This window comes from Mya arenaria, chromosome 3 (genome assembly GCF_026914265.1).
Source record: "Mya arenaria isolate MELC-2E11 chromosome 3, ASM2691426v1".
In the NCBI taxonomy this organism is placed as follows: Eukaryota; Metazoa; Mollusca; class Bivalvia; order Myida; family Myidae; genus Mya; species Mya arenaria.
Genome location: NC_069124.1, coordinates 19,483,742 through 19,555,830, shown reverse-complemented (window position 1 = coordinate 19,555,830; position 72,089 = coordinate 19,483,742). Strand labels below are relative to the sequence as shown.

The 72,089-nt window shown below is 35.3% G+C and overlaps 8 protein-coding genes and 1 long non-coding RNA gene across 10 annotated transcripts; 8 read left to right on the top strand and 1 right to left on the bottom strand.

The window, feature by feature from the left end:
- Nucleotides 1-2,265: 2,265 nt before the first annotated feature.
- LOC128225646 (uncharacterized) lies at nt 2,266-6,631 on the top strand. Its single transcript, XM_052935558.1, has 6 exons — nt 2,266-2,305; nt 2,504-2,728; nt 3,100-3,336; nt 3,584-3,653; nt 3,907-4,002; nt 6,147-6,631. Exons 2-6 carry the CDS (start codon nt 2,611-2,613, stop codon nt 6,253-6,255), a joined length of 630 nt encoding a protein of 209 aa, XP_052791518.1. The 5' UTR covers nt 2,266-2,305; nt 2,504-2,610; the 3' UTR covers nt 6,256-6,631.
- A 6,004-nt stretch (nt 6,632-12,635) lies between these two features.
- LOC128225788 (putative nuclease HARBI1) lies at nt 12,636-13,881 on the bottom strand. The gene is made up of 2 exons (XM_052935687.1): nt 13,353-13,881; nt 12,636-12,805 (listed from the first exon to the last, which is right to left on the bottom strand). The coding sequence occupies exons 1-2, from the start codon at nt 13,879-13,881 to the stop codon at nt 12,636-12,638; spliced, it is 699 nt and encodes a 232-aa protein (XP_052791647.1).
- A 2,351-nt stretch (nt 13,882-16,232) lies between these two features.
- LOC128229242 (histone-lysine N-methyltransferase set-1-like) lies at nt 16,233-24,405 on the top strand. The gene is made up of 7 exons (XM_052941010.1): nt 16,233-16,291; nt 17,814-17,933; nt 19,117-19,252; nt 19,843-20,044; nt 22,707-22,811; nt 23,468-23,554; nt 24,301-24,405. The coding sequence occupies exons 2-6, from the start codon at nt 17,909-17,911 to the stop codon at nt 23,474-23,476; spliced, it is 477 nt and encodes a 158-aa protein (XP_052796970.1). The 5' UTR covers nt 16,233-16,291; nt 17,814-17,908; the 3' UTR covers nt 23,477-23,554; nt 24,301-24,405.
- A 689-nt stretch (nt 24,406-25,094) lies between these two features.
- LOC128227030 (uncharacterized) lies at nt 25,095-31,113 on the top strand. Its single transcript, XR_008259756.1, has 4 exons — nt 25,095-25,144; nt 26,050-26,131; nt 28,499-28,574; nt 31,054-31,113. It is a non-coding gene; the product is annotated as an uncharacterized LOC128227030 (long non-coding RNA).
- A 2,714-nt stretch (nt 31,114-33,827) lies between these two features.
- On the top strand, nt 33,828-36,856 carry LOC128228412 (uncharacterized). Its single transcript, XM_052939716.1, has 2 exons — nt 33,828-33,926; nt 35,606-36,856. Exons 1-2 carry the CDS (start codon nt 33,830-33,832, stop codon nt 36,298-36,300), a joined length of 792 nt encoding a protein of 263 aa, XP_052795676.1. The 5' UTR covers nt 33,828-33,829; the 3' UTR covers nt 36,301-36,856.
- Nucleotides 36,857-41,200, top strand: LOC128228411 (uncharacterized). Its single transcript, XM_052939715.1, has 4 exons — nt 36,857-37,689; nt 38,214-38,513; nt 39,103-39,171; nt 39,537-41,200. Exons 1-4 carry the CDS (start codon nt 37,047-37,049, stop codon nt 39,743-39,745), a joined length of 1,221 nt encoding a protein of 406 aa, XP_052795675.1. The 5' UTR covers nt 36,857-37,046; the 3' UTR covers nt 39,746-41,200.
- Nucleotides 41,201-47,542: 6,342 nt separating this feature from the next.
- On the top strand, nt 47,543-50,124 carry LOC128229365 (uncharacterized). Of its 2 annotated transcripts, none has more exons than XM_052941249.1 (2): nt 47,543-47,595; nt 49,140-50,124. In XM_052941249.1, exon 2 carries the CDS (start codon nt 49,147-49,149, stop codon nt 50,017-50,019), a length of 873 nt encoding a protein of 290 aa, XP_052797209.1. In that variant the 5' UTR covers nt 47,543-47,595; nt 49,140-49,146; the 3' UTR covers nt 50,020-50,124. The 2 variants fall into 2 exon arrangements, with proteins under 2 accessions (XP_052797209.1, XP_052797208.1); XM_052941248.1 differs by lacking the exon at nt 47,543-47,595 and adding an exon at nt 48,815-48,868.
- An 8,434-nt stretch (nt 50,125-58,558) lies between these two features.
- Nucleotides 58,559-60,019, top strand: LOC128225787 (uncharacterized). The gene has a single exon (XM_052935686.1). It carries the CDS (start codon nt 58,559-58,561, stop codon nt 59,447-59,449), a length of 891 nt encoding a protein of 296 aa, XP_052791646.1. The 3' UTR covers nt 59,450-60,019.
- A 9,884-nt stretch (nt 60,020-69,903) lies between these two features.
- LOC128225786 (uncharacterized protein C2orf16-like) lies at nt 69,904-71,998 on the top strand. Its single transcript, XM_052935685.1, has 2 exons — nt 69,904-69,991; nt 70,524-71,998. The coding sequence occupies exons 1-2, from the start codon at nt 69,904-69,906 to the stop codon at nt 71,996-71,998; spliced, it is 1,563 nt and encodes a 520-aa protein (XP_052791645.1).
- Nucleotides 71,999-72,089: the final 91 nt, after the last annotated feature.

Here is a 72,089-nt window from a genome sequence, read left to right as displayed (position 1 = left end):
ATCGATTATCGCTGATAGTATACTGATTTAAAATTCATTTCCATTTTATAGGACTATTCAACTCTCAAAGTATCAATGCGATGTATGTAATAAATGCCCTAAATTTACTAAGAAAACAATTTTAAGGGGGAATTATTTATACTTAATTATACGCTCATCACGTTTTATTTCACGTTCTGAAATGTATAGTATTTTTAACTAATGATTGCTAAAATATGTACTTATATTACTTGATATTTGGATGACCATTTGTAATGAAATATCCAATTTATGATTGACGGCTGGTGTACTCATGTGAGTATTGCCTCATGTATTTGAAATGAACTCTTAACTTGCAATAATATTAAATTAAAAACCTTTCATAGGACATTAACATTTTTTAACAATAACAATGCAAGCTATGGCGATTGACAATGTTTGTCTTTTATAAAAGATTATTAATCATACTTTGGTTTCAACCAACATTAAAACGAAACCTTGTAATGCACTATTTACTTTGATATACATATGTCTGTTTCGAACACGAAATCAATGATTGATCGAAACGACCTATCTTGTTAAAGACGTATCGATAACTATGTCATAAGCAGAAATAGCATGTTTAATGATTTGAATGAATTACCCAGCTCTGTTTTTACCTACCAGTTAAACTTACTAGAGATAAGAACATTGCTCTGTTTCGATATCGAGATTAATGAATGATCGAAATGACTTGAAATGATCTGATTATAGACGTATCGATTATCGCATTTTAAATAGCGTAAGCAGAAATAGGATCATTAATAATTTAAATAATTCACTCAGCAATGTATTAACATACAGTTTAAATATGTTTTTGACGTCATCAATTGTTCTTTTTGTACTATATATGGGTTATTGGACTGCGTTCTGTACTTTTTTCTATTAACTGTCCAATATCTTAAGAATGGACGTACAAATAATGGACAGTCATTGTTTAAATAATGGACGGTCATTGTTCTAATAATGGACAGTCAGTAGAAAAAAAGATGACTGGTAGAAAAGAGACCCTTTTTGTCAAACTTGTTTATCTTTAATTGTATTAACATCTGCTCCCTTTGGAAGAAAACCCCTTTTTATTCAGGTTTAATAAATACATGTAATTATGAAATGGTGATTTTAATGAACATCCAATTTTAAGGTTTTAACAACTCAATGCCAAATCAAGATGTGACTGAGGTCTGTGTAGCCGTTAGGAAAAAAGCAAATGTTTATTAGTTGTATATCCCTTAGAGAGTAGAAAACAAAATTAAAATCTTAAACTTAAAAAAAACTGCCGTTTTAAGTAAAAAAGGCACAATGAAAACACAGTTCACACTTATTAAGTATCCGAAGAAGATGAATTTAAATTAAAAGGTAGTTGACATGAATTAAAATCTTTATGATAAAGAATGGCCACAGAGAGCGTAGCGAACGAGTCATTCTTTATCATGAGAATTTATTTCAGGTCATCTATCTGACTTACAATTGAACCTCATTGGCCTACACATTGACAAATCTGATGCAAACATTGTGTATCGGATGAGTGACAGTGGGCGGATCTTTAAACACTCGTGAAAGTTGAAATTCTTAATGATTAAGCCTCATAAGCCTAATACTAAATGATTGCCTATCTGCAATTTCGTTGGCTGTATATATAGATTGTTTTCTCACAATAATTAAATATTAACCAAAAGAAAATTTACACGTAAATGAGCGCAAAAGTATTTTGCGTTACCTAAGATATTTGCATGATTAGTATCTTTTCAAAGTGTGACAGTGCCCAATCAGCTGACAATAGCGCCATGAAATTCATGATTAGGACCTCGTTGCTTACATGTTTTTAAGTTAGTGAAACGCCCAAACTGTGCATTATGTCAGCGAAAAAAAAAACAACAACAGCGGCAATGGTTCCTCGGACTGTTCTTTCTCTGACACAATGGACAGTTTTCAGCCTGTCACCCATACTTAAACTGACTGCACATGAGTTATATTTTAATTAATATTTCAATTCTTCGAAGAGGGTCACATTTCACAAGTCAATGACATCTATGTTTAAATTATATATTTACACAACTCTATTATTGCAAACGTTTACTGACTAAAACGGTCCAGAAATAAAATACCTTATCCTTCGAATGCTTGTCACGATAAGTTTATTGTTATACTCTACAAAACAAGTAATAAAACTGAGTGGGTTACTTGTCAAAAGCTGCAGATCCAGACCGCGAAGAGCGAGGTGAGCAAGGTGACAGAGATAGAGATGTTGCCGATATTGTCAATCACTTAGTTCAAGAACTGTTCAGAGGTATGCTCAGATGACCAAGGCTATTTTCTCAGAGGATTTACGTTTTGGGTAGTAACGTCGCTGAAAGAAATTTCACAAATATATATACTTTATTACAGTTTTCTATTTAAATAATTAAACACAATTGTACTATAAAACACGCACATGTTCACTTACTTTGCAATTAGTTTTGATGTTTAAAAATCGATATCATTTTAGACAAAAGAAGAGTGACATATGTCAATCAAAGTTGTGTCATTCTTGGAATCCAAGTACCTGATATTGGCTCTGCCATTACTCTGATTGAAGAAGTAATATCTGGAAAGATGTATTCATTATTTGCACCGCTAGAAGAAATGATGAGGACACAGAAAGGACACGAGCTATTTGACATCTATGTGACAATGGAAAGGAAAACTACCTATACTTTTCTGAATGAGATTGGTAAGATTATCGTAATGACGAGAGTCAATATAGAGTAGGAAACACCGATGTGACCATGGAAACCATTTTCAAAACAATACGTGTTCAAAATAAAATTCAGTGTACAAATGTCATGTCAATTTGCTTTAAACAACAGCGACATTACAGGAGGCACAAAAAGTTCACCCATTGATTTAGTTTCAAATCATATTTGGTATTATATTTTATATGTATTTGTACATATACACCTAAAAATGAAGCATTATACTATTCATAGGTCGATTGTTTGGGAAACTAAATTGCATATTGATTCGTGCTTTTAAACAAAGTTATATTCATTTGTCAATCTAAATGAATCTATTTATTATACTATTCTCGAACCCTTTTTTCAGTTTCACAAATTACGAGTTCAAGAAGTTTGAGTCAGAAAATGACTCTGTCCGTGAAACAAGATGGCGAATGTACTGATGCGGTCAGGTGTGTTTATCATCCTTCCAGTTACATTGAAAGGAAACAAGTAATAAATGATTTGATCTCAAAAGGAAAGAGCGAACTATATCAAACAACTGTGGACGAGATTCGTCGAGTACTGGAAATTCCCAAACTGGAGATGAATGTTTTCATAGAGGGTAACATGATTTATTGATAGATATTGTTTTCTTCTTACCGATCGGCTCTGTATTGGGCACAAACATGTTGTGTTTTATATTGACAAATAAAATAAATTACGGACTCTGATTCATGCTATAATATGATAAGTGCATAAAGAGGATTCCCCAATTCCTTTGGGAAAATCAAACATATTAAGCTTGGGTAAAATTCTTTGTTCAGTAATGAAATGTGACGAGTTATTGCATTTCTTGACTTTCCTTACAGATACCAGTTGTCCAAAAAGTGTTGTTTTGTCAGTTGACAAAACCTTTCCTGTAACACAAAGTACGTTAACGTAAGTATGGCTCTCGTTTAATTGTAGTGGCGTTGCTGCATTGCCTGACTTCCAATAGTGTTGACTATATTTACTTGTATAGACAGGGTATAGAAGAGTATAATATGTGAAACAACATACTATCTTCGTATAATACGTTTTTATTCTAATTTGAATTTCTTATTGTAATGAATTTTAAAGAACATGTTACGTATTCGTTATGTTATTTTTATTCATGGCTTTGGTACAATATTGATATTGTTTTATTCATCAGATGGCTAGAATGGGCGCTGAAAGGACTTAAAGCTTTACCAATTTGGAAAGCAATTGGATTAGACTTTACCGGTGAACTCGATGTTGACAGTTTGAGGTAATGTATAAAATCTAAGGTATATGAGGATTATTGTTATCCTACGAAGTACAGGTTGTGTAAATGTGACATTTGTGTCTGTTACAGTAAGAGGCTAAAATATGAACGAATTACTTTAATAAATCGATGTTTTATGCCAATTCATTGTAACAGTTTACACTTAAGAATACATGATAAATACTGTTGAATCATCGAGTACTTTATCATAACGTTCAAAATATGAGCATATGTGAATATAATGTGGATGAGTCTAAGCTATTATTCTATTCAAAAAGCACTGTCCCAAGTTTTCTGGACCATTCTCAAGTTTTAACTCAACTGTGACGAAACAGCATTAAAATAACATCAGCAATACAATGGATGAATACAATGGATGAATTTTGTTTTAATTCCGGAAGAGAGTTGAACTTTGAGAAAACTTGAGAAGTAATCGCATTGAGTAATGGTGGACCCTTAAATGATTATGAAAACTGATAATTTTGCGAACTTCTTGTTAGCCAACAATGGTCTTGGATACCAGCTGTAAGAACATTGTCAGCTCAAGCACGATAAAGCTGGTGTGCATTTGTAAACAATTATCATGGTCGTTGTTGTCATTATATTGTTTTATCCAAAACACTGTTAAATGTTGAAAGGTAACTAGCAGTAGCTGTACCATTTAAAAATTAAGTAACACTTTCAAAATGTTCGAACTATTAAATTGGGAATAGAAAATTGCCGACATCTAAACACACCAAATTATGATCGTATATGCATTTTTTAGTTATAATAGTATACATAAAAAAATATCTTTGTCTTAGATGGGCAATTCATGCACTCTTACGACAAAAAAAATTACGACACGATTAGACGAAAGTATTTGATTAATTTGTACTCAACTGGTAAATATCTAAATGACTTTCATAATCTTTTGACTACAACAAATTATGAGACTCAGAGTAAATAGCCTTTCTATGTATACATCTTCTTAAAAAAACAAAAATGAGAGACAATCATGATTAAAGACAAATCTGTTTGATTTCATTATCTTGACCAAACACGTACATTTTTTTTTTTTTATTACGTTTGAACGTATTTCGAGGCAGTGGCCTTTTATTGAAAAAACACACATTTCTATAATGATCACAGAAATATATATATTGGAGTTTTGTAGAAACTCGTAGAAATATGTGTTTCTCTTACACAAACATTCAACGGAAAAACAGCTTTCAAGTCGAGAGGCATTAATGGAGGACTTAATGTTTATAAGATGAGCTAATACTAAATTGGATCTGCATGTATTGAAAGAAGAAAATGTAAAAGCAAGGTTCTGTATTATTTAATAAATATGTGTTTAAATGTGGCATGTTATTTAAAGTAAAAGTGGCCGAATCCCTACTAAAAATAATGTTAAATCAATAAAAGGAATCAAATCTCAGGATAGCCCTAAACAAATAAATGCAGGTTGAAGATATTCAATATATATTTCACTTAACAAATTATAATAGTTTATTATCGATGGCAAAAGTAATCAGACCGATAAAGGCTCATATAGCCAATAAACGAAACATTGGATACAAAAGCGCGACACTTCTTTTCAGTGCTATTTGAAATACTAGTATGTCGTTCTATAAAATGTTGATATATTTATCTGGTTTATTTGCATAATGATTGTATTTTCGTTTGTATACAATTAATTTAAACAATTAATGCTAAATCAAACATTCCAGTTTTATCCCTGCAATAAGATATAATGTCCCCTCTACGACGACCGATCCTGAATAATCGGTTCGATTGTCTAAAATTTGATGATATTTTGGTAAAAAAAATACTGTATCTTTATTCCCCGAATGCTGAACATTTGTTATTGATCTAAGCCAGTTGAAACGCTGTGGTTAAAAGTGCAATGAATAAGAAATTCTCGCTCGCTCCGTCATTTTAGGATTTTATACAATATCTTACTTCAGTAAAATCGTGCTTATTATGGTTTCCGCTGTATAATAAAACTTGTCATGACTTTAATGATATATGAATTATATTTTTTGTGTCGTCACTCAGTAATATCAATTGAAGGTTACATCAAAATTCAACATTAAATAAAACTTTTAAGGCGAGATTATCAATCCTGGACTGTTATAAATATTGTATTTATATTATATTTGCAGGTCTGAGAAGATAACTGAAAACAGTAAGACTCCTGTAAATATTAAACAGGAAATCGCTGAGAAGGCTTTAAAAGCAAGGTTTGTAGACGCTGTGCTTGAATTTGATTGACATGGTTTTCAAAGAGGCTGAGCCTCTTGCTTAAAATATTTATAAATGTTTATTAATATTTTTTTTAAACTACATGATAGTTATGGACTAACAAATGCATGTGGAATTGGATTCAATACGAATTTTGCTTAACAAAATAGGTAATTATCACGGGTGAGACAATGCATACGATGTAAGCCTTCTTCTCAATTATGTTTGAAATACTTACGTACTATTTTGCCGTTTACAATGTATTTTTTGTTAAATAATTGACGATGAATTTCTTCAATGATTGTTGCTTGTACAATTCATTAAAACAAATGATGTTTAAATAAAAAAAATACGTTACTATGCCTGAAATAAAACATGACATATCCCCTTCTAGTGTCACCCTTTATATTTGGAAAATATGATGATTATATTTTGGAAATGAGTGGTTTAACGTTTACAACTCGCCTTTATCGGGAAATTTTAGCACTGATTTTTGTGTGTGTGTGTGTTTTTTTCCATTTTGCCGTTCGACCTTCTAATAAAAAAGTAAAACTCTTTATTTACAGATAAATATATATGGTTTTGTAACCTTTGTTCGTGAAACAAGAAGTTAAAATGTAAAGATTACAGACAATTATATATTGATTATATTTTGTTTCTTGTGGTCACTCAGTGAAATACATTCATAGCTTACATCAAAATTCACCAATAAATAAAGCTTTTACTTTTCGTTTTTCATTTCTGTGACATGAGTTTCTTTGTACGAGTTGTTGCTAGTTCAAACATTTTTGGTATAAAATATGCAATTTTGAGTTGTTCTCCGCGAGTATTTTATAATCAGTTGTGTTTTCTACAAAATTAAACAATACTGGTCTTCATTGGATGTCAGAACGTTAAACCGAGTAATTAGATTGCATGGATTAATGGACTTAAATTATATACATTAAATAAAAGCAATAAGCTACAGAGAATGCATTCAAGATATCGAGCGAGTTATAAATTTCCAAACATTCGAACCATAATTAAATACTGAATAATAATAATAATAATAATAATAATAATAATAATAATAATAATAATAATAATAATAAAATATACATGTATTATGAAAACATATGTCTCTTTAGTTTGTCGGAATGTGGCACAGACTCCTCCCCGCAATATTCAATGCGTTCCAGCATTACCGAAGATGACATTGGAACGAACTTAACAACAAGGTATGGTTATAGCAATAAGGTTTCTACTTGCCTGGTCTGCATATATTGCAATATTTTTGCAGTTGTAAAAATAAAGTTACTGTTTGATAGCACTATGGATAAATGTTTAGAGATTGTCTTTAAAGTATTCGTTTTTGAGAATTCGCCATTATGATTAAAACAATGACAGTAAGACCAGGAATGCTCAGCCGATACATGTTCGCTGTCTATAAACATGTCTGAGGATATATTTTATTATTCATAAGCAAGCACTGAATGGAAACGCTTTATTGTAACAAGATTCCAATCGTAGTTGCGCTCCCTCCCCTCCGCACGCTCGCTCGAACTGTATTATAGACACCAGAATATCATGGGGTCACAAAGCAATCACAATGCAAATACTTGTTCACCGGATTCCTTTATCAATATGTTATAATTATTTCTTGGTGATTTGGTTGTTCGACAAAACGATTTGATTTGGCAAATATTGATCAAATTATTACCGCTACCGTGATCTTTAAGGCTCATAATCAACTTCCAAACAATAAAACGTGAGCAAATAGCAGAGTTTTCTAATCGAGGCCACAACCGTTTACCCTGCTGAGCATAAAAAAAGTTTTCTATAATAAAAACAATAATAACGGGAATGGCATATTCCTATTACTGAACAAACAATGGCGATGCACATGGTCATTGAATGAAGTGAACATTTCTGTGAAATGTCGAATGCATTTTGGATGATGAATAAAAAAAGAAAACTACTAGACAATTGTTTCCTAGTGGCGTTACAACTACACAATGTAAATACATTGTATTTACAAACATATCCCTTTTAATGCCTCTAATGCCAAAGGATTGATGCCGTTGTCCGAGGCATGTTTGTATTTCTGGTTAGGATCAATCAATACAGTTTGTTTTATGAAATACCTATATTTTAGAAAAAAAAATGATTATATTTCGTAAATGACTATAGTGGTTTAACATTCACCACTTGCTTTTGTCGATAATTTTAGCATTTTTTTTCTAATTGGCCGTCCGACCTTGTTATCGAGAATTAATACCCATTATTAATAGCTTAAAATTCATTTGTACTATTTGATCGTGTAACAAGAAGCTGACAAAAATGTTATATAATTATTTATTTTTCTTTCTAGCTTACATCAAATTTCACCAGTAAATAAAAAATTCAAGGCGAGATTATCAATCGTGGACTTTGACATTAATTTACAATATGTCTGTAGGTCTCGGAGGATGATTGAAAACGTTGAGACTCCTGTAAATATAAAACAGGAAATCACTGAGATGACTAAAAAAGCAATGTATGTAAACTTTGTGCTTGAATTTGATTTACATGTTTTAACAGTAAAAGTGGCTGAGCCCCTTGCTGTAAATATTCATTACTGCCTAAATTACATGATAATCATGGACAAACAAATGCACATGGATTTGTATTCCTTTAAAATATTGTTTATAAATAACTTATTATAAAGGGTGAGACAATGTATAAGCTTAAAGGTTTTTTATCAAAGAAGTTTGAAATGTCTACGTACTATTTTGCCGTTTTCAATGACTTACTCTTTAAACTATTGACGTTTGTTTTCCTTAATGATTGTTGCTTTTTCTAACTTGTAAAATTCATTAAAACAAATGATTTTTAAAACAAAAATGAAAGGGAAATATGTCTATGCCTGAAATAAAATATAACATGTCCTGTCTAGTTTATATCACGACAGATCAGGAAAGATCGGACTGACTGCTTAAATTTTAATTTATTTATGTTTAAAATGCAACAAAGCTTTGCTCATTCAACACTTCTCTTTTATATTGTGTGATATGAATATTAAAGTATAACGTTCATATCAAACTAATATGAGCGTCTATTGGCATTCATTTAGTACCACGCTCAATTGCTAAACTATGAAACTTTACAATTTAACAGACATGAGGTCATGATTTGGTTCCGCGTTCTGTGAACAAGTTATAATGTAAGTCAGTTGAAACTTTTTGTTTTATATCTTAATAATGCCGAAGAAGCGCTCGCTCGCTCTTTCCTTTTTGCCTTTAACACAATATGTTCTGATCATAAAGTTGTGCATATAATGGTATCCGGTGTACATTTAAGCTTGTCTAATAGTATTGAGCCATTGGTAATAAGGTTAAATTTTAATGCTTGCTGACCCAATATATTTTTTGCTTCATTTAAAACGTTTATGTATACTGATAGCATATATGTGAAATAAATGTCCGGAAACACATAATCAGCAGAGTTATTGCAGAATGATTGTTTGTTCCTTTCAACTGAAATTCGTGGCGAAATGGTCTGTTTTGCAATCTCCCAAGGACAAAAAGTCGCGTTTCATACCTTGGTTTCAGATGGTTTACTTCTTCCCAATCTAATCATTTAACGCTTTAAAATTCATATGTTAATGCTATTTTTGGTGATTTTGCTTGTTGGCGAAACGTCTGCAATTTGCAAATATTGAGCACATTATATATATTGTTTTGTCTTTTTTGGGCCTTCATTTAGTACCACGATTATACGTTAGGATATAAATTTTCACAACAAAATACACGAGGACGTCATATTTTGGTTCACCGTCTTCTGAAAACATGTAATGATCTAAGTCAGTTGAAACGTGTTTTTTGTTTAATGTCAACGACTTGGAAGTTCTAGCTACCTCAAAGCTTTTAGGATTTTACACAATATGTTTAGACCATTAAAATTGTGCATATTAAGGTATCAGATGGAAAATATATATTGTCTTTGCCTTGAGCCAATAGTAATAAGGTTAAATTATAATGCTCGCTGACCGAATATAATGTTGGTTTCATTTAAAAAGGAATTGTAAACTGAGTACGTATATATGTGAACTAAAAGGCCGTAAATATGGTATAAATTGTAGTTTGATATTGTGTTCATTTCAACTGTGAAATGGTCTGTTTCGCAAAATCAAAAGGCCCAAAAATCTTTCTTATCTTGGTTTCAGAAATGTTACCTTATCTTAAAATCAAAATCAAAACCATGTCTTATAAAATAAAGACATACAGAATGATACCAGGAATAGCATGTTCTATTACTACACATATAATTGCGGTGCACATGGTCTGACTTAATGATGATGCGTCCAGTCCATTCAATGTAATTAACATTTCCGTGATATGTCCAATGCATTTTGGTTGTCTGATAAAAAAAGACAGCTACCTGAGAAATTTCTGCTTATAGCGTTACAACTACACAATGTTTAAACACACATATACCCTATAATGCCTACAATGAGATTGATAACGATCTCAGAGGCATGTATGTATTACTGTGTAGGTTCGATCGATAAAGCTGGACCTATATTTTATGAAAATAATGATTATATTTCGTAAATGACACGAGTGGTTTAAAGTTCACCACTTGCTTTTGTCGATTATGTTAGCACTATATTTTCACTTTTTTATCAAGAATTAATAGTCTTTCTTAATAGTCTTTCTTGTGTTTAAACACTTATTTTTCACTCATTTTAAATGTGTTTTTTCACTTTTTAGAACCAAGATGCCAGAGAATACGGTTCATCAAGTAAACCTACAGGAGTTTATTGAAAATTATGTATGGGATTGTTTCCAAGAAGATATGGGGTTTATTAGGGGCATCTTCAACAGAAAACCCAATTATAACTTCGACATAAGCTGGGGATACCTAGATTTCACACACAGGACTGAATGCCAAGAGAGACCTGTGACCGTAAACGAGAATCAGGGAAACGTTGAGTTGTATTATTCGGAGTACGAAAATAAGACCAACACAAAACAGAGCCACACGTTTTCAACATCAAGGGAGACTTCTGCGACTACTAGAATTGATCTGCAGGAGAACTACACTATTGGTGCTAAAACTAATCTGGAAGTGGACGGGTCTTTGTCGGTGACTGAAACAAAAGGCCAAGAGTTTAACGAGACTATCACTTGGAAGTTCGATACAAACGTTGAAATATCGCCCTGGAATCGCGCCCGTGTGACCGTGTTTGTTCATGAACAACCCTCAATACTTGACTTCACGGTAACTACGACCCTCTCATTGCCAAGGAAAACTCTAACAGTGTCCATAAGACGAAAACGAGATGACAAAATCGTGAAGACGTACTACATTACGAACCTTAACGCAATATTCTTCGAATACAACCAGAAGTACGAGACAGATGAAAACAGAATTATAAAAATTGAGACAAGGCAGGTAGATGGGAGTTCAATAGATGAAGTTATAGCTGTGATCACCTCCCGTGGCACTTGCAAAAACGTCTCTAGGAAAAAACAGCATGTGGAAGTACAGAGTGCGCCGATAGAGGGTGCACCGGCAGAAGAGTCCTCCGAAAAAGAGAAAGAGCCGAGCGAGCGGTCGGAAGATGACTGAGAATGGATTTGGACACGAGTGTGATAGTGACTGATAATAATAATATGATCGTACATTATTCATGTTCAAATTAAATGAGATAGTTGATGACAATAGTGTTATTAAAACCAAATATACAAATCATACAAATAATATATATATTTTTTGTGATAACAAATGAATATGTAATGAAGAAGCGAATCGGAAGGCACGTATAACAGTTTCATATCGTTATTGATTGGACATGTAATATGTTTCAATGTTGCAATGAAGTTTGCCCAGTAAATTTACATTTTACTGACCGTTCCAAGGCGGTACCTAAGAATCCTTAGTTCTAACATACCTAGTTTTTTTTATAAAGTATATATGCACTGTGCTGTTTGTGGAGTTTTGTGCTGTTGTTCCATGTTTCTTGTTTGTGATTTTTTTGGTGTGTGTTCTATGTCTTTGGCGTTTACCCAGTACCACTAAACGGGGTTTATGTTTAAAAGTTTGGCTACTGAGCTTGTTTCTGTAGTTTTTTACATAAGTATTGCAAATCTCCTTAGATTGAATGTCTTCCATGATAATTTGTGCACAGTTTTAAATGAAATATTCCAGAGCTGCAACTATTTTTGTTGTATTTGAAAACATTATATACTTTTTTTACTATATTGTAATTGCTTAAGCACATGTTTACTAATTATTACTCGCAATTATTATATCATGTTTAAAAATGTATTTTTCTATGAAGAAATAAAATAAAAAAAATGTAAAGTCGGAATAAATAGAAAAACACATAGGAGACAGTTTACTGGTAATAGTCATATTACCCATGTTGATGTTTAGTCGTAAGTAGGTCAAATGTCAACACATAGGCTATCGTTTGTCCAACAACAGCCGAATAAGAAGCAACTCATCTTCCAGACATTGATTGTCTCGTTGTAGCCTGTTGCACAGCCCTGATGTCCTGAACACGTGTGCATCATGGCACGAGCCCGGCCAACTGGCGTTGACACTTGTAAACAACCTGGGAAAATAATGATTTAGTTATTTACCAATTAGCTTAACAGCACGTTCAGTCTTACAATTTTATGACATGATTATAAACAACATTCGCATTTTTTTATCATCAATTCCATTAAAACATTTATTGCATGAAGGCCTCCAGCCCATATCATCAGGGACGGTTCCTTAATGTTCTTTAATGTACAATCACAAATGTAAAGTTTATTTGTGTCGATGTCGGGGGAGAGAGGGAGCACTAAGAGCTGTATGTCCCAACTAAAACCCCTCAATCATCAAATCCTGGAGCCATCCCTGCGTATGGTTAAGTTAGAGTGGTAAACTGTATTAAGTTAAATGAAAAACATTTAGGGGACCATTTGCAAAACTTTCTATGATAATTGTCACATTCTGACCAAACCGAATATGCCCATTATTGGTCGATAATCGGGGTGAATTTCAGATTTTATGACCGTTTCGGTCTAAGACGAGTTGACAAAAATTATTTGATAAAGCGTTTACAAGAAAAGGATCTTTAGAATGTTTATGGTGAAATTTCAATCATTTTTTACCTTCATGATCGCAAACTGCCTGAATGTTGATACTATGATAGCCTTTTCGGTTGACATTAGCTGGCTCATCAACAGAAGGGGCCTGGATACGGATGTGTGTCCCGTCAACGCACCCCACTACGTGAGGGAAGCCTGCCGATGTGAAAAATCCGCTCTTCACTCTATTCTTCTCTTCGTCGGAAGGCCATACAATGAATCGTTTCATGTTTTTGCAAATAATCTCTGTCACGTGGGTTACCACACGAGAAACTGTTGATTTGTGGTAACCCATGCTGTCTCCTACAACATTGAAAAACGCCCCTGTGGCGAGGAACCGAAGGGTTATAAGAACCATCTGTCGCACACTGAGGGCCCTGTTCCGGTGAGTTTCTCTTTTTATGTCATCATTCAAGATATCCTCCAAAAATGCTACGCCATCATTTGTGAAACGATACCGCTCGTGCATTTCCCCATCATCAAGATGCTGAACATGAGGAGTATGTCTATACTGACGCTGTTTCCTTACATTTGGTAAAAATATACCTGCCATGATAAATCTGCCGTTAACTTTAATCGAGGTTCTTATCTCAATTAACTTTAACGGTCAGTTTCACCGTTAACTCCATCGTTAAAATTTAATATTTCTTTGAGCAACAGAAAATTAACGCCATGTTGAAATTTAACGGACCGTTAGCTGTTTAACGGTCCGTTAAGCCTAACGGAGGTTTTGAGCAACCGGCCCCAGAGTATTTAAAGATTATTTCGACCCTCAAGATATCGAGCCATCCGATCGAAATTTATATGAACAAAGAGTAAATAAAAATCGGTCCTTTTAATTTGGTTCGAGCCAACGAGGATATCGAGCCAACGAGATTTGACTGTATTGAAAACAATGTGAATACTCATCGAATCGAGAATGCTTTGTACCCCAAACATTGAACCAGAAAACATGGACACACCTGACATTAATGTCCCTGTTAGTTCTAGAGATCAAGTTGATTTAGGCTTGCTCTTTATCAAAGTTATTTTTATGATCGGATATTTATTCAATATGGAAAAAGACGTAAATGAATACAATAATTTTATGTGAAATCGTGAAAAAGCTTCAATTGTAAAAGCGGTAAATGATAAAAGTGATATGGACTTTAGTTGTGTGACCGGATATTGATGTTGATTAATGGTGATGCGGAATATAAATGAATATAAGTGCCGTGTTTACAAATTAAATGTCCTGGTCATTGTCCATGTATTCATAAAAAAATATCCGCAAGGGCAAGTTGGTTTTTACATGGATAGTGCTAGCAGCTTCGAATAATAACGATTAGATGACAGAAAGGGGCTGACTCAGGTAGATATAATATAGTATTTAATTTCAAGACTTATATTCCCGTAGTTAAACTGGTCTAATAAAATGATGTCAGTATATAAAAATGAGTGTTTGCGCGCGCGCGCGTGTGTGTGTGTGCGTGCTAGCGTGCACGCGCACGTGTGTGTTTGTGTGTGTGCTTGCGTGGGTGCGTGCACGAATATACATGTGTGCGTGTGTGTGTGTGTGTGTGTGTGTGTGTGTGTGCGCGCGTGCGTGTGCGTTTGCGCTTATATCCTTTGGAGGTTAATCATATGGGTACACAGCAACCTTCCGAGGCACAATTTACTTCCGAGGTTAATTGTCCCGTTACCTCGGAAGTTTAAACCTCTGAACAGCGTTATAATGTTCACCAGACTCTCCTGGTTAAATATGAAGATTACCTCTAAATAACGTTGTATAGTGTGTCGTGTGTTTGAGTGTGCTTGCACACATTGACATACGAAAACAGGGCGCGGAAAAAGTTTAAAGTCGGGCATGCGCATTTGCTCTCCGTTTCGCTGCGCATGCCTAGTCCGCCCCCGCGGGCACCTGTTAAATTCGCGCGTTGGGCATGCGCACTACCATCGACACCTCACGTGGTGTGGGAACAACATGGCGGCTTGCCGGGGTAAGTTGTGTATTATCAATTCTAATGATGGCGGACAGTTTTTCTGCTGTAGGATTTTTGCAAATTGGTTGGATTTTGAAGTGTGTACGTATCAATTCTATTGTAATACCTTTTTATGGAAAGTAATGGATGTCGGAGAACACTTCAACATCGTTCTGTACCATTGTTTTAAGACTGTTTCGTACCACAGCACATGGCACATACCTGTACTGTATAATGATATATCATATATATACACTTTATAGTAAGGTTTTTAACGGTGTTTAGTACGTGCTTATGTGGTGGTTAAAGGAGATAATAGTGTGTGAAAACTGGCTCTCTCAATATCGAAAACATGCAACAGATGCGAGGTGCCTGATCATGCAGTTAGAACACAAGAACTGACATTTTGTGGTTTACCAGTAGGCAAGAATTAGCAGTCGTGAAAATTATACTTTTGAATGAATAGTTTTGCTTGGCATCAAATTTTTTAACAAGCACTGCTCTTTAAAATTCAGAATTTGAGCAAGCCCGAAAGACATTTTACCAGTGCAGGGCTTCAGGGCTTGTGCTTATATTGACCACTATAATTGTACGTTGACAGATATATTTAACGATATTTGATATGGCAAATCATTCACGTACAAATTATTTTGTACCAAAAGTGGGTAGTTATTCCGATTGCATCTATAAAATATCTTAAAAACAAGAAATATTACCAGATAATGTTACTTAAATAATAGTTCCGTACACAAAAAAACAAATTATTATGAGTTTGATGCATGTTTCTTCATTTCATACTGTCAAAACATAACAATATACAATACATGAATGACACCTGCAAGGCTGCGGTTCACAGTTTAACAACAATTGGAACACTTCGGCCATGGCCGAGTTGTAACAATTGTATATAAGAGGTCATTCTCGAAGCTTGTCGAAGATGGTCAAGTTTTAAGCTTGGTACAATTGTTGTCTGTGTCGGTCAAGTTTCGTTTTGTTGGAAAGGTAAATCCTTTGTTTTAATGCATTTAATGCTTGTTTTGTGCAAAATATCTTTGCACTTGCACAGTAAAATATGAATATAAACCTTAATTATCTATTTCAAACCTAAAATGCTTCTCTAAATACAATTTCAATATTTTTCAAAACCCCCCTGTTTTTGCACAAACCCGTATATAAGTTATGGATCGGAAGAATCCCATATAACATGTCTATTATTTTAGACTAGGCAAGAATCTGCATGTGCAGCCACAATCGATGCAGTATGATTTGTATATATATACATTGACAACACAAACATCAACAGAATAAATGCCCCAGATTTGAGTAAAACAAAAATTAATATCAATTTATTTCCTAAATCATGGTCTTAAATGTGCGGCAACATGTGCATGTTGTTTAAGTCAGAAGTCATTTTTACAGTCATTGTTGGAGTACGATTTATTAAAGTTCTATTGCATAACTGATCTGATTAAATTTATTGCCTTTCCTTTTAAAAAGGATGAATTCAGGTGTGAAATATAGAATATAACTATATTATTGCATAATACTAATACCATTAAATGGAAACTATAAGCTTTCACCGATCTTTATCGTAATGTGAAAGCAAAAGTAAGATGTTAAAAGGCTGCCAAACCATGTTTTCAAATTTGTCTTTCTGTTAATCTTTGAAATTTAAATGGCTGTAACACAATTGTTTATTTTCAAAAAAACGATCCTATTATTGATTGTAAAAAGACCCATCCATTTCAAAAGATGTCGAAATATCGGAAGAATGAGAGCATGTGTTTCTTTTTCATATTTTCCACAGCAGTGGTCGAAATTGGCACAAGCCCGCAAGCCCTGCACTGGTAAAATGTCTTCCGGGCTTGCTCAAATTCTGAATTTTATATAGCAGGTCTTGTTCAAAAACATGATTCCATGCAATAGTATAAGAATTCGGGCTTGTTCATCCGAAATGCTAATTTCAATGACTGCCACAGTAATAGCAGATCGAGATAGGACTCCGTACACATCCATGTACTCCTCATTTCTTTTGGAACTTTCAGGCCTTATGATATATGGATTTGTCCAAGTGGCCTTTGGTTAAAAATGCTATTTCACAGACTGACTTCAGAAAACCTTCATTAGTAACTTTTGCCCGTTTTTTTTAAATGCATGCTGTTTTGACAACATCTAGTTAATATGTTTATGGGAAAAGTAGATTCACGAAATTATTTAGACTACATTGATTCATTATGACTTACTTATTTGATAATGAGATAAGCTAGGGTCTAATTATGCAAACACATTGTCTGCTCATAAAGCACCAATCACACAGGGCAGTATTGGGAGTTATGCTAAAAAGCCTAGATGAAACACTTCGATACACAGCATTGATTAAGCATGTCATTTGTGTAAACCCAGATGGTTATGTCATTAACTGCATGGCGCGAGAAGTAAGTGGATTGAATAGTGGCTGTTTGTTTACATCAGACTGTTGTTGATATGTTGTCATTGTTCCAGCCTCATTTTATTGCAATTGCAGATGTTTTTGGCCAGAATCAACGCCCTTGCAGAAAAAAAGCCAACCAAAACTACCTTCAGACAAACACGGCTGAAATTCAGCTGAATTTGTGCTATATGCAGTATATCGATCAATACATAGGTATGATTTTGTTGTGATACATTAGCAGCATATTTGTGGACTTACGTCAGAGAATTGAATTTAGAAAAAAATACTGCTCACCCCTTTGTGTTTGTTAGAAAAATGTATGTACTTAAAAACAACAACAATGTTTTCTGTGTCATAATCAAAGCATAAGGTTTGTAAAAACATTGAGTAACAGTTTCTTGGACAGTTTGTTTATTTTGGCTTCTATGTCGGATTAGTTTGATCATCACCATCGGCCTTCGTAGATAGATATTAAATATCAATGCATAAAGAACTTTAAAAATGATATTGCTTGTCATGATGATGGACTGTGCCTCAAAATTGATATAAGTCAAATACTGCCGTCTAGAATCTGAGCACGAAATAACAGTCTACAACGTGTGAGTTGTGTATACGTCATCATTTTGTGTGTTTACAAGAAATGGAAAGTAAACAAATCGAAAGTTGCTCTTTTTCAAGAGTTTTCACTCGCTTTTTTATACCCCCGACAAACGAAGTTTGAAGGGGGTATATTGGAGTCACCCTGTGGTCGGTTTGTCGGTCGGTCCTTTGCAATTTACCTTGTCTGGAGCATAACTTAAAAACTACTGGATATATAAATATTGCCCTTTATTTGTTGTTTTTTTGCTGTCAATTTTTTTTGTCTTTGTTTTTATTTTGGAGGTAAACTATACATTGCAAAAAGGAGACTCTAGACAAGTACACTTTTGATAGGCCAAAAAAGAACACTTTTTTAACATTCCATCTAGAAAAAGCAATCAAAGTAAATGTGAATTTAAAGTTTTGTGGCATGGCACAATATTTATCTCAGGTTTTACGATAAGTATCTCTTCTCCTTAAAGTCCCGCCACTTCTCCCTAATTTGACTGGTGGGAGAAGTGACTTCTCCCCAAAAATTCAGCCTTGTGAGAGCCCTGGTGATAACAACCCGAGATGGTAAAGAAAGTGTCTGAAGTGAAAATGAACAAGAAAGAAGAATTAAGAGCAATCGGTCTGGATATTACTACAATGTGTGCATAAACATGCATGTACTTTGATAACAATACAAAGCTAATATTGTGCGCATTGTTTTCCCATTTAAGAAAGCACCATGCCCCTATTTTGGCCCACCCTGCCCTTTTTTTGGCCCACCCTGCCCTTTTTAATTCCTGGCTAAAACACTATTTACTGGTTCCAGGTAATGGGGTGTTTGCTAGGCAAGAGCTCTTGAAGGGGCAGTTTATTCTCGAGTACAGAGGAGAACTATGTAAACAGCAGTCTGATGGTGATGAAATGTTCAAATACCATTTCAGACATAACAACAAGGAATACTGGTATGTATATATAGTTTTTGTGTAAGCTTTAATTTTTGTAGTAATAAATTGCTATTTATTTTCTTTTATACACTACTTTTTTAGCTTGTCTTTTTTCGATTGATAAAGTCTGGATATTGTGATGGCCTTGTGGTTGAACCAAAACTCTATCCCAGTTTACAAGGTTACAGTTAAGTTTTATTTTGTAAAACTATGCATTGTCATACTATCTCGTCGTGTCTTGGCTGTAATTTTGGGTTAAAATTCAGCGCTATTCCCAGTGCAAAAAAAACATACATTTTCCCCATGACTGGAAAATATGTGTGGTTTATATTAAGAAAAAAATATTAAGCAATGTCGGGTGCATTCTCCAAACAAAAAAAAACATTATCAAAGTCAATAGTTTTCTTGGTTTCAATATTTTAAACTGAAGCATTGTTGTTCACAAAATAAAAAAATAATCTAATGACACCCAAAGTGGTGAAAAAAACACATAGGAACATTAAACACATAGGGACATTAAACACATAGGGACATTAAACACATAGGGACATTTGTCATAATACATTTCCTTTCTTTGTAGTAATGTTATGTTTCAATTGTTTTAATAGCATCGATGCCTCAAAAGACACGTGTCTTGCACGCATGGTCAACGACTTGGACCGATACACAAAGCCTAATTGCAAAATGGTTAAAGTTGTTGATGACAGACATCAACCAAGACTCTGTCTGTATGCAACTGAAATGATCAGCAAAGACACTGAATTGAGGTACGATTATGGTGTTGCTGATGTACCTTGGAGAAAGCGAAAGGTAAGAAATAAAATGTTTTAATTTTCTCTTCTTTTTAATTGAAGTCAAAATACTGAATGCATTGTACTCAAACTCTGTTGGATGTTAAATAAAGTCTGACGGGTATTGCTTCTCACTTGGGTAAAATTTGTATTATTGATTTCCCCTATTGATACCCCAATTTGGTGTGAGCTTTATGACGTCACAAATTTTAATAATAGACCAACATACAACCTCAACCTCTAGTTTCGTCAAGTGTTGAATTATCTTTCATTGCTTGTTTTTATGAATTTTTCCCTTTAAAAGCTATAAAAACTTACGGATACTACTCTAATTTTGTCTTGATTGAAATGTATGTTATAATTTATTACATAGCTTATGGTGTAGATACAGACATGACTTAATCAATAATTGAATTCCTTGTAAATGAGATTGTTTTATTAGCAAGGTGCACACAATCAAAGCTTTTTCATTCAAATGGACTTAACTTGAATCCAGACAACTATCGGCAACTTTATGATAGTAAGTTGAATCATAATGTTGACATCAATGTCTCTGCATTTACAAACTTGTATACCATATTTTGCAGAAAAATGATGTCAAGCCTGTGGTTTTTGAACAATTCAGTAATATCAAGATGTTCCTTGTTAATTGTTTTTGTTATTTGCATGGTTTTTCAGGATATGCAAAAGTGAGAACTACATATTCAGTGTACATGAAAAGTCTTTTAGCGTTCAAAAATATTGATTATTAAAACATTTGGTACTTACTGTTTCTAAGAAGCGTGTACATGGGATTTAATGTTTAATTAAAAAAAAATCATATTGCCTTAAAAAAATTAAAGCAAACAATTCTTTTTGTATTATTAAATACAGAGAGACATTTTTTTTCTGTCGTAGTTCGAATTTACACATGACATATGATATATAAAAGCCTGGCAATGTCATGTTCTCTGACTCATTTCATGTACACTGGTATTTGCCTTACATTATTTTATTTTCCAATTTCATCTAAAAGTTATATGACTTAATTTTCCGCCCCACCATTTGAATATTCATAATTTTGTTCTCCATTTGAACAAGACTACGGACAGCCCTGTCCTACTATTGTCGTAAAAATCCACAAAGTAATAAAAACAATCTCAATAGTTTTTTTACTTTTTCAGTCTGTGTCTTGTTTTTTTTGTTTGTTAGAATTTTGTTTTAACAATTTTTTCCTGTCGTAGTTCGAATTTACACATGACATATGATATATAAAAGCCTGGCAATGTCATGTTCTCTGACTCATTTCATGTACACTGGTATTTGCCTTACATTATTTTATTTTCCAATTTCATCTAAAAGTTATATGACTTAATTTCCTGCCCCACCATTTGAATATTCATAATTTTGTTCTCAATTTGAACAAGATTACGGACAGCCCTGTCCTACTATTGCCGTAAAAATCCACAAAGTAATAAAAAAAATCTCAATAGTTTTTTTACCTTTTCAGTCTGTGTCTTGTTTTTTTGTTTGTTAGAATTTTGTGTTTAAAAGTTGTTCATCAGAACATTTGTGGGAATCTTAAAACTGTTGAAATGAATAGTTTTTTCCATAATTAATTCATTATGTGATTGGCCTTTGTCAAGACCACACAATCATCTATACTGCAGTTCATCATGTAAAATTACCTCCAGCTAATTTGTCCTTAGTGTGTTAGAATTGTACCTCAGAAGGTTTGTCATAATTTAAAATTGTAAAATGATTTTATGGCGCTTGATATACATGGTTGTGTGCTGAAGACAGATACTTTTATGATATCTCATTAATGATCATGAATCCCAATTGGGCTAATTAAAATCATCCGTGTGTCCTTTGTCCCTCCCAGTTGTGTCTGGACTGTTATTAAGTCATCTATGGACTGATTTTAAAATACTTTTGCAAATGTGTTATGCATACAAAGACGTCATGTCGTGTGCAAGGCCAATGTCCTTACCTCCAAGGTCAAAATTACACTATATAACCCGGACTGTATCCTCTTCATGTATAGACAGTTCTCAAAGTAACTTGCTGTTTTGCATACAAAGATGACATTCCACTTGCAGGACCCGTGTCCCTACCTCAAAGGTCACACTTATGGTTTGATTTCTATGGAATGCTGCGTTTAATGACATAGAGTATATCTGTTCATGTCCGAACTGTATCTTTCACATGTATGGAAATTTTGAAATTATTTGGCACACATGTTTAGTATACTTTAGGCATGTGTTACGTGCAAGGTTTGTGTTCTTACCTCCAGGGTCAAAGTCACACTTTGTGTTTGATCATTATAGATTGTTCAATATACATACCGTACATTGAGTATAGGTGGTCATATCCAGGCTGTAACCTTTTGATGTTTGGACAGATTTTAAAATAACTTTGCACATCTGTAAACCACATAAAGACAGCACGTTAAGACCTGTTTCCCTTTGTAAAAGATCCAGGTCACACTTGTCTATGTTTTATTACCTCACAAAGTATGCCAAACGTTTTTAAATAATGGTGTGTTGCTGTGTGATAAATGACTGTATATAACTTAAAATTAAAATTTTAAAATGACCTTACAACTCCTGAAACCCTGTCTTTGAACATAAGACAAATACTTCTCATGGCATTGTGACATGGCAGATGTGCGCGTTGTATAGAATTTTGATACATTTCAGATGCTGTTAAAGATGGTCATACAGCTGCAGATACTACAGAGGTCACAGAAACATCTGAAGATGCCCTCGGTGAATCAGCAGAAGTCTTGGAACATGCTTATCATGGTAAACTTGAGTGCTAATTAGTTCATACTAATTGATTTAAGCCTGATTGTGTAAAAGCTAACAGCATATTTTAAACACACTCCAGTCAGTTTCCTTGGTCAAACTCACCAGTACTGAGTGTAAATATGAGAGGAAACTAGAACATTTTCCTGACTGGGGATCAAACCTAGCACCTCTTGGCTACGAGGCGGACACTATAACTCTGAGCCATCCTTACATTAATTGAGTTTATGATCTGAAACAGGTACGTACATGTTTCTGTTGCATCTAGACTAGCATCGACTTTAAAGTACCTCATGATGTATGCTAAAAGTTTGTAATGAATTGTGTGTGTGTGTGTTGGAGTCAAACCTCAGAAAGTTTGTTAAGCTTAATTCAGTAAAACTTATGCTTGTTCTCAATTAACAGATTTATTCAGTCTGGGTTATTTAATCACTTATTGGGTGTCACCTTGGGGGACATTGTTTCTCGGAATGACAAACACATGTTGATTTATACATCTAGATCTTGTATGTTCGTAATTTGGCGATGTAAGCATCTAGTTAGTTAATAATTGCTTGTGTTATTTTTGTACCTGAATACCAGTATATATGTGTGAAGCTTTTAGCTTTAATGAGTTTGTAATAGTATACATTCAACTCAACTGTGTGTTTCAGATACTGTAGAGAACAGTGGGACAGTTGCCTCATCCACAGTTGCCCCATCCACAGTTGTCTCTGAACATGCCGAAGGGCCGCCTCAAGGTAAATTGAATACAAAAACCAACTTTCTTTACATAGTTATTTCTCGCTGGTGACCACAATCTGTTGATGTTAATTACTTAAGACTATTTTTTTGTGATGAGGTACCTCATAAAGTAGACATAATGCTTGTAAAGATGAACATGGAATGTGTGTGTGTGTGTTGCTTACAAATGTTAGATGTCTTGTCATCTATTAAAATCAGGCTTATTATACTCTTTAATATGTATTTGGACAAAGTATGTGTAAAAATATTGGTGAAATATGTGTGTTGAAATGAACAACCTCTGTGTGAATTGGGTCATCTTGTGTCAGAAAACTTAATTGTTAGGTCACATAAGAAATAGCCTATTTATACCGTCTTAACCATTTTTTTTACCTTTCTTTAAACATGGAGAGATTGCTTCCCTTTACAAATTCTTGGACAACTCTTGTACTTGTTTAACATAATTGAATTGGTCATCAGATTGGCAGATGTTTAAACCATACAGATGTAATTCAATCATACTTCATTTGAAAGTTTTCAAAAGACATGTTTCTATGTTTTATTACCTCACAGAATATGCCAACAGCTTTAAACTAATGGTGTGTTACTGTTTGTCAAAATTGTAGCTCTGAGTGCTTGTATGGTAACTTAAAACTAAACTTACATCTCCTGAAACCTATGTTTGTGAACATAAGACAAATGCTTCTCATGGCATTGTGACATGGCAGATGTGCGCGTTGTATAGAATTTTGATACATTTCAGATGCTGTTAAAGATGGTCATACAGCTGCAGATACTACAGAGGTCACAGAAACATCTGAAGATGCCCTCGGTGAATCAGCAGAAGTCTTGGAACATGCTTATCATGGTAAACTGGAGTGCTAATTAGTTCATACTAATTTTTTAAGCCTGATTGTGTAACAGATTATTTTAAACACACTCCAGTCGGTTTCCTTGGGCAAACTCGCCAGTACTGAGTGTAAATATGAGAGGAAACTAGAACATTTTCCTGACTGGGGATCAAACCTAGCACCTCTTGGCTGCGAGGCGGACACTATAACTCTGAGCCATCCTTACATTAATTGAGTTTATGATCTGAAACAGGTACGTACATGTTTCTGTTGCATCTAGACAAGCATCAACTTTAAAGTACCTCGTGATGTATGCTAAAAGTTTGTAATGAATTGTGTGTGTGTGTGTGTGTTGGAGTCAAACCTCAGAAAGTTTGTTAAGCTTAATTCAGTAAAACTTATGCTTGTTCTCAATTAACAGATTTATTCAGTCTGGGTTATTTAATCACTTATTGGGTGTCACCTTGGGGGACATTGTTTCTCGGAATGACAAACACATGTTGATTTATACATCTAGATCTTGTATGTTCGTAATTTGGCGATGTAAGCATCTAGTTAGTTAATAATTGCTTGTGTTATTTTTGTACCTGAATACCAGTATATATGTGTGAAGCTTTTAGCTTTAATGAGTTTGTAACAGTATACATTCAACTCAACTGTGTGTTTCAGATACTGTGGGGAACAGTGGGACCGATGCCCCATCCACAGTTGCCCCATCCATAGTTGTCTCTGAACATGCTGAAGGGCCGCCTCAAGGTAAATTGAACACAAAAACCAACTTTCTTTGCATTGTTATTTCTTGCTGGTGACCACAGCAGGGTTGGCGTCACAAATTGGTTTTGTGTGCAACATCAAGTCCACCTGAAACACACTTATTTTTTTATTTGGCCTTAACAGCATTTCCACAATCTGGCTTTCTGGTATAGGTCTAACACATGTATTTGGATGAAGTATGCTTTAAGTTATTGATTATATGTGTGTATTGAAATGAAGTACCTCTGTGTTCACTGGGTCATTTGTCAAAAAACTAGGTCGTAAGGTAGCATAAAAACAGCCTTGTTATTCGAGAGTGAGAGAGACAGAGAGGGCACATTTTGTCCACACAGCTATACTGCATTCATACTTTAATTAAAAGAACTGTTTTAAAAGACATGTTCCTATGTTTTATTACCTCCCAAAGTATGCTAAAAGTTTTTGAAGTTTTGTGTCTCACCGTGTGTTAAAATTTGTACTTTTAAATGTTTTTGTTTGTAAAATTGTAAAAAAAGTAAGGACTCCTGAAACGTGTTTGTGTATGCAAGACAGAATCAGTTTTCATAAATTCTATAATGCAATACTAAGTGCAATCTTTTCCTTTTTTGAATAGATTTGCCCAGTTTTACTTCTTCATACATGAATATATAAATATGCATCATATCCTAGCTTTTTTCCCCTTTAGACAATAATAAAGTTATGCTTGAAGTTTGTGAAGAATTTATTGAGAGCAATTGATTTAAAGTCATAGAATAAAAAAAAAAAATTATGAGTAGTGGCATGCATATCTGCTGTAATTGTTTATTTAAAGTGATAATTTATAATAAATTGATACATATGCTTTAAAACCCTTGTACGGTAAATGAGATTTAATGTTTAATACTTTTTCTTTTCTTTTTTTTTCAAAGTATTTGGCTTTTTCGCAATAATGAAGGATGGCAAAGAAGGGAGGGCATCCCCTATGTGCTCCACAGTAGTGTCATTTGGAAGGTATGTAAGGAAGATTTCATCGCTGAGATATGTTTACCCTGTATTGTTATATGGACATTTTCTGCACCTTCCATGGACAAGTACCAACCAAATGATCACTTTTCCACTCAAAAACATCCTTTGCCAAGACTTTTTATAGGCCCCTTCATAGAGCGGGACCTATTATAGTTTTACCTGGGGCATTGGAAGGGTGGACAGCAGGTTGTCGGCTCGAGGACTTTAGAAGACTTTGTCCAATCATCACCAAATTTGGTCAGAATATGTATTGGCATAATATCTTGGATGAGTTTGTTAACCAGTCATATTGCTCTATTCACTCAAGAATAATCCTCAATTAGTTATAGAAATTGCCTCAAATTGGTTTTGCCCCATCAATTTCTTTAGGAGCCTTTGTCGGATCATCAACAAATTTGGTAAAAATGGGTATGGTCATAATATCTTGGACAAGTTTAATAATCTGCTGTATCGCTGTAGTCAATTTAGAGGATCGCCCATTAATTATATAAATCACTTAAAATCAGTCTTGCAATATCAATTACTTTAGAAGTCTTTGTCCAATAATCACCACATTTGGCTAGAATGTCCATCCTCTAAATTAGGCATAACATACAAACTTTTATTACCAAACTTGGTGTCCTAAAACTAGGACAAGTGTATTTTGTAACAGTTGGCACTCTTGTTTTAATTGAACTTCTAAACCCAAAAGTTTACTATTTTTGTTATTTATTTGAACAGACTAAACCCATAGGCAACTGGAAATGTAAATAATTCAAGTGACTAAATCAAAGCAAATTAGTCATTTTAACACAATCCACTTTTCTGATCTGCAAGCTGGGGAAATACTTTGCATAAACAACACAAGTGAATCTGATCATGATACTTTTCAATCAATGGGAAATAGTTGGGCGAGACTTCAATTAAAATCCTTAGCATGATGCATGTTTTATTGTAATCAGTCTTGGATTTTCTGGTACCAATGAGTCATATATTTAGATCGGATGTTAAACAAAAAGTAGGCCCTTATTTTGTATGAAGAACAATTATATTCAGTGTCTGAAGATGATTAAGAGACATAACTCTCATCAGCAAAATAAATCAGTGTGAGAAGACCCCACCAACAACATGTACAGTTGTTTAGTATTGTAATAAGACAGACACAATTTTATAGCAAAATATGCCAAGACGAGAACCAGTCAACAATTTTCAAGAAATTGAATAAAGATATACTTTTAATTTCAATAAGTTAACATTATATATTTATATATTTCTGGAATGTTGTTAGCCTGAACGAAAATATTGGTGGTTTATACGAAAATTGTACAACTCAGACAATGAATTGCATGGGTGTCATTGTAATACTAGTTACCGGAGCCTACTGTATATATTCAATGGAACTAACCGGCTTACAGCCAAAGTCAGTGCATCAAAGTCAAAGTAATGCAATTTAGTTTCAATTTCAATTTTTGATACTTTAATTTATGCATAAGCCACAATTTGGTTAACTCGCTTAATTTATCTTAACAAAAAAGTGATAATCATTGTCATCACTTTTTCACAGTTAAAAGCTAGCAGCAAACATATTTGTTTATAGGTGTCACATCAGGGCTTTTTCACCAAAAATTGTGAAGAGGCCTAGCCTTTTGATTTTGGGAAATTTGAACGCGTGAAATTCTTGAAATTGGGAAATTAAAATGCATAAACGTCTCAAAATGGGAAATTCCACATGAGGATTGAAGACACCTTTTAAACATGGGTCAAGGTATCCATATGATACTTGGAACTCATGTTACAAAAAACAGGCTCATATCTTACATGTGAGTCTACTTCTAGCTGATTTTTTTTTTCAATTATGACCTTTTTAATATGAAATGTGTACAAACTTTCCACAGGGTCAAGCTTGAAAAGTCTAAAATGTATGGACTTCCAATTGATACACATGTTGATCTTATTGGGTGAGAAATCATGTCTTTGACCTCACTTTTTTAACATGACGCAATGACAAAAGAGGGAGAGAGATTAGTTTTAATCTTCATAGAGTTGATTCTTAATCGAGGGAAAGAATTAATAGCAATATATGGACAAATTAGTCCTCGAATAACATTTAAATCATACAGCATTTTTCTGTTGTTAACTTAAAAGATAAAAAGAATAATTTGCTCAAACAGAATAAATTTTTATTGTAAATTATTGAAGTAAGATCTTCCTTTTTGGAAAAATATCTGGGAATTGTGAAAAAAATATCTTGAAATTGGGAAAATATGCCATTTTTCCCAATTGTGAAGTAGCCTAATTTCGGCCCCTAGCAAAGAAGGTGAAAAAGCCCTGCACATTGTGACTGACCTTTAATGGTATCAGTATTTTTTTCAGTGCAAGATCAGATGACATCATAGTAGAGACAGCTGCTGCTCATGAGAAATTACTTGAGGTCAACATGGATGGCGAGGTTTGCTCTTTAGCTCACCTGAGCACAAAGTGCTCAACATGAGCTATTGTGATAGGGTGATAGTCTGTCGTCGTCCGCCCGTCAGTCGTTAACATTTTTTCTGCAAAAAACTTTTCGTCTTAAACCACTTGGAAATCTTCAACCAAATTTTACAGGAATGTTCATTAGGTGGTCCTTTTCCAGATTCCTTTCATAAAAGGGGTACCATGTAGAATTCTGGTTTCCATTGCCGAAAAGAAAAGCATTGAAAATCTTCTCAGAAACCACCTGGCTGATTTGAATATTATTTCACAAAAATGCTCCTTAGGTGACTCTATCAAATTCCTTCACCCTATGTCGTTTCGTAAAAAATCAACATGGCTGCCAGTGGGCGGGGCTAGTTTTCACTATATGGAAATCTCCTCAGAATCCACTGGCCCGATTTTAAAATAATTTCACAGAAATGGTCCTTAGGTGACCCTTTCCTTTATCCCTGCGTTTGATTGACAAAATAAACTGTCTTTTCTCTAACCTTTCACATCCAATCCTTTTGAAACTGCAAGACAAATGTTTATTTGAAAAATACCTGGAGTTGGATTAGCAGCCAGATTGAACTATTTAATTTCATAGTAATGGCTCCTGAATTCTTAAAATAGAAAAAACAGTTAGTGAAAAAGAACTTGTGTAACAGTGTACTCTAGATGACTATATTTCTGTTCCAATCTTCATGAAACTTGGTCAGACTGTTCCCCAGGTTAAATGACAGAAAGATTGAAAGTGGTTTCGGTGAGTAGATAAACTAGGTATCTAGGTAAAATCCCAGAAAAAAACTTTTAAACGCTCTAGAGGCTATATATTTTATTCCAATCTTCATCAATCTTGATTTGAACGTTCATTTTGATGAAATTCTCAGCATCGACGCTGGGTCAAGTGCTTTCATGATCTAGGTCAATAGGTCAAATATTGGAAGACGTTCATACTCATGAGAAATAATTAAAAATGCTACACCAAAATAACAATCATTAATTTCAAACAATTAAAAATAAACTCAAAACTCATTTCCATTTTTAACCATTCATCTGTCTGTAATATCCATTTAACAAACTTGTAAGATTTTTGGTATCTTTTGGCAGGTCAATATAGATGTTACTTAAACAATTTATATTCAAGAATGAATAAAAAATATTGTGATCAGTAACAACATTCAGTATTGATGGTAATAGTATTATTTTATTTTATTTTTTACAGGTGTTTCTTGCTGATGCTATCTTGAAGTGCCCCAGAATTCATCACCTACATGATAATGAGATTTTTAACGTTGGAGAAAATAATTTCAAATGGAAATACCTTCATACGGCTGGTAAGGTGTCTTTTAATCAAAACCGTATAATGGTATTGAATGAAATGAATTGTAACTTGATCATTCTTTATTTTTATTACAGAGAATGACCAATTGTGAAAAATGTGAATTGTGTAATATTTTATATATCATAACTGATGTGATACTGCAATCATGAAATGTCATATGTTATAACTATGCAAATTAGCATGTTAACCTTTGATGCATCCTACATGAATAGCAGTTTAATAATGATGCATTTTAGATGCTGTTAAAGATGATCATACAGCTGCAGATACTACAGAGATCACAGAAACATCTGAAGATGCCCTCGGTGAATCAGCAGAAGTCTTGGAACATGCTTATCAAGTTAAACTGCAGGCTTAATTAAGCTTATTATCTGTAAACAGGTTCATGCTTTTTTCTGTTGCACCTAGACATGTATCGACTTTGAAGTACCTCATGATGTATGCTTAAAGTTTGTAATGTACTGTGTGTGTGTGTTGAAGTGGTAAACTTGAGTGCTAATTAGTTCATACTAATTGATTTAAGCCTGATTGTGTAAAAGCTAACAGCTTATTTTAAACACACTCCAGTCGGTTTCCTTGGTCAAACTCACCAGTACTGAGTGTAAATATGAGAGGAAACTAGAACATTTTCCTGACTGGGGATCAAACCTAGCACCTCTCGGCTGCGAGGCGGACACTATAACTCTGAGCCATCCTTACATTAATTGAGTTTATGATCTGAAACAGGTACGTACATGTTTCTGTTGCATCTAGACTAGCATCGACTTTAAAGTACCTCATGATGTATGCTAAAAGTTTGTAATGAATTGTGTGTGTGTGTGTGTGTGTTGGAGTCAAACCTCAGAAAGTTTGTTAAGCTTAATTCAGTAAAACTTATGCTTGTTCTCAATTAACAGATTTATTCAGTCTGGGTTATTTAATCACTTATTGGGTGTCACCTTGGGGGACATTGTTTCTCGGAATGACAAACACATGTTGATTTATACATCTAGATCTTGTATGTTCGTAATTTGGTGATGTTGTTAATAATTGCATGTGTTATTTTTGTACCTGAATACCAGTATATTTATGTGAAGCTTTTAGCTTTTATGAGTTTGTAACAGTATAACTTCAACTCAACTGTGTGTTTCAGATGCTGTAGGGAACAGTGGGACCGATGCCCCATCCACAGTTGCCCCATCCACAGTTGTCTCTGAACATGCTGAAGGGCCGCCTCAAGGTAAATTGAATACAAAAACCAACTTTCTTTGCTTGTTATTTCTTGCTGGTGACCACAATCTGTTGATGTTAATTACTTAAGACTATTTTTCTGTGATGAGGTACCTCATAAAGTAGACATAATGCTTGTAAAGACATGTATTTGGATGAAGTATGCTTCGAGTCTGTGGTTTATTCCACTTTCAAGGGATTCAGGGCGAGGCCCTTTGATAGGTGATTATAGTGTCGTTTTGGCAAAAAAGGGGGGGAAAATTAACATTATTCACATGTTAAACTTGTTTTCAAACCTTTTATTCATCAAACCTATCGACATATTCATGAATGTCACTGTTTTGCTACATTTGCATAATGTTTAGGAGTCAATGCTCCTTTTAAAAAAAGGGGATGTTTTTACTGGGGTAGGGAAAAAACAAATACTTTTTCAGGAGGGGAATGGTGTCGAATTTCGGCCTCAAAACGGGCCAAAAAAACACATGAAAGGAATCAATTAATATGTGTGTTGAAATGAAGAACCTGTGTGTAAACTAGGTCATCTTTTGTCAAATTACTGAATACGAAGATCACATAATTAAGCAAAAGCGTTATTATACTCACCTGACCATTTTGAACCAGTCTTGATGAAGCTTGAAAAAATATTTACATTGAATTTTTGACAACTTTGATACTTGTTTTCCATAAGGAAATGGACATGTACTATGTTTAGCTATCAGCTATACTGCGGTTTGATAACCTCACAAAGTATGCTAAAAGCTTGTAAAGATTTGTGTGTTGCTCACTTGTTATGTGTTTAAAATTGTACCTCAGAATGTTTTTATGTAACTAAAATTTTAAGGACTTCTGAAACATGTTGGTGTACATACAAACCTATCAGTTTTTAGCATGTCTGTTTGTTTTTTTTAAGAAAATATCATCACCCTGGTATCTCGTCAGTGCCAGGAATTGTGTAAAAACATAAAAGTCACAACTCAAAAACAGTTTGAAGAAATTTCAATGAGATTTTGTATTAACTGTGACCTTGACATTGTCTTTGAGGGCAATTGCACTCAGGTGAGCACTTTGGACCATCGTGGCCCTCTTGTTAAAAATATTAGCTTATATTCTTTGTTGAAACATAGGTTATTATTTCATAATGAACAACGGGGATGAAAACCAGACAATATCTGAAGAGAATGATGAAGTTGATTCTGCTCACAGTGCAATGACCATGGAGAGAGAAATGGAATTCAAGACGGAGATTAAATGTATAAGGTAAAGGATATAAGAGACAGTTTATATTATTTAATGGCATCTCAATGTTAAGACTGTTAAGGTCTAGTTTCCTTCACCGGTAAAACCAGAATGTGTCTGTTTTAAAAGATTGTCAGAAAGATGTACATGTATCCCTGATGGGCATGGATCCCACAACTGTTTGAGTGTTTGAGTGAAATACCTGCACAAAGACTAGATTATTCACCTTGCTATCAAGGAATCTTGTTTTGTCATTTCATTTTATTGATTAAAGATGTGTTCAATATTATGTATAATCATTAATGTAAGTTTCTTTCATGTACTACTATATACTATAAAAATATTGGTGCCTGCTTCCCCAATAGAAAGGGCTACTACAGACACTATACCATGGAATTGTGAAATGCTTTATTTGACAGCAGCTATAGGTGACTTGTGCTAAAATTTTCTTTTTCGGTATATTAAACAATGGTATGTACCAAGTATACTTTGTAGTTCTAAAGCAATTGTTTGCAGGACATGTTTTTCTATTTTTGTACATGGCTTTTTTGCAGAATGTTTAAGATTTGACCCAGGAGCAGCTGCAGTACATGGTTGATCAGAGTGAGAGGCATCTGCGGAAAATATTTGGAGGATATATTCTCTGCGAGAGACATATTGCATTCAAGCAGGGAGGAAGAAGCAAAAGTAAGGCATTTGAACAATTTTAGGAATAAATGCACTGTACTTTTATGGATGATGATGATTTTACTTAAGGGCACACCAAATAATTTGTTTGTTAGATTTCGACAGACAACTTGAAGCAAGGAACGGGAGAAATGAATTTCATATTTCCCATATCTTTTACCAGGAGCTGAGAAAGCTGAAACCATTTAATTATATAATGCCATAAATACATTCTTGTATTTTCCCTTCTAAATACAAGTTCAAAAAGTATGCACATTATTATCCTGCTGTATTTTAATTTATTTTTTGTTTCGTATGAACTGATATTAAAAAAAAAAGATTTAAAATTGCAGCTGTAAACAGCATTGTAAAAAGATATCCTGTTTGTTTGTTTTTTTTCAGGAGAGCTGGACTTAAACTCGCGTATTGGTTCTTACACAGACGAGCAAGTGGACACAGTCATGCAGGCATCTTGAAAACATCTTCTGTAAACAGGATAACATGGTTTGTCAGCCACTCCTACAAAGCTCACAGATAAGTGGGTTATTTGTCCTCTACTTTATGGCAAATGCCCTTTGAGTTTCAAATGCAGGGGTAGTGGTAACCTTTGATTTTTAAACCACTGGATGAGGTACTACTTTCTTGATATAATTATGAAAATTATATAGTCTTTAACTTTAAAATATCTTTAACGCCCAAACACCAGGAGGGTTAAATAATAGTCCATAGTGGAGTGAAATTATTGTTGATTTCTATTTCAGTACCTGGACTATCTGCTGAGGGTTCTCCTTCCAGAAATGCTTGTGAAGATCCATATGGACTTACACCATACCAGCCATGCGGTCAGTGAACGGATTCTGGCCCATGACTTTCACCCAACTCTCTATAATACAGGTACATGATATAGACTGAAGCCAGAAGGTTACAGTTTGTAAAACTTATGTTTTTGAACAATGCACTTCCCTAATCCCTAGTGGGTTGAATTATATGCCCGCATTTCAAAGCAGAGGGAGACATAATGTTTTGGGGCCCCTCAAGTCAAGTCAATATTTGATTATATGGAATCCGACAATAAACAAATATTGACTTGACTTGAAGGGCAGGGTTCTCAATAAGAATTGTTATAAGAGGCTTTCAAATACTTTGAAGAGGCCCAAACATCCGAGCGTCGCAGACGCTCGCGTGCTAGGGGGGTCCGGGGGCATGCCCCCCACCCCGAATTTTTTTGATTTCTAGGTGTGAAATCGTGCATTCTGGGCTATTTTGACCATGATAAGGGTAGTTATTTTTGAAGACAATATAACACAATTTTGATTTAAAATGAATTGCTTTATTGATAAAAAAGAATCCATTTTTTTTGTTAAATATTAAAAATGTAAATTTTGGACAAATCATGGTAAGTTAATACTGACCACTTTCGATTATCATGTAAAACGTAACAAGAGCTCCTTTTCGACGGTAAACATTGGAATTTTACGGTACACAAAGAGTTTTTATGTCGTTAATTTGTACAATAGATAAAACTCTTTCTTTTACCACTGGCTGTTCACGGCGATGTACAAACAAACTTTTTTCGATTTTTAACCTCGCCATCTTTTTTGCGACGTAGGGGCTCAAAAATAGCAATTCTGGAAATTCCGATAATATCTATAATAAGCCGACCAATGAGAATTAACGACTCGGTGGGCGTGCAGTTCAAAGAGGTTAGATGCGCAGGTCACATAATTTAGATTTCCGGTTTCCGGCAGCATGTTTACAAAATTTCTTCGATATCATTTTTAAGAATTCGCCGATTTGAACCGGCCCAAATTCATTTTGAAGCGGCCTTTTTAAGCCGTTGGCCGGTTCCTATTGAGAACCCTGGAAGGGCTGCCTGAAGGTCAATTGATGGTTGAATGTTGCTTACGAATTTAGACTTGTTTCCCATTAAAAGTGTTTAGTCAAAAATAAGATATTTTTTTATAATCCAACAGCTTTGCCACACTCTGGCTGTCTGTTTTATCGATGGATGAAGTATGCTTCCAGTTACTGATGAAATATGCGTGTTGAAATGAAGTACCTCTGTGTGCACTGGTTCATCTTTTATCGATAAACTAAGTTGTAAGGTCACTTAAAAGCCCTGTTATACTCCAGAGACCATTTACACACTGTCTTCATAAACTATGGTCATAATGGCCTCCTTGACAAATTCTTGGACAACTTGGATACTTGTTTTTCATAATTGTATTAATCTTGAGATGGACCAATGTTTAGACCACACAGCTCAAATGCAGTCATATTGGTTTTAAAAGCTTTCAAAAGACAAGTCTCTATGTTTTTTTACCTCTAAATGTATGCCAAAAGCTTGTTCAGATTTTTTTGTCACTGTGTGTTAAAATTGAACCTCTGAATGCTTGTATGCAACTTATAATAGTGTACATGAGGCAAATATTTTTTATCTCATTAAATGTTATATTTATGCCCCACAAAAATAGGGGAGAAGGGGGCATATATAATATGCTTATTGAATTTTTTTTAGTCCTGTTATACTTTTCCTTCAGTTATAATACCTCTTCTCTATTGGTATGTTTCAGATTCTGTGGATGCTAGTCGTTCCCTTGATGCATCCTCGGAAGTCCCAGATTCTTCTGAAGATTCTGATGATTCATCCAAAGAAATCTCAGTACTTGATGATGACAGCCTAATTGATTCTGACTATGATCCTGAGCATGATGAATCTTCTGACTACTCTGAAATTGTACCACTATTCAACTATGTATATGGAAGAAACAAAACTGATTCCGAAACTGATTCTGAACAGACTGAAAGCTCTGGAATAATACCAGTTTTGAACAATATGGATTCTGACCAAGATCTTCTGCAGGATGCAGCTTCTGAATGCCCTGAAATAAACTTCAAAAACGTAGATGGAAGAAATGAGAACTCTGTCATGTCAAACATAGATGGAAGGAACAACAGCGATATGTCAGTACAGAAATCCAACAATGACCGAGATAGACACTGGGATAAAATACACTTTTGTTTATACTGTGGGAAGAGCTCAACCAATATTTTGACTCATTATTTAGGACCACACAAGAATGAAGAAGATGTTAAAAAGATATCAGCCCTGGAAAAAGGGTCAGACAAAAGGGAGCTGGAAATAATGAGACTAAGAAACGCAGGAGACTATCAGCACAACATGGGTGTTCTTAGCTCAGGTGAAGGTACTTTAGTAACATATACAAGACGAAATTATACGAAAGCAGATGATTATCTACCATGTTAAGACTGTTTAGCCTTTTTCCTAAAAGGCAACTTATGGCGGCACAGAAAATCATGCCCATTAAAAACAGACACAACTAGATTCCGCAAAGTACAAGCTCAAGCAACATTATTGCTTCCGTCTTCATTGCACATAAGTGAAGGCCTGAAAGAAAAGGTGATTAAAAAAATGGCAAATGATGAAGTAACAATATGTGCAAGAAATGACCGGATAATCGTAAAGATCGGAGAAAATCTGTTTCAAAAACATGGACATAATTCCCATATGACTTCTTTTATCAGTCAGAAAATGAGAGAATTAGCAAGGTTTCTGATTGCTGCCAAAAAAGAAGATACAGAAATAAAATGCTTAAGTGATGTTATTGATCCGACAAAATTCCAGGTTGCAATTAAATCCACAAGAATGCTCTGTGGATACAATGAAGTTGAAATAATTTTCTAAATCCCTAGCTAGCTCTCAAAATTGGACAGCAGTTGAAAAAATGTGCAAAAATTAAGAAATCAGAAGCAATTATAGGACGTTTACCTGGACAAGGACAGCAGGCAGATGACTTCATGATTTTGTGTGAGAATGACTGGACACATAGCATCTCGAGCTCTGCACTGCAGACCATTGTCAAAAACAAAATGAACAAGGCACAAATGCTGCCTTTGGCAGATGATATTAAGAAGTTGCAGACATGCTTGGAGAAAACTGCTGACGAATGCAGCTCAACTTTAAACTCGGAATTTGAAAAATAAGACTGGGAAATGCTTAACAAAGTTACCTTATCCCGTCTGGTAATGTTCAACAGGAAAAGAGGTGGTGAAGTAGAAATGATGAAAGTTTCTGATTATAATTCTAGGAAGGCTACAAGTACACCATTGAAAGAAATTGAGAGTGTACTCAGTCCAGTAGAAAGGATGCTTTGTGCCCGATTTGGCCGGGTGGAGATTAGGGGGAAAAAGGGCAGAACCGTGCCAGTCCTATTGCTGCCTGTGGTACAAAAGAGTATTGACCTCTTGTTGAAATACAGGAGAGAAGCAGGTGTACATGAAAAAAGCATCTTCCTATTTGCTAGGCCAAATTATGACTCTTTAAATCCAATTCGAATGTGTGATACACTTAGGTATTTTTTATCAAACCTGAATTTAACAGCAGAAGAGCTGCTCACCAGCACCAGACTGAGAAAACATGTGGCGACAGTGTCTCAAATTTTGAATTTAAGTAATGATGACTTGGAGGTGCTTGCGGACTTCATGGGACATGATATTGAGGTCCATATGTCATTTTATCGACTTCCCCAAAATACCATTCAGGTTGCCAAAATGGGCAAACTTCCGACAGCGTTCAACAATGGAACTATTAGCAAATACAGTGGCAAGTCTCTTGATGAGATCTCGTTGGATGAAGGTGAAAGCTCATCACTATTTAATGTAGATGCCAGTAGAGGTTTATTCATGTAAAACAAATAACATAATTTGTTGTTCAAGGTGTATAAGATGCCAACCATGCTTTTGCATTGTCAAATAAATTGAAGTCCTATTACATTTTCAAGAAAATCCTATAGTTTACAAATATAATTTCCTCCCATCGAAATATCATACTTGAATCTGCATCATGCATGTTTGATTTTTTTACTGGGGTAATTCAGCTCTTGAACTTTAGGATTCTTCCCTTAGTATGAATACCTATATCGGAATACCTATATTTCTGAAAATAGAATATTTTTATGGAATAACTTAATGTTTAAATGACATAAGGCAAAGATATTTAATCTAACAAGTTTTTGATAGATGGCATCAAGGTTAAAGTGACTATGAAATAATAAGACATCCACTGTTTAACTGGCGTATGGAATAGCATACATTACTACCATTGAGAACCTGTTTTTTTGTGATATTGTTTGGAATGTTTTGGTTTATTGTGTTTTTCAGAGCTAAGCAGTGATGAGGAAGCTGAAGATGATGAGGTGATGGACAGCAGTTCAGCCTCAGGTGCGACAGATGTCACTGTTTCTACAGGGCGCAGTTCAGCCTCAGGTGCGACAGATGTCACTGTTTCTACAGGGTGCAGTTCAGCCTTAGGTGCGACAGATGTCACTGTTTCTACAGGGCCTGCTCTAGTGATGCATTCTAATGAACGTAAAAGGTCAGCATTGGAAATAGAGAGTCACATGTCGTCGAAGATGCCAGCTCTCGAGGCAGCGAATGAATGTAAAGAATTCGGGACAGAAGGTATTTATTCATTCTAGTGTGATGCTTACATCTAATGCAATTATTATCTTAGTGTACTAAATTGTATAGAGCAGCACCAATGTATAGATGAATGTATATGTAAATATGAAAATTCTCAGTGAAATAAAATCTGTTGGGTTTTACCATTTTCATTTTAACCATGATTTGCATAGTCCCAGAGGTCATAATGTTAAATCTTCGATGCCTGGTGACATATGTTTTTAATATATGAGAAAGGGGTTTATCTGATTAAGAAAGTAGAAGTAAAATGGCTAAAATTACATATCAATGTATGTTTTTTGCATTTGATATTGTTACTCTAAATATCTATTGCAGTTGAATAAGAAACAATCAATTTTGCAACCTTTCAGCACCAAAATTGTCACCTTTTAATACTTCTTATAGTAATGTCTTCTACTGGGAAAGAAATACAATTAATAATTTTACTTTTTAAATTATACCAAATGTATACTAGTATATATTGTCAACAGGCATCCGAACGATGGCTTGATTACCTTAACATATAAATGTTTCTCAGCTCCCTATAACATAACGATGGGGTTTTATCTTATTTGATAATCAATTTAAGGTAGATGTCCAGGACCCAGTTCTGCAAGTCCTGAGGCTGAAAGGAAATCATCCAAGGGTCCAAAGCAAGGTTAGACAATAATATTACGGCTAAATCAGACATTATGATTTTAGTAGGCAACTGTTGCTTATATTGCTTGATCATAGATTAAGCAGAATTTTGCCACTTTTGTGGGTTTTTTTACTCCACTTGTGGAATGGTGAGACTAACATTAACATGATAATTTTGAGTTTCAAACACTAGTTCCAATTTCCTCAAACCACTCTGCACATATCTTCGAACTCTTCTGCTGCCAACAAAAACCTGCATTGTTCATAACATCAGTAGGTAGAAATATGATCGAAAGTATAACGCTGTTCCTGGCTTGGTGATTAATTCATGTTATTATTTAATCTTTATCTTATGTCCAGCTTAAATCCTCTCTTGCATTTCAGCCAGGAAGGTTCAGCGTTTAACACAGGAGCAAAGCCAACTCCTAAGAAAACTGTTTGAAGTGAACATTACTATGAGACGGGAACTGAAGATGATAGACTGTATTAATACAATCAAAAGCCAAAAGTGTTTGAATTCTCTGAAGTGGATTAAAATAAAAAACACAATACACAATTGGATAACGACAGAGAAACGCAAACTAAAACACTGATAAGTGTTCAAAGTGCTCGTACAGCTTGTACGTAGTGTCACCCTGTCCAAGCATGTCTCTGTTAGCAGTTGTTTTTGCATTTATATCTTATAGTGGATTGCAACCAAAGTCACAGAAAAATGTGTTGATTCTCATCCGTATTTTGAATAAAATAAATGGAGCTGATGGGCGTATTTTATTTTTTATATTGGGATGAGAATCTAAAATATTATTTCTCTGGCCTAAGGCTTTATCCTTAGTATGTATCTATTTTAACATCATGATGGAGTCATTGTTACTTTTCATTATTAAAAATAGATTTAAACATCTTAGATTTCCCGAGGTTTTGAAGAGCATATTTTAAACAGTCCATGGGCATCTCGAGCACATTTTACACAAATATGTTCACATAAATGAGGTTGAGTGTTGCATTACCCAGCCTTTTTTATCAAAAGTTGCTCTTACTTAATGCAGAATTATTTCAGAGAATTATTATATTGTCTTAATTGATATTTATTTATATCATTAGGGTTTTTTAAGAGTTTATTTTTGCATGACAGTAATGGGCCTTGAAAACTTCTAAATGGCTTTAAATGCTTGTCCAAGCACTTTATTTTGACTTGCAGTGTATATCATCTAGGGTAATTAACATATTTTTTAATTGATTTTGCAGAATAATTTCAATAATTAACCTATTTTCAAACAGTTTTGTCTTCAGTGACCACCATGACTTTATATTTTGTCACAACTAAGACTGGTTCCAAGGTCAAGCGCATTGTAAACGGAAAAATAGGAGATATGCGTTGAGAAACGCTCAACCAACAATTTAACAAAAAGGGTGTGTCCTGTACTACACTGAATTATGTAGATGCAATGTGTCAATATAATTGTTTGTCATATACAGATTTTGAGAGTTGTCAATTGGTTTATTCAAACAGTTGTTTCTTGTTTGTATTTTAGGAAGAAGGTGGGTTTTTTTATACACATTAACAGTTATTTTGTAATTTCATGGTGTCAGTTATTGGTTTGCCTTTGCATGTTTTGCGGTTCATATTACTTTGTCAAATAGTAGTTTCTCCTTTGTATTTTGTGATATATTCTTGGCATGTAGATTGCAAAATTTTGTACGCATTAGTTTATTTTACAATTCTGATGTCGATGTATGTGAGGGATTAACATTGTTCATTGTTTATAATTTTCCATAATTTATTAAAATTGCATAATCATGGCAACTCCACTCTGCAATATTCAAGAGTAGATCAATGGACAAACTCTTGGCATTATTAATTATAAAGATATTTAATTATATTCGCTTTAGACTTTGAAAATAGGCGAGGGCTCGCTCCACATTGCTCTTTGTTGTTGTTTTTTAGCTCTACTGGCCAAAGGCCAGAAGAGCTTATGCGATGGTAATGTGTACGTAGTATGTGCATCCGTGCGTTCGTGCGTCTGTAAACAATTGCTTGTGAACACGATACAGTCTTTAGTTTTGATTGTATCTCGATGAAACTTGTACAGTATCTAGATATCCATTAGAGCTGGGTTCCTTTAAAAAACCAGCCAGATCCGCCCATGCATGCCTAGATTATGGCCCATGATAGTATAAAAAAATGTTATTGTGTATTCAATTGGTTGTGAACACGATACAGTCTTCAGTTTTGATTGTATCTCGGTGAAACTTGTACAGTATCTAGATATCCATTAGAGCTCGGTTCCTTTCGAAAACCAGCAAGATCCGCCCATGAATGCCTAGATTATGGGCCATGAAAGTTTTAAAGAAATGCTTTCTATTTTTAGCCAAGTTTACATGTACATGTAAATTCAAGTCTAGAGTTAAGGGAGACACTGCAAGTCTAGGATTTTGAGAGACAATTTGCTTTTTGCTTCTGCAGTTGATTTTGTGAATTACTCTGCCTTGTTCTTGTTGAAAGCCCAAAGGCCATTTTTTAGCTTTAAGTTCTGTAGTTTGCGCATTCATCTTCACAAAATTGGTTGTGAATGTTTAAGTTATGCACCTGGTGTCATTACTGGCCACACCCAGGGTTCACAGGTTTGGTAAACATAAATCTGGAAAGGTTTGAAAAAAAAATTGTGTGTTCGTGCATCCATCTCGGCACAATTGATTGTGAATGTTTGTTCAAATTGATCAATGTTGTCCTAGGATGCCCTTGACTTTGACCTTTTGACCAACTTTTTTGAACTTTTAAAACTACAGAAATTTTTACTATGAGTACAGTTTTGAAAGCATTTTTTTTTGTCAGATGACTTTTACTTGGCACACACTAAAATAGTTCATGCAACTAATCTGCTTACAATACTTTCTGGGCTCAGATGTTGAACGTGCTACGTTTTCAGGTAACCCAAACACAAAACATAAACTATATGTCTGTTGCCTTTTACCCATACATACATGCTCTGGATTGATATGACCACAAAAGCCATGCCAGTAGAGCATAGGCCCTTTTGGGCCTCTTGTTTAATTAGTTTTGCTCTGAAGCAAAATGCTAACCATCTATTCTTCTGTTTATATTTGCAAATCAAATAGTTAAAATTCATGTATAATACTTGAAATAAATTTGCCTTAAATATGATGCCTTGTTTTACACTGATGGTGGAGATACAAAAAGTTCCTGCACAGAGTTCCATCTACATAATGGAATGCATACAATGTATTGAACGATCTATATAATGGACTTTGAGGAACAAAATACTACGTCATTATCTTGATGAAACCCTGAAGTGGCTTCAAGGGGGACGGAACCCTCTACTGGGAATTGGCCCTTTGTGCTCTAAATGATAGCAAAATTTTATATTAGAGGCCAATGGCCAACAAAGTTCTGGTACACGTTTAATATTATGGTCAGTTTGAAACGCTGAGGGTTAAATAATGAAGATATACAACACCAAGAGGACAAATTTTAAAACCTAAAGAAATATTCAGATGTTTTTCTGAAGTATACTTTTACTCTAGCACCGCTTATTAGTTGCCGACCTAAAAATCCGAGTTTCCGAATGACAAATATGTCGGATTCCCTTACTCAGTTATCTCCCTCGACAACAGTAATATAAGACTTTTGCATCTTCGCTTTTATTCTTGACATCCAACAATTTTTACGCAATATGAAAAACTAGATGAAAGTAAGCTCCATCAGTAAATATAAGTATCAATATAGGAAGAAACATAAACTTAGGCAAAACTATGCATGTATCACTTTTAGTTTTAATTTTAATGCTGTCTGTTGTGTTTGATTAGAATAAGGCAAAAGCCGAACAAGAGTTCAGTACAAAGCGTGTCTTTGTTAATTGTGTTTAAGTCAATGAAAGCAACACCACTGGAACACGTGTTGCATGTCTATCCGGTCTCCGGACAGGTGAACATTTGGTTAAAACGAAGTCTCGATGTCAAAGTAATCTGATAGTCCGCCGAAACAAACAAAATAAAACTTTTTTAGACTCCTGGCGTTTATCATGTAATTTTCCAAACGACATTAATGGCGCCGGTTGTTTTTACAACTTGGTTATGTTGTTGTGTGTACGCAAACTAATATACACCCCCACACACCCCGTAAAATTAGATTTTTCTGACCGCTCCAAGATGGTACCACTACAATCCTTGGTAAACACCCCTAGTTTTATACATGATATGTGTTGTGTGTCATTTGTACATGTGTGTGTTGTTTTTCTTTGGCTATGCACCTTTTAGGTCTCAGAATGCATTTGATATGAGAACAATAATCAACGATATCACGGCATTGTTCCCAGACATTAAATATAAGTTCAGTTTATTTACTTATTTATTTTACAACGATTGTGAAACAAAGTTGTTACAACATTATATTAATCACTCACGATGTTACGCGATAGTGTGGTGTTGTGTTGTGGGGGGAACCTGAGTGCCCAGATGAATACCGCTAGTCCGGCTTGGTGTCCACAAACCAAACCCACATGCGCCCAGGCTGGGAATCGAACCCAGGTCGGCTAGGTGAGAAGCGAGTGCGTTAACTGAACATAAGAACTAAAGAAAGCGGCTATTGACTGGCGCGGTTACACTACCACATACGAAAGTTACTGGAACAAATCATATACCATGAATGCATTTTGACATCAACGACAGGGAACAAAACAATGTAATCTTTTGCGCCCTACCCACCTCTCAGAGGCAAAGCACAGATAGGTGCAAACATTTTTAGCGTCATCAAACAATTCTGAAAATAATGAAGCGGGTAGAAAAAGCTCTTTACATTAATAATGTGTCAAAAGGCAGCATAAAACTTGTTCAAAGTCGTAAGTGCCACACAAACGCAATATGTTATAGTTAGATAACATGAATTAACATCTGAATGATAAAGAATGGGTGTAGCGAGCACATCGAGCGTGCCCTTGCTTCTCTTACGAATAGAATCCTGGTGGTTAGCTAAATAAATAAAAATAATAAGAAAACGAAAGGCCAAAGTGGTATGGACTGGGTTTGGCTTTGGGGGAAGAACACTTGAGGTAAAATACCCCTAGGAGTTAAAACTTCATGATGGGTGCTTGTGAACTCGAGAATTTATGTTTAATTTTAATATTGGAAACCTGAGTGCCAAGAGAAATACCACTAGTCCATTTTGGTGACCACAAACCAAACCAACATGCGCCCAGGCTGGGAACCAAACCCGGAAGTGCGTTAACCGAACAACTTTAAAGGCCTAGTTTAAGCCTTCTATAAGTACCCCCCCCCCCCAAAGTACCCAACCTCTGTTAATTGATCTTAATCGTAATGCCTAATTGGCTTATCAGATCTCCAATCTGAGTATCCTGCTGCGCAGTTTTCATTGATTTATTATAAAAATGGACCCTAAATGGCCCTGAGCCAAAAACCAATGCACAGGATATTGGCCCCTACTGTGACACCAGTGTGATAAGCAGGAGATGCACAACAGGGGATTATCATGCCAAACATTCCTTAAACTAGGCCTTTAAGAGCTAAAGAAAGCGGATTCTGACTGGCGCGGTTACACCGCCTCATACGACAGTAACTGGAACAAATCCTACACCATGATTGAATTTTGACAAGTTTCCGTGGCAGGAAACAAAACAACGCAGTCTGTTTAAATCTCATGGTGTGCGCTCTACCCAGCCTCCGGGGCAAAACACGGATAGGTGCAAATATTTTTAGCGTCATCAAACAATTCTGAAAATAATGAAGCGGGAAGAAAAAAGCCGTGTACAATAATGTGTCAAATGCAGCATAATACTTGTTCAACGTCGTTAATGCCACACACAAAGTACACAAACGCAAAATGTTATGGTTAGATGACATGAAGTAAAATCTGTATGATAAAGAATGGGCGGAGCTTACGAATGCTAAATAAATACTAATAATAAGAAGGAAACAGAAGGCCCAAGTGGGATAGATTGGGGTTTGCTCTGGAGGAAGAACACTTGAGGTAAAATCCTCCTAGGGATTTAAACTTCATGATGAGTGCTAGTAAATTCGAGAATTATTGTATGATTTAACACAAAGATATTTTAACTCGGTGAGTTAACACGTATTCACTGATCATCAACGTTATGAGTTAAAACAAGTATTCACTAATCATCAACATTATGAGGTAGTTGTGTGCAATATGCAAACGAGGAGATGACAGACACATGTCATACCATATATGGAGATGCCTCTAAATGATGTTGAAAAGTTGAAGAACAAACTATTGATGTTATTTGAATTCTCGACAGCAATTTACAATATATGCCCCATTTACGATATTAATTTGAAAGATGGTTGCTCTATCTTCAACAGAAAGGGCAGACCTCGGTACGTCGGTGTAGCTCTATATAACTCACAAGTATATATAAACGCGTATGTGTGCGTATGCGCGTGTGCGTGTGCGTGTGTGTGTATGTGTGTGTGCGTGAATGCGTGTGTGTGTGCGTGCGTGCGTGTGTGAATAAAAAGGATGATATTTCACTGTTCACTCAAAACTGTCAGTATGAATAATAAAAATCTTATTTTACACTTAAATTTTTAAATAGACAATTGATTTGTAACTGACAGAATCCATGTAGATGTAATTTTGTTATATGCCAAAAACAATACAATTAGGGATATTTAGCATTTGACATTTGCACCCTTTTTATTAATATTGGTATATAAGAAAGTTGATATTATCAAAAAATCGATTCGTTATGCTTTATTTGCTGACTTCTTTTTATACTGCTTATGAAAGTGAAAAGTTGTTGAAAATATCTAAATCTGGAGATCTTTTTCGTTTTTACGAGATTGATAGGGCATAATTATTCCACTATTCAAGTACGTACAAATGGCTTGTGTTGACACATATGTTTAGGTAAAGAACATATTGCGCATAATCAAAGAATATCATAGACTGAGTAAAAAACACTAGCCTAAGAGTAAAAAGCCAAGCAGAAGTGTCAAGCAATTATTAAGATTGGCGTACAATTTGCACAATCAGTTTCATTCATAAAGTTTAACAGCAATTTGACTTGCAGGTAAACAAAAAAGGGTAAGTTGTGGCTATTTGAGGTTTAATATCAGCTAGAATGATATTTGCCTTACAGCAAAACTTATTTTTTTATTGCGAGTTTCAACGTGTTCTGTTTTTGTAAATGTATCACTAGTCATATATATTTTATTAAACAGGAGGCATGAAAAATATGAAACCTTAACTGAAATTAAATGAAACATACAATAAAATAAATAATGTCTTACTTAACAATGGCTGTATATTTGCTTATTACATTTAGAATAAAAATATATAACCTATATTTGTTAAGCTTTTACAACTGTAAAATATTCAGACAAACAACAACAATACTCTTTTTACCATGAAGGTCAGACTGGTATTGTTTCAAAACAAGTAAACATATATAAAAAAACATGCATTCTTATTGATCAAATGGTTTTGTTTTAACACTCAAATAGTATATCAATTTCTCTAAATTGTTGAATTATACAGTTTCAGCCAAATTAATAATATCCTAACTAATCCAAACATTTTATTTGCTTGAGCAAAATTTAGCCGGAATATTTCATTAATAATACGAAATGGATATGGGTATAAAACAAATCAAAATTATTTACCATTTACAACTCACAATAAGATATCAGATCAGTTCTCCTTTCATAAATTAAAGGTTAATATCTGGTTTTTAACCAGTATATTTTTATCAGTATCTCTAAATAATTCCTTAAGCAATGATAAAGCAGCATGTTTTTTTCATTGAAGATAAAAAAAGGAGCACTCTCTTTTCAGTAATAAAGTCAAGGCTTTTGTTAAACGTAAAAACCAATTATTGATAGTCATACTGTCAATAAATTTAATCTATTTTACTACAGTTGAAAGCATACGTAAATATTATATACTATGTGTATCAATTTATTTCATCAAAACACGAAAATAGTAAAGCCTTTGTTATGGTACAAACACAAACTTATTCTTATACGATGAATCTGAACATAACCGAGTACATTTTTCGTAATAATCGTTGTCCCCATCGAATGTATTTGCTAACTTAATTGTAATATTATGAATAATTCCCAGAGATCTACTCGGTTGGTTTCTATTGGTAAACAAAACTGTGTAAACACTGTTTATTAGTGAATTTACATCTACTTAATTGCAGGCATGCAATGGCATATTCTGACCAGTTTTTAAAAGCAGTTTTTTTGTTTCTTTTTATAGTTCAATTTTTATATCCATATCAAAATGCTTAAGGAGGATTTGAATAGTAAAGTACTGCGACACGAACTTAATTGCAGATAAAAATCTTCACCTTACACGCAATGTCTTTGTACTGATAAGATTACACTCATCGGTCAAAGCATGAAAGTGCGCCATTAACATAACATATGGCCGGCTATGAAACTTGTAAGTGTAAAGTAAAGTATCAAACATGTTTCGACAGTATTAAATGTTTACTTTCTGACACCTTTTGCATTTAATTATAAAGATTGTTGTTCTAACCAAACTCTATTTGATGTGTCATGTTATAGGCTCTGATAATAAGTAACACACACACAACTTAAGAAAGACCATATTACAACCAAAGCGAAGTTCGAAGTGTTAAATTCTTAATTGGAACTACTTTTTATAAATTAGTGACGTGTCGTGGCCGGTACGTATGCAAAATATTATCAAAATAGTAAAGCCTTTGTTATGGTATAGATATTAACAGTAACATGTTTTTATACGATATGTCTCTGAACTAAACTATTCTGCATTGTTATAGAATAAGATAAGGTTTATATTTATGTGGGTACGACATATGTGTTTTGTATTCTTAATACGTGTTTTAATGTCAAATAAATTGTACGACTGACTTAATTATTATAAGAAATAATTATTATAAAACACAATTTACCATATTTAACATTTTTATGTCGACTTTTAATATTTTTTTATTTCAATTGTTTAGTATATAAAACATTGTTCAAGTTCTAGAAAACTTTGGACTTTGTAATTATCATCTATCTATTGTACAACGTGGGCTTGGTAAAGTATGTACTAGATATACAAAGAGTTGTATATGAACGAATTGCATATTATGAAGGATGATATGATATAAGTTTTATTTTTGATTATGGTCATGTCATACATTTGATTAGATAATTATTGTTTGACTTGTTTGAATAAGATAATTAAAATAGAACACGCTTGTTAATTTGGATGGTTATGTTAATTATGAGCTGAAATATTTATTCATTATTTAAAAAAAATATATTATCGTATAATCTTGTTCATTAAACGTTAATTTGACGAAAAATTTAGATTTCACTCCTCAAATGAAAGGTGATTATGTTCTGTCGTTGAAGTAGGCTGTTCATGGTGTATGTATAGTTTTAATAGCAGCATACGACTTAAGCTCCGTGCGTGTTAGAAATTGTTACAACAACCATATAAAATACACACTATGACACCTCTTTCTCTGTTCAGTTTATATTTGCAAATAATAAGAATTGATAAAGCATATGTGACAATGGTTCATGATTCTTCTCGCTCGTCTTTTGCATCTGTTGAGCAATAGAACGATTGCGAAACATTACTTCTACGGGCACGTGTACGTTAAGGCTTCTTCACGTCATCCAGGTTTGTGTTCATTGTACAAGTTTACAATGTCATAGCACGACGGAACGTGGTAAATGTGAGTATTAACTCTACTACAGCCTTTACATGGACGTCTAGCTACACAAGTTCACGTACATGTCGTGTCTCCTGACCTATATTGTTATAGCAATGGTATTTTCGTTATTAATTGCACTGTATGTATTTTTATGTGTGTGTGCTTGTGCGTGTACCTGGGCATGGCCGTCCGTGTGTATGTGAACTAAGTATTCTTTAATCAACTAAACCAAAACCTCTAGCATTGGTATTCATTTAAGTGAGAGTGTACACTTATCTATTATCCATTTCAGAATCAAGATGCCAAAAGTATACCAAGTAAATCTTCAGGAGTTTATTGAAGAGTACGCATGGGACTGTTTCAAACAGGATATTGGGTTTATAAGGAGACTCTTCAACAGAAAATCCAAGTTTTACTTCGACATACGCTGGGGATACCTCGATTTCTCACACAGGACTGAGAGTAAAGAGAGACCTGTGACCGGGAATGTGAATCAGAAAAACGAGGAGTTGTATTATTCAGAGTACGATAATAAAACCAACACACAACAGAATTACACCTTTTCAACATCAAGGGAGACTACTGCGACTACTAGTATTGAGCTGCAGGAGAACTACACTATTGGTGCTGAAACTAATCTGGAAGTGGACCTAGCGGGTATTGTTAAGTTCGGGGGTGGTGTAAATGGGTCTTTGTCGGTGACGGAAACCAAAAGCCAAGAGTTTTCCAAGACTCTCACTTGGAATATTGACACAAATATTGTCGTCCCGCGCTGGAATCGCGCCCGTGCGACGTTGTTGGTTTATGAACAACCCTCAATACTTGACTTCACGGTAACTACCACCCTCTCATTGCCAAAGAAAACTCTTCCAGTGTCTTTAAGACGAAAACGAGATGACAAAATCGTGAAGACGTACTACATTACGAACCTTAACGCAATATTCGCCGACTACAACAAGAAGTATGCGACAGATGAAGACAGAATTGTAAAAATTGAGACAAGGCCAGTAGAAGGGAGCGCGATAGATGAAGTTATAGCTGTGATAACCTCCCATGGAACGTGTAAAAACGTCTCTTGGAAAAAACAGCATGTGAAGGTACAGTGTACGCCGATAGAGGGTGCACCGCCAGAGGCACCTGTCGAAAATAAGAAGGAGGTGAGCGAACATTAGGAAGATAACGGATAATAACTTTGAACATATAAACGATGTGACGTGTACTAATATGATCACACATTTTTTGAAGAATGTGAAGAACTGGTACAGTTGACGCCGATAGAGGGGGCACTGGAAGGCACGTAAGCCAAAAATGAGAAGAAGCCAAACGAACTTCATAACCAAAGAGATACTTTCATATGTTTCAAAGCTTAAATCAAGTTTCTCTTTCATATATATTACAATGGAATCTCGTCCATGCTTATAATTAACTTTACATTCTTTTATATTTTAATACATTCTGTACTTTGTAACTATATTTGTAATTTTATTTGCAAATCTTCACTAACTATTAATTGTAATTTCTACATTCTATTTGTTATGTTTATTATATATTTTGCTATTTAGTTTGCAGTTCGCAGTTTTTTCCATTACCATAATCCACGTACTTCACATCAATTATTTCTATATCAGTACCAATGTTAAGCAGGGTATTTTGTACACTCGGAAAACAAACAAGCAAACACAATATACCTTTGTTTGAATCATCAACTTTGGTTACAGCCATATGACCCATGCTGATGTCAGTAGGTCACAGTTAGAAACACTTGACTGAAAAGAGTTATTTGCTTTCATTTAAAGAATGGTCAAGTGTGGAAGGTAGAATACTATAACAGCCATATAACCCATTATGCTTTGTAGGTGGCAGTAGGTCAGATAATAACGCATAGGCAAACGTTTGTCTAATGCCAGTCATTTGACTCATTTTGAAGTGTGGGTGCCAGTAGGTCAAAATCTAACACGTACAGCAGTTTATCTAAAAGTAATCTAATATAATCAATTCGATTCAGACATAAGCATGTTTAAATACTAGAAAAACATTTAACTAATTGACTAAACAAAGGATCTTAGAGGTCAGTTGGTTAAATATAAAATATCGGCGAACACATGTGCTAAAGTTTTAGTAAATATTTATAAACAAATAATATCCACATGCTCGCTTGATATTAGTCAGGAAACAGTTATGAAGGTGGTTCCTCTCTCTTAATCCTTGACCTTTAGATGTTACAACTAGGTCGATAGATGTGAATCAATTTAATGTTTGATGTCATTAAGTTGAAGACAAGGCTCATACTTTAATTTCATATGCTTTAAACGACAAAATTACCAGTAGGTGAAAATGTAAATTATGGTGTGGCTACCTTGACCAGTCGAAAACCAGAATATGGACATAAGTTCAGCTAACAAATCGGGTTAAGCTCAGCCTCATAATTATGAAGTCCCACAAAGCATGCTCGTTTAGTTCTTTCAATACAAAATGAATCGTCATACCAACTTATTAAGAGGGCAAACTGATGTCTTGTTTCAAATCGCAAGATGTATTTTAATCTCATAAGCAATAGCCTTATGCACCTGTTATATTCTATCTTTACCTCATATCTCATGAACTGCATTTATCAAACTTAATATTCTATATCAAGGAGAATATGACAAGAAAAACAATATAAGCAATCAAAGTTACTTGCCAACCAATTCCATGACATTCCCGAATTCATATTAAAATATGGGTCCTTGGACTAGCAAGGGTCGCATCGACCTCATAGGCTTGAATATTATTGAGTTATTATTGAGTTTGTGTGTTCAATCGACTTCTTTTTTTTCTTCAACTACTCATTCATTTTCTTCCGTTATTGTTACCCTTAAAACACATTTAAGACAAAAATATGCATAAAAACAAGATACCACATAAATCTGTATATTCAAAATTAAAAAAAAAATAAGATTTTGCACTCACTTACCTGGGTCATGCATATGTAAAACACGAAGATAGACGCCAATATAATTTAATTGATGTTAAGCCGAAACGAATAAAAGTAATGAAAAGGGGTTAATGTAAATATAATGATTGATTATTATTCGTCCGTTCATACTGCATGCACTGCATTGTCTACCACAAATGTGTGCTTGATTAAAATAAAACATATAGCATACATAGATCTCTTATCTAATGACATGAATGTAAATAAATCGGCCGATTGTCAAGAACTTTGTTAAAAGAAACAATTGGATTTACAACATCGTTGTAAACTTTTAAACGTAGACTATGATAACATATGGATGTATATTGAACAAGATCTTGACCCTTACTGCATAATCAATGTCATAGCAACTATATGAACTTAGTATAGTTTACTAGAGAAGCCTATCTGATAAATGTTCATGTGGTCCACATCTTTCTCATTCATGGTCGGAATTTAAAATTATTTGGTAGAAGTGACTACCATATTATGAGGACATGCTGACGAGCATGAGACTTGTATTCATACCTTTGAGGTCACAATAACCTTCTGAATTTAGTATGCCTTTTACCCAATTTATAGTGTTTATTACTGACAATAGTTCGTGTGCGGTTCATATCTGTGTCATACAAGGTTGGATTTAAAAATTATTTGCCAGAAGTGACCATCATACCCGAAAATGTGTCACGCCTGTGTCCGCACATTTGAGATTACGGTTACAGAAACCTTCTGCCCTTAGTACGTTTTGTCACATAAACCTTTCTGATGATAGTTCGAATCAGGTCCATATCTTTGTCGTACAAAGTTACATATTACGAATATTTCGTAGAAATGACCATCATAGCACGAGGACGTGTCGTGCACAAAACTCGTCTCCCCTTATATTTCGGCAATGCAACAGCAACCTTCTGGACTAAGTATCTTGTGTCATACAAGCATTACTGATGATAGTTTGTGTCTGGCATAAATCTTTGTCATTCATCGTTGGCGTTTAAAAAATGCAAGAAATTACCACCATAGGATGCGAACGTGTTGTGCACAAGGTATTTGTTCTACCTTCAAGGTAAAGGTCACAGCAACCATCTGAACTTACTCAGTGTTTACACGCCGGCCAATTTCTTCAATATTTACATATTTGATCTGCATCATGCTGAGACTCTTGTATCTTTCTTCCATTTCAAGCGTTGTCCATTGGCTTAGTGTATGTTTGATTTCTGAAACCATCACCACTTGCTACTGTTGGATTGCCTTCTCAAATGTTTCGTGCAAAAGCATGAGCTTCACCGTGAAAGAGTATTGATAAAGACGTATTTTGGTTTTGATCTAAAAAGGAACGTGGACGGAATATCAATTGTTTGGTTTACCGAATTATATTTATCGTATACGTTTGTCAAGTAGTCTGATAAAACATAAATATGCTGCCTTTCACCCTCCTTGATTCTCTCGAGATACTCTTCGCCCGGCTACACGTTGTGTATTCCATTTCTTTGAAAAGAGCGGTGCTTCTTCACCTTGCTATGCCTAGTTGCTAAAACAACTGGTATATTTTGCTTTCACTTTTCCATACATGTGTCCCCAAAGCCCCGTGTTCTGCCTAAGAAGAACTTAAGTCATATACTTCTTCATACTTTTCCCAAATACTAGTCTGCACAGGGCTCTGATACAGCTTTTCATTCTTTTCTCTTGTGTCCTTCTTAGCTCGTTCAGTAGTTAATTCCCCGGCAACATTTGTTTCTTAAATGTTTTCTTCTCATCTGACAACGGGCTTGCTTCATACATTAGATCTTCTGTTTGCTAACATGGGGTAGTTACTGATGTAATTATGCTTTTATTAACCTTTCTTTTTATTATTCTTTGGGCTGTTTTTAACTTTATTGAGTAACTGTCTTTTCCACTTAAGGTGCTAAATTCGAGTACTTGCTTGTGCTATTTCCATCGAATTAAAAGAAAAGCACGCGTACCCTCATTCGCATCCTGCTTTTCCATTTTCGTACTTCAGCTCTGCTTTAATCCATATAACCTGAAATGAGACGAAACCTTCGTTACCTCACACAAACCTTCGTTACCATAACTTTGTGTCATACAAAGATATATTTGCGGATTGATTGCTAGTTAACGATCTGATATCATGGAATAAGTACAGACAGACATTTGCACATACATTTGTGTTATATACTAACAGAAACACAAAGTGAGTATTTTACTAAGCCCTGATGTAAGCTATGTTGATTTATTTGTCTTGTATACAGATAAACAGGCGCTGCAAATCTATCTACAATAACACGGTATGTATGAAGTGTAACGGAAGAAAGAACCGTGGTTGCCGACGATGCTGCAACACTATCTACAATTTGTTTAACCACTTAAGAAAGACAGCGGTTGAATTAAACGGAAGTTTAAATAATGTAGGTTTAAGGTTTTTTTTAAATTAGGTGATTTTATGCGCAAAGACTTGTATGAACTTCTCGGTTGGTTCTTCCTGGTGCACAAAATTGTGTTTACAATCATTATTCGTGTTTATTCATAAACTTACATTCACGCATGCAATAACGAAGGCATGCAAAGCTTCCTGTAAACCTTATATTCATAACCATAGAGGCTGGTTCCGAGCTTACAAAAAGTATGGGCCCTTATGGGTACATGTAAATTTCTATACGTGCCCCACGTGGATAAATCATGTTGGGCCCACGGAAAAAGTGCAAATAGTTTGCATGAGTTCTATATGGGTTAAGATGATGACACAACATGGGAACTATGTGGGTTGAACCTTGGACCTTTGTGGAAAAACACATCGGACCACTCTGACCAAGCGTTTTGGGACCATGATGGGCAAACAACGACGGGACCAATAGGAGCATATTGTTAGGACATTGGTTCATGTCCTCTGCATCTTCGATCTTCAAGTTTGAGGACCACACAGATCAAGTTATTAGCTGTTCAAAGGAACGCAACGCCTAAGCATAAAAGATGGTTGTCGTTATTAAATTTTGTTTTGACAAACTACTTATTTTTTTCAAAACTGATTAATTATGCAACCGGACAAAGTCACAGTTGAAATAATATTCATAAAATTACAGAACTTGCAGGACTTAGCTTCATTTGTTCAACTTAAATACAATATTTCTGAAAGGTTATATCTTTTCATTGCTCGATTGTGGGTCCAATAAGGGCACATATTGAAAAGGGTAGGTACGGACAAAATAAACTTCCATGAAATAAAATGCTGGATAATGTATATAATGCAATGCACAATAAATTGAGTATTAATTTTATTTTGTTCTAAGATGCTATTGTTTCGATAATCTCCGGTCAAATTTATTTTGTTTTTATGTAAAAACCAGCATGTTTAAATGTATTCAACTTGTTAGAAGTAAAACAAAACCAACCATTGTAATGTTATGAAAATTCTTGTTACAGCGGATAATAGAAGAAATTTGTCCATCAGTTATATTGTTTAAACTTTGATCGTATACTCATTCTTGTAACCATTGACCACACGCATTCTCATAATGTATCTCATACACTAGCTATACAGCCGTCTTGAATTCATTATTGTTCACAATATTACTTTACCTTAACATTTTCTTTGTTTTTTAAACTTGATTTGTTTTTAAAAACACTAACTTGTCACGATGATCACATGCATAAATGGATTGTTTGATTGTATATATTTGTTTGATGAAATGCCTTATTGCATTAGTTGAAATAAACTTTTGTTCTGTTTTGTTCAACTTTTTATTTATCTATTGCCTATAACTATGTAATTTAAAATAAGTGTTAGGTTTTTGTTACAGTAATATTTACTAAAACTGAACATGACCATGTATATTTTATTGAACACTTTTGTTGACTATTGTTATAAATGGAAATTGGATATTAATTGAAAGTTCTAGTGTTTGGTGGTAGACTAAACAGTTATAGACACTTTCAATTAACTTGGATTTGCTTTTATCAAATATAGGCGCTTAACAAATTGAGAAAAACTCATGTGATAGAGACGGCCAGATAATCATCATTTTGCCTTTATGATAAGATAATAATTGTGTGTCTACCTTAAGACAGCCAAATGAATAATGAAACTATTTGACATAGCAGTCTCACCTAATCTACATTGTTCCTGTAAAAAAAGGGATACGGTGATCTGAAGCTGATAGAAAAAGTGCATACTGATTTGATGCAGCATATTCTGAATGTAAAGAGAAATACTCCTCATGTTATGTATATTTTATCCTGGTCGATTTAATAAAACATAATAAAATTTTGGTATGAACAAATTAAAAACAAATAAAATATTTCAATTATTGTGTTAACGTTTCTATATGGGGATTGTACTGTACATGCAAATTATAATGATTCTGTGGTTTAAATCATATTTCGCAGAACCAGTATTACCCATGAAAATAAGTTTAGACTGCGTTATCAAATAAATTATACATTTTAGATCACATGTTTTTTCTCACATATCTCATGTGGGCGACTCGGGTATATATATATTATTACAGATACGAGCGAATCTGATATAATGGAGGATGATATGAGCTTCATTGTTAATTAAAGTCATTTATTTGTTTAGATAACTATTGTTTGACAAGTCTTAATGCTGGCCTATAAAAGTGTTTTGCTTTTGTAATAAGGCTACTGGACAGGATATACAGTACAGTATTTATACATGCAACAATTCGGAGGAAGAAATTGTAAGTATATTTTAGTTTATGGTAATATCCTATAATAAATAATGATTAAACTTGATTTGAACGTTTTATATTGATTCATATCTATAAGTTGTATCAAAGTATTTGTTTTTATTCACGTGCTTCTAAATTTGCATTGTATGGCTTGAAATATTTGAATCCTTGGTCATATTGACCTAGTTTAAACATATATCTTTTATGTATAGAAACTGAATAAAAGTGTTTCTTCTTCTGTTAGATTGACTAAATTGGATTAGGGTATGCCATTGGAAAATCGTTAATTTAATTCATTTAATCAACAATCATTGCGCTTAATGATTATATATCGATACATGTATATACGATGGCCACCTGCTAATAGTAATTTGTCTATTTGTATGCAAATAACGCTCTTTTTTTATCTTTTTCTCACATTATTTTTTATTACGTTTTATGTGTATTATATGCTTTTCTGTCAATCATAAAGGTTTACCAGTGAAATAAAGTTGATAATTTACACTGTTTTGAAAGTTAAGCTCCGTCTCACTTTTAAACCAAACGTCAGCTCGTACATGGCAGGGACAAATTTTCGTTAATGACATTGTATTCGCATACTATTTGATGCGCTTTTCTGAAACCTTAATTATCTGTCATTTTGTATCTTTTCAAAGCATTCAATAACTTTAAACGTTTTATCATATTTTACGAAGAAAACATCAAATTGTTCACTTGTTACAATAATATAGTTTTTGTCGCTCATTCGGTGAAACATATTGCGATGTTTTAAAAACAAATAAATATCCTCCATATATCATAATAGCATTACATATTAAACATTACTTACCCTACATTAATGAGCGCTAATGACGTTAGTGGTTCATTATTTTCTTGCTTATCTAGGCACTCAAGCGCAACTTTTTCTACAAAACTATAGACGCAAATTACTCCGTCTAATGTAGTTTTGACAAAATTATCAGATCTAAAGTGGAAAGAAATTTCAAAAAACAAGCAAATGAAACATTTTTTCGAGCTTCATACATTCTTTTTAAAATTATCTGTATTGCCTTTAAACGTAGATAAAACACTCTAGATAATGGTCATTATGCCCTCTGTGGTTGAACATTTGTTGTCTTCATATTGATAAACTATAGTTTTACTGTAATTAACGGCAACAAATGACAACAACGGTATACGCAGATACTACGAAAATTGTCTTTTATATCCATATGTAACATGCATTTGGAGGGATTGAAAATTGACCAATTATTTGAGTCAATGTTTTATACTTCTGCTACAACTTTATTAGCTCGTTTGTTTTCAACGGTCAAGTATTTATGAACGTAGCGAAACACTACGTGTACGTGTACGCCTAGGCTTCTCTTGGTGCAATATGTCGTCATTGGGTGTGTGCATTGCATATGTTAAGAACGACAAGTACGATAACACGTGACATATACAAGAAAACAAAAAAAAGTTTATAGTGAAATTTGCAATCGACCATTAAACAGCATTTTTGCATGCACGTAAAGCTACATGTAAAACTTCGAGGACACGTCGTTTTTACTACCCTTGCTATATTGTTGTCATATCACTGGTCTCGTCGTTGGAAAAAGCCCGCGCGCTTGTGTTTATTTTATGTGCGCGCACTTGTGTCCGTGTGTGTGTGTGTTTGCTAGCGTGAGTGCGTGCGAGGACGCTGGAGTGCGTAAGTGCATACGGGCATACTTGCCTTCGTGCGTGCGAACATGCGAGCAGGCGTGCGTGCGTGCGTGCAAGTCAGCGGGTGTGCCTCTGTATGTGCGAGCGTGCGCGCGTGCGCGCGTGAGTAGTATGTGTGTGTGTGTGTGTGTATTTGTGTGCGTGCGTGTGTGTAGGCGGGAATGTGTGTATATATATATATATATATATATATATATATATATATATATATATGTATGTGCGTGCATGGGTGTGTGCTTGCCTGCTTGTGTTCGTGCGTGTATTCAACTGGGAAACATCGACGGACGCTCATATTTGGTTTACGGTTCTTGTGTTTAAACACTTATTTTTCACTCATTTTAAATGCTATTTTTACTTTTCAGAACCAAGATGCCAGAGAATACGGTTCATCAAGTTAACCTACAGGAGTTTATTGAAAATTATGCATGGGACTGTTTCCAAGAAGATATGGGTTTTATTAGGGGCATCTTCAACAGACAATCCAATTACTACTTCGACATAAGCTGGGGATACCTAGATTTCTCACACACGACTGATTGCCAAGAGAGACCGGTGACCGTAAACTTGAATCAGAGAAACGTGGAGTTGTATTATTCGGAGTACGAAAATAAAACCAACACAAAACAGAGCCACACGTTTTCAACATCAAGGGAGACTTCTGCGACTACTAGGATTGAGCTGCAGGAGAACTACACTAATGGTGCTACAACTAACCTGGAGGTGGACTTAGCGGGTTTTGTTCAGTTTGGGGGTGGAGTGAATGGGTCTTTGTCGGTGACTGAAACAAACAGCCAAGAGTTTAACAACACTATCACTTGGAAGTTCGATACAAACGTTGAAATACAGCCCATGAATCGCGCCCGTGTGACCGTGTCTGTTCATGAACAACCCTCAATACTTGACTTCACGGTAACTACGACCCTCTCGTTGCCAAGGAAAACACTACCAGTGTCCATAAGACGAAAACGAGATGACAAAATCGTGAAGACGTACTACATTACGAACCTTCACGCAATATTCGTCGAATACAACCAGAAGTACGAGACAGATGAAAACAAAATTGTAAAAATTGAGACAAGGCCGGTAGAAGGGAGTTCAATAGATGAAGTTATAGCTGTGATCACCTCCCGTGGCACTTGCAAAAACGTCTCTTGGAAAAAACAGCATGTGGAGGTACAGAGTGCCCCGATAGAGGGCGCACCGGCAGATGCGTCCTCCGAAATTGAGATAGAGCCAAGTGAGCTGTCGGAAGATGACTGACAATGGCTTTGGACACGTGTGTGATAGTGACTGATAATAAAAATGCGAGCGTACATTTTTCATGATTAAATTAAAGGTGATAGTAGATGGCAATATAGTTATTAAAACCAAAAATACAAATCATATAAATTAATTATTATTAAATATATACTTTTGTGATAGCATATGAATATGTAAAGTAGAAGCGAATCGGAAGGCACGTATAAGAGTTTCATATCGTTATTTGTTGGACATGTACAATGTTTCAATGCTACAATGTAGTTTGCCTAGTAAATTTACGGTTTATTGACCGTTCCAAAGCGGTACCTTGATGAGCATACCTAGTTTTTTTATAAAGTATATATGCACTGTGCTGTTTGTGGAGTTTTGTGCCGTTGTTCCATATTTCTTGTTTGTGATATTTCTTCTGTGTGTTCTATGTATTTGGTTTACCCAGTGCCATTGAACTGCGTTTATGTTTAAAATTTTGGTTACTGAGCTTGTTTCTGTAGTTTTTCATGCATTGCAAATCTCCTTAGATTGAATGTTTTCCATGATACTTTGTGCAAAGTTTTTAATGAATTATTCCAGAGCTGCAACTATTGTTGTTGTATTTGAAAACATTATATACTTTTTTTTAATATTGTAATTGCTTTAGCGCATGTTTACTAATTATTACTCGGAATTATTATATCCTGTTTAATAATATATTTTTCTATGATAAAATAAAATAAAAGTACCTTCTTTTTCAAATACCTTAATCAAAATACTTTACATCAGTAAGAAAGGCATATATAGCTATACCAATGCCAAGGTGGTTATTTTTGTACAGTCGGAAAAAAACATAGGAGACAGTTTACTGGTAACAGTCATATTACGCATTTTGATGTTTAGTCGTAATCAGGTGAAATGTCAACACATAGGCTATCGTTTGTCCAACAACAGCCGAATGAACTATTGTCGGTCATCATTGACGAGTGTATTCTTTTAATTGTGTAAGAGGTCAGTGTGTAAAATATCAAATGTCAGTGATTACATTTTCTAAATTTAAGTCAATCAATACTAAAACAAAACGATAATCCGTCTTATCACTTGACATTTGTCTTGGGTGTTTTGTGGTGTTGTTATTTCTGAATATGATGTTTGTCCATCTAATGCGTTGATGTTTGCCCCTGCATTGAACCCCTAAACGAGGTTGAATATTCGACAACCGAGATTGTCCCAGTTCAAATTTGCATTGTCAGTGATGGTGTTGGATTCTAAAACTCACTCCTTGACATCGGATCTTAAAGCTTAGATCGGTATCTGTATTCTAGGATGTGACCCTACTTAACTTATGCCATCATTTAGTTAAGTGTTAAGGGCATAGTTTATAATTGATAAACCATTAGTGAATGAAAATGTCAATGATTTTCTGGCCCTTTTGAGTAGTAGAAAAACTGAATGATTATTAGCCTGCAGTTCCAAATATATTCCAGCATGCACTTTCTATTTAAAGTAATTTTACTATTAACCGGCACCTTTTGTGCTGATATTATCAAAAGCACTCTCCCACCTGAAAGCAGTCTTCATTCATCACTAACTTGTAAGCTTCTTTGTTTACTTATATGTGTTGTATAGTATTAATGCACTAAATTTCAATGTTCTTGCGAATGAAAGCTTTGAAGAGAAATCGTCAAGGTAAATGTTTCCAGCAGGTAGTTGGGCAGATATACTCAATGAATTGCTTGGATTTTATTTAAATCGTGGATATAATGAAACACTTGAAGAATAATTTGACTTATAATTCTAAGGATGAATTCCTCAAACAAAAGCTAAGGTTGAATATAGCGTCCTTACATATCTTAACTTACGGTCCTTCAATTTTATGAAAATTTTGCAGAGTCGAGTTATCTTTAAAAAAAGGTATTTCGCTGGCTAGAAATGTTCTGACATATGACCTATTTTATTAATTTTTGGCGACTGAGCTTGTTTCTGTACTTTTTCACATAACTACTGTACATAAACAAGCATTGATCTGCCTCTTGTGACATAAAATGTAACACAAAATTATAAACATAAAACTTGGTTAGGTTACATAACGAATTCTATTATGTTTTTAAATTAATGAACATACAGAAGTTCAAGGATAACATCGATGCTGTACACTGAATATAATATATCTAAAACTGCCAATCTATCATTATTTTGTAAATATTTAAGCAACAGAGTTATAGTTTATTTCGAGAGATTCCAATCGATAATCATCTGCTTAAGTAATAAACGTTCGATTTCTGACACTACGCGATGACTTTTAACATAAACATATTAACATATACTCATCTACAAAGCTTCATCGTTGTGTCCTACCTATACTGCATTTATTTCTTAGCCTGTTTATAAATGCATCTTCTACATGTATTCCTTTTTCTATCCAAAGATTGTATCGTTAGTTCCTCACCATACTGTATGTCGTTACTGTCCTTCAATAGATAGGACCAAATGGATTAGTGATAATACATAACAATTAAGCTACGGGTAGAAGAAGGACTGTTTGTCTTACAGGTAGATATTACATGTTTTTCTTCACCACGAATTGGCGTCGTTATGTCTTACTGATAGTGCATTCAGTCCTTTCTCCCTCACGAATTGGCATCGCTGTGTCCTACCAATAGTGCATTGAGTTCTTCTGCCGAACGAAGTGGCATCTCTATGTCCTATAGATGCTTCATTCAGTCCTTTCTCCCACACATATTGGCATCGCTATGTCCTACCAATAGTGCACTAAATCATTTCTCCCACACGAATTGGCATCGCTATGTCCTACCAATAGTGCACCGAGAACCCCCGCACATAATGACATCATTTATTTTACCGATAGTGTAATCAGTCCTGCTCCTGCACGGAGTGGCGTTGTCATGTCATACGGAAAGTGTATTCAGGCCTTCTCGTGGAGGAATTGGCATTATCATGTCTTACCGTTAGTGCATACAGTCCTTTCCCGCACGATGTTTAATTTTTATGTCCTACCAATATTGCATTGAGTCCTCCCGCACGAAGTGGTATTTTTTCTACCGATAAAGCATTCAGTCCTTCTACTGCACGAAGTGGCATTGTCATGTCATACCGATAGTGCATTCAGTCCTTCTCCTGCACGAAGTGGCATTATCATGTCCTACCGATCGTGCATTGAGTCGGTTTTTCCTACCAATAATGCATTCAGGCCTTTTCATGCACGAATTGGCATTTTTATGTCCTTCCGTTAGTGCATTGAGTCATTTTCCCGCAGGAAGTGGCATCGTTTTTTCCTACCGATAGTGCATTCAGTCCATTTCCTGCACAAAGTGTCATCGTTATGTCCTACCGATAGTGCATTGAGTCAATTTCCTGCACGAAGTGTCATCGTTATGTCCTACCGATAGTGCATTCAGGCCATTTCCTGCACGAAGTGTCATCGTTATGTCCTACCGATAGTGCATTGAGTCCATTTCCTGCACGAAGTGTCATCGTTATGTCCTACCGATAGTGCATTCAGGCTATTTCCTGCACAAAGTGGCATCGTTATGTCCTACCGATAGTGCATTGAGTCCATTTCCTGCACGAAGTGTCATCGTTATGTCCTACCGATAGTGCATGGAGTCCTTCTGCCGCACGAAGTGTCATCGTTATGTCCGACTGCTAGTACATTCAACATGATCCCGCACTTTGTGTCCCATCCATTGTGAGTCCAATCGTCGAACTATTGCTATGACTTACAAGTAAGTGGTTCTTAACAATTAAAATAATGACATAATAAATAAATTAAATACTTCATTCAGTACTTTCTCCCACACATATTGGCATCGCTATGTCCTACCAATAGTGCACTGAGTCATTTCTCCCACACGAATTGGCATTGCTATGTCCTACCAATAGTGCACCGAGAACCTCCGCACAAAATGACATCATTTATCCTACTGATAGTGCAATCAGTCCTTCTCCTGCACGGAATGGCATTGTCATGTCATACCGAAAGTGCATTCAGGCCTTCTCGTGGAAGAAGTGGCATTATCATGTCTTACCGTTAGTGCATACAGTCCTTCTCCCGCACGATGTTTAATTTTATGTCCTACCAATATTGCATAGAGTCCTCCCGCACGAAGTGGTATTGTTTTTCTACCGATAAAGCATTCAGTCCTTCTCCTGCACGAAGTGCCATCGTTATGTTCTACCAATAGTACATTCAGTCCATTTACTGCACGAAGTTGCATTGTCATGTCATACCGAGAGTGCATTCAGTCCTTCTCCTGCACGAAGTGGCATTATAATGTCCTACTGATAGTACAGTACAGTAGTAGTTCTCGATCACGAAGTAGCATCGGGTTTTTTCTACCAATAATGCATTCAGGCCTTTCATGCACGAATTGGCATTGTCATGTCCTACAGATGGTGCATTTAGTCCATTTCCTGCACAAAGTGGCATCGTTATGTCATACCGATAGTGCATTTAGTCCTCGAGCACGAAGTTGCATTGGTTTTTCCTACCAATAATGCATTCAGGCCTTTTCATACACGAATTGGCATTTTTATGTCCTACAGATGGTGCATTCAGTCCTTTTCTGCACGAAGTGGCATCGTTATGTCATATCGATAGTGCATTTAGTCCTTTTCCTGCACAGAGTGTCATCGTTAAGTCCTACCGATAATGCATTGAGTCCAATCGTCGAACTATTGCTATAACTAGTAAGTAAGTGGTTCTTTACAATTAAAAAAAGACAAAATAAATAAATTTTAGTATGACGAAGAAAAACATGGCCAGTGCATGGTAAACCTTTTTTGAGTTAAGTAATATCAAATACTTTAAGCGAACATTTAGGATCAAAAAGTAAAACTCTCGGTCTCCAATTTGTGTGATACGGAAAACACATTTCCACCTGTAGCATTGAACTTCGGAGAGAAAACTAAAATGTATCTCCAAAAGCGGATTAATATTATTTTTTTCACACTTGAATATTTAATAAATCAGTTAGATATATAACCGATTTGACCTCAGATCGTGTTAGGCCTACCGTTAGCTTCTAACAATAATAATAGATGACTCTTAAACTTAAAGAGATTTAGGCATATATTAATGCAAGAAAATATAATGATGTTTATGCGGTTTTCAGATATTAGAAATGATTGATCGTTCAACATTGGATTTATCATTAAACTTTAAATCCAAATACCGTTTGTTTGGTACAAAATACAATGAAAAATAAGGGACAAGCCAAACGACAAAGAACTATAGACACAAACATATTTACATTACGTACACAAATACAAACAACGAAACAAACTCTTATTCGTGTTAAGCATTCCCGACTCTTCTGCAAAGTAACAGACGTTTCTTTGACCGAAAACATTTTCAGTCAAAATCTCGTTAAAGGTTAGTATTATATTTTATGTTCTTTTAGGTAAAAATATATATGTCTCTGAATCGTGTCATAACCCCATTTAGTATGTAGCTTGTCCTGCTGATTTCAAAACAGGAGAAAAAGTGATTCATCTTTAACCATGGATTTGTCATTTTTAAAAGTGAAAATCAGAATATTTCTTAAATTTAATTTCTTTATAACCGGTAAGTGACCCCCGTTTGTTATATGCATAGACAAAACTACTACTTATGACAATTCTAAGACCTGAAATGAAAGGTGAGCATTTTCGTAAGATTTAACGCAAGGTTGTGTTTAGGTAAATAGGTGTTTTACCAATTTTAAAAAGGATATGATGGAGCAAGTTCACAGAGCATTAATTTGAATTTATGATAATAAATATGTGTCTACATTTCGACAACAAAATCATATATTTACATTAACACTTCATTTCTTAACGTTGGTTATTGTTTATCAATTTCACATTATATCTGTATAAAGCGCAATTGGATTTCCCATCAAAACGTTTTTTCAATACTACTGTACTGGAACATGCAAAACTGTAATCTGCAGTAAAGCAGTAAAGCAGTTAAAACAAAATAAGCAACGATAAATTTTATGATGGATGTAACAGTTGAAGAAATTTTAAATTACAATAATGAGGACTTATTTTGGAATTTGGAATTGACATTTGGTAAAATTAAAGCATCTGACAAAACATGAAATCGAGGAAATGAAACAATAACATATCATAGTGCACCCAGCGACGTCCAGAATAAAGAGCTCAGTTCAACACTAAGTCTTTTCACGCCCTGTGGCTCTCCTTCCGCAAAAGTTAACGTTTCTCAACCCACCGCCACTGTCGTTTCCACAGAGACATTTCATCTTCATTGAATGTTTACTTCCAAACAAAAATGACAATGCACTTGCAGATTTGTCCAATACCGTACTCCAACATGATTCATACATCAACTGATTCTTCAAAATAACGCTCAACAAGTAAATTGACTGAAATTTCTCTCCAAGTTGAAAACTCGTGTCTCAACAAACGCTAGTATTGGGTATTATTGCGAGACATAATGAGAACTTTTCAGGTGGCGATATTTTGTTGTTTTCTTGTTATTGTTAATTCTTCATAACTCAAGTTGTATTTTTCTAGTTGTAATACGTGTAATAATACGTATTTATAATATACTTGACCTTGAAAATATAGAAAATAATCATATAAATAAGGTACTATTTTACCTGTGCATTCATTGTCGTATAAAATTAGGTTACGATAGTTGTTCTAATTTACCGACCATTGAGAACAACGAGAGAAAGAAAAAAGAGAAAAGATTCTTGTATAATCAATTTATTTAAGCAGAAATGTAGATTTAAATAAATGTAAATATAAGTATTAAAATTCGACATGTTGCATTTTTGGGGGGTATGGTATGCAATGGCGCAGTTAAAATGCTGGTGGAGTTTGGACTCCACCCATTTTGAACAGCCCCATTGCATACCATACCCCAATAAAATGCAACATGTCGCTCGCATTTTAATTCTTAAATAAATTATTTGACATTACAGTAGCACCTAATCTACTTTATTCCTGTGAGAAATGGGGATACGGTTATCTAAAGCTGACAGAAAGTTTCATACTGATTTGATGTAGTACATTCAAAGGGTTAAGAGAAATAATCCTCATGTTATATATATATATATATATATATATATACATATATATATATATATATATTGTACCCTGGTGGATTATCTTTAAAGGCCAATGATATAAGTTTGGTATAAACTGATTCAGAACAAATACACACTTTCAATTACTATGCATACGTTTCTATATGAGGATTGAACTGTTCATAAAAAAATTATGATCAAGTGGATTGAGTTATATTTGGCAGAACCAGTTTTACCCATATTTAAAAGTTTTGCTGAATTAGGTGACATTTCTTTAAAACATGAACACATGACGAGCTGCAATATTATGTGTACAACAACTAAAAATACGATTGCAAGAGGAGGATGGATTTGTTAAATAATAAATGATAAAAAATGTCAAGTATGTACTATGAATGACGTTGGTGATAGATTTCACTATCATTTACATTGTCCACCTTTAGTTATTGATAGGAAAAGATACCTACATTTTGTAAAATAGTGATAATATCAGTGTTTATCTTTCAATAATGTAATATTTGAGTAAGCGTAATAATTAAACGAGAGCTGTCGCTTTGACTTAGAAGTGAATACAATAACGATGTATTATGTACCTGTCAAAAGCAATAAAACAATCAAATTAAAAAGTAAAGACCAGGTTTTCAATGATTGCCAGAAGAGATTCAGTTTCAACTGCTTTCTTCTATTTTTTGTAACAGTGACATTGATCCTAAGGGCCCCAAACACAATCCCATGGAAGTCATCCATAAACTCTTCCTACATATCAAGTTTAGTCACAGTATGCCAACCATAACTGAATCAGTAATCTATTTTTAGAAACAGTGACCTTGACCCTAGGGGGCCTAAAGGCAATCCATGAAAGCTCTGCATTAACTTGACGTATATACCAAGTTTGGTCACACTATGTTAACCCTTACTTGAGTAATTCAGTACTCACCATATTTCTATTTTTAGCAACAGTGACCTTGACCTAGACCTCAACTCTCGGGGCCCATAACACAATCTTAGGAAAAGTCTCTATAAACTCTTCTTATATACCAAGCTTGGTCACAATATGTAGACCCTTATTTAAGTTATTCAATACCAACCCTTTTTCTATAAATAGTAACCTTGACCTTGATCCTAGGGGCCTCAAACGCATTCCAATAAAAGGTCTCCATAAACTCTTTGTATTTACCAAGTTTGGTCTCTTTATGTCAAACTAAGCTAACAGGATAAATTATTTCGATACATAAGGCGACTTTGACCCTGCCCTCCCACCAGCCCGCCCGAACAATGAAGCTGGTCATTCAAAATGAAAATGCGGCTAAGAATATAAAAAACGTGCTTTACAAAAGAAATTAAAAGAAATTTAAAAATAAAATCATTCAAGGGCCATAATTTGTGTGTATGGTTAAAATGGAGTTATGTTCCTTGTTGTCAGATTGTCGTCAATAATTCTGCGTAGTATTAAGTGCATTGAATAAAGTGTATATAAGTTGTTTTTATTAAAATGCCAACTTGCCCTAAAACTTTAACCTGCCTCTAAGTGATTTTTTTACTGTAAGTTTGACTAATGTTAAAAAATAGTTAGGATGATGGCAATGAATCCCGATTAGCGTCATCCCCGGCACCCAAGCGTACCATAACCTATATATTACCCAGGGCAAATCAGCTGTGAAAATCTCCAACTCATGAATATCAATAAGGTGAAATCTTGTAACTTGTCTGGTCGCATGAGACACACCTCATGTGGTTTGGAAATGGCAGAGAAGTTACGGATGTAATCTCGGTTCGAAATATTCCAATCAATCACGGCTTAAAAATCGTTTTAGGAAGGATATAGTTCAATATGCCGATAGCTCTTCACAAAGGAGAGTCTTTCCTTTTTAGTATCGGCTATTTCATTGGTTATGATGAAAATGCTTATGAATATTCAAGATTGACGAAGTTTCCCTAGCCAATTTGCCTAGGGTATCATGCAGGTTATGATACGGTGGGGTGCCGAGGGTGGATTAACGTATGCCATAAGATAATCGTAATTAATCCATAAACAACCATCATTGCGCTTAATGATTACGTATCGATACATGTACATACGATGACCACCTGCTAATAGTAATATGTCAATTTGTATGCAAATTCAGTTGTATAGTACGTTTTTCACAGTATCTGTAAGTAAAGTATATTATATGCTTTTCTTTGAATTCGTAAAAATTATCCGTGAAATAAAGATGATATTTTCGCTGTTTTGAAATTCTAACAAGACTCACCATCAAACAAAATGTCAGCGCGCACAGGGCTTGGATTAATGTTCCTAAATAACATTGTATTCGCACACTATTCGATGCGCTTTTCTGGAACTTAAGTGTTATGTTATTTTGTATACTTAAAACGCATATAAACAGAAACGTTGTAATATTTGTCACGGATTAAGCCTCAAAAGTAATTGTTCATTTGTAGCATTCAAATCGCCTTTGCCGCTAATTCGGTGAAATTTATATCGATCTTCCAAAAATCAAATAAATATCCTCTATATATCATGATATCAGTACATAAACATAACTTACCCAATACCAGTGGGCGCGTATAATGTTAGTTATACATAATTTCTTGCTTATAAAGAAACGTAAGCACAAATTCTTCTACATAACTAATACAACTCAAATTGCTTTGTTGAGTGTATATATGTATATTTGACAACATCATCATTTCTAAAGTAATAAGAAATTTGCAAAACATGGTGTTATATCAACAAATTTATAGTTTTACTGTGAATAATGGCAGCAAAATGACTTCAGTTACGAGTTTTGAGATTATTCCTTTTCTACTTATGTATAAATGTATCATTTGAAGGGATTTGAAATTTGATAATTGTTTTATACATCAGCTATACCATTAGCTGGTTTGTTTTTAACAATCAAGCATATCGGAAGGTTGCGAAACACTATGTGTGCGAGAACGCCCAGTCTTCTCTTTGTGCATTATAACGTCATTGATTGTGTGCATTGCAAATGTTTCGAACGACAAGTTGAATAGGACGACAGCAAGTGAAATACGAATCTAATCAAATACAATTAATATTGAAATTGACATTTCAACTGCATTTTTTGTATGTACGTTAAGCTACATGTACAAGTGTTTCATATAAATACACAACGTGTTTAACAACCTGCTATATTGTATTTGTGTGTCTGTGTGTGTGTGCGTGCGTGCGTGCGTACGTGCGCGTGTGTGTTGGCTTGGTGTGCGGTTTAAGATGACTGTGTTTAAAAACTTATTTTTCACTAATTTTGTATGTATTTATTTGACATTTCAAAACCAAGATACCAGAGAATACGCTCTACCAAGTTAACTTACAGGAGCTTATTGAACAATATGCATGGGACTGTTTCCAAAAAGAAAATTTGTTTATGAGGGGCATCTTCAACAGAAAATCCAATTATTATGTCGACATACGCTGGGGATACCTCGATTTTTCACACAGGACTGAGAGCAAAGAAATACCGGGACCGGAAACGTGAATCAGAGAAACGTGGAATTGTATTATTTAGAGTACGAAAATAAAACCAACACAAAACAGAGTCACACCTTTTCAACACCAAGGGGGACTACAGCGACTACTAAGATTGAGCTGCAGGAGAACTACACTATTGGTGCTGAAACAAATTTGGGGGTGGGGAAAATAGATATTTGTCGGTGCCTTGCCAACGGGCCAAGAGTTTCACAAGTCTCTCAATTTGAATTTCGAAACAAACGTTGAAATACCACCCTGGAATGTGAGTTTGTGTATTATGAACAACCCTCAATATTTGACTTCACGGGAACTACGACCCTTTTGTTGCAACATAAATCTCTACCAGTGTCTATATGACGAGATGACAAAATCGTGAAGACGTACTACATTACGAATCTTAACGCAATATTCGCCGAATACAACCAGATGCATGAGACAGATGAAAACAGAATTGTAAACGAAGATTGAGACGAGGCCGGTAGAAGGGACTTCTATAGATAAAGTTATAGCTGTGATTACCTCCTCTGGCACGTGCAAAAACGTCTCTTAGAAAAAACACAGCAAGTGGAGGTAAAGACTACGCCGATTGAGGGCGCACCAGCAGATGCGTGCTCCGAAAATGAGAAATTGCCGAGCGAGCGGTGGGAAGAGGGGAAGCATGAGCCGAGCGAGTGGTCAGAAGATTCGAAGCATAGGCCGAGCGAGCAGTCGGAAAATGGGAAGCATGAGCCTAGCGAGCGGTCGGAAGAACGGAAGCATGAGCCGAGCGAGCGGTCGGAAGGGAAGCATGAGCCGAGCGAGCGGTCGGAAGAACGGAAGCATGAGCCGAGCAAGCGGTCTGAAGGGAAGCATGAGCGTAGGGAGCGGTCGGAAGAACGGAAGCATGAGCCGAGCGAGCGGTCGGAAGATGGGAAGCATGAGCCGAGCGAGCGGTCGGTAGATGGGAAGCATGAGCCGAGCGAGCGGTCGGAAGAGGGGAAACATGAGCCGAGCGAGCGGTCGGAAGATGGGAAGCATGAGCCGAGCGAGCGGTCGGAAGATGGGAAGCATGAGCCGAGCGAGCGGTCGGAAGATGGGAAGCATGAGCCAAGCGAGCGGTCGGTAGATGGGAAGCATGAGCCGAGCGAGCGGTCGGAAGAGGGGAAACATGAGCCGAGCGAGCGGTCGGAAGATGGGAAGCATGAGCCGAGCGAGCGGTCGGAAGATGGGAAGCATGAGCCGAGCGAGCGGTCGGAAGATGGGAAACATGAGCCGAGCGAGCGGTCGGAAGAGGGGAAACATGAGCCGAGCGAGCGGTCGGAAGAGGGGAAACATGAGCCGAGCGAGCGGTCGGAAGATGGGAAGCATGAGCCGAGCGAGCGGTCGGTAGATGGGAAGCATGAGCCGAGCGAGCGGTCGGTAGATGGGAAGCATGAGCCGAGCGAGCGGTCGGAAGAGGGGAAGCATGAGCCGAGCGAGCGGTCGGAAGAGGGGAAACATGAGCCGAGCGAGCGGTCGGAAGATGGGAAGCATGAGCCGAGCGAGCGGTCGGTAGATGGGAAGCATGAGCCGAGCGAGCGGTCGGAAGATGGGAAGCATGAGCCGAGCGAGCGGTCGGAAGAGGGGAAGCATGAGCCGAGCGAGCGGTCGGAAGATGGGAAGCATGAGCCTAGCGAGCGGTCGGAAGATGGGAAACATGAGCCGAGCGAGCGGTCGGAAGAGGGGAAACATGAGCCGAGCGAGCGGTCGGTAGATGGGAAGCATGAGCCGAGCGAGCGGTCGGAAGATGGGAAGCATGAGCCGAGCGAGCGGTCGGAAGATGGGAAACATGAGCCGAGCGAGCGGTCGGAAGATGGGAAGCATGAGCCGAGCGAGCGGTCGGTAGATGGGAAGCATGAGCCGAGCGAGCGGTCGGAAGATGGGAAGCATGAGCCGAGCGAGCGGTCGGAAGAGGGGAAACATGAGCCGAGCGAGCGGTCGGTAGATGGGAAGCATGAGCCGAGCGAGCGGTCGGAAGATGGGAAGCATGAGCCGAGCGAGCGGTAGGAAGAGGGGAAACATGAGCCGAGCGAGCGGTCGGAAGATGGGAAGCATGAGCCGAGCGAGCGGTCGGAAGAGGGGAAGCATGAGCCGAGCG

Coding starts and splice junctions, on each gene's coding strand:
- LOC128225786 (XM_052935685.1), top strand. CDS start 69,904: ATGTCGACATACGCTGGGGATACCTCGATTTTTCACACAGGACTGAGA. Junction 69,992..70,523: donor GAAACGTGAATCAGAGAAAC/GTGGAATTGTAT, acceptor AACGTCTCTTAG/AAAAAACACAGCAAGTGGAG.
- LOC128229365 (XM_052941249.1), top strand. CDS start 49,147: ATGCCAAAAGTATACCAAGTAAATCTTCAGGAGTTTATTGAAGAGTAC.
- LOC128229242 (XM_052941010.1), top strand. CDS start 17,909: ATGCAGTATATCGATCAATACATAG. Junction 19,253..19,842: donor CATAACAACAAGGAATACTG/GTATGTATATAT, acceptor TTGTTTTAATAG/CATCGATGCCTCAAAAGACA. Junction 20,045..22,706: donor TACCTTGGAGAAAGCGAAAG/GTAAGAAATAAA, acceptor GATACATTTCAG/ATGCTGTTAAAGATGGTCAT.
- LOC128228412 (XM_052939716.1), top strand. CDS start 33,830: ATGCTTGTGAAGATCCATATGGACTTACACCATACCAGCCATGCGGTC. Junction 33,927..35,605: donor CCCAACTCTCTATAATACAG/GTACATGATATA, acceptor GGTATGTTTCAG/ATTCTGTGGATGCTAGTCGT.
- LOC128225787 (XM_052935686.1), top strand. CDS start 58,559: ATGCCAGAGAATACGGTTCATCAAGTTAACCTACAGGAGTTTATTGAA.
- LOC128225788 (XM_052935687.1), bottom strand. CDS start 13,881: ATGGCAGGTATATTTTTACCAAATGTAAGGAAACAGCGTCAGTATAGA. Junction 12,806..13,352: donor GGCAGTTTGCGATCATGAAG/GTAAAAAATGAT, acceptor TTATTTTCCCAG/GTTGTTTACAAGTGTCAACG.
- LOC128225646 (XM_052935558.1), top strand. CDS start 2,611: ATGTATTCATTATTTGCACCGCTAGAAGAAATGATGAGGACACAGAAA. Junction 3,337..3,583: donor GATGAATGTTTTCATAGAGG/GTAACATGATTT, acceptor CTTTCCTTACAG/ATACCAGTTGTCCAAAAAGT. Junction 4,003..6,146: donor CTCGATGTTGACAGTTTGAG/GTAATGTATAAA, acceptor TTATATTTGCAG/GTCTGAGAAGATAACTGAAA.
- LOC128228411 (XM_052939715.1), top strand. CDS start 37,047: ATGCTTAACAAAGTTACCTTATCCCGTCTGGTAATGTTCAACAGGAAA. Junction 37,690..38,213: donor TGAGATCTCGTTGGATGAAG/GTGAAAGCTCAT, acceptor TGTGTTTTTCAG/AGCTAAGCAGTGATGAGGAA. Junction 38,514..39,102: donor TAAAGAATTCGGGACAGAAG/GTATTTATTCAT, acceptor AATCAATTTAAG/GTAGATGTCCAGGACCCAGT.